Raw genomic sequence first — 58,707 nt, 5'->3', positions numbered from 1 at the left:
TTGAGATTATATAAACTGACATTTCGATGAATTTGTTCATGTCTTGTTAGGTTGCGTTTCGATTTTTAGCTTCCTTGCCATCGTTGACTCTTAACTGTACGATGAGGGGAGGTTTTGAGAGTATGGATTTCAATTCTTGATTGAAACCGGTATGTTTGCTTGAGATTCTATTTCTTGGTCAAGTTTTTAATAGTTGAGTTGTTGACTCAATTCATCAATTTCTTTTTTGTTAATTTAAACAGATTTTTATGTTTATTTTTCACTAAAAAATTCTTAATTTTAAGAGTATACATTTGTATTGTAAATTAATTGATATTTACTTTAACTGTTTCATTTTTTTAATATAAAAAATGGTGCGAAAAATAACAGATTTTTTGTTGTTGAAAGATGTGGTTCAATGCACGTGCGTTGCGTAATTATGATAATTACTGTTCTATATTGACGAATCTACCAATTAGTGGGTACATTAAGCAATTTACTGAATTGGAGGGACTAAAACAGTTACCCTTTCTTTAGTAGAGGGAGTTCAGTGAACATTTTGTAGCAGTCAGCATTTGACCTTTACAGGGTGCGGTAGGTAGGTACGTAGAAGGTTAATGATTGTTTTTAAAAATGTTTTTTTATTTATAAATATATTATAATAATAATTTTTTAAATTTTTAAAAAATTATTTTTATTATTAACCCATCATAACAATTAAAAATATATTAATATAAATTTGTTTAAAATTTATGGAAATTTAAGCCTTCAAACAACTCCAATAAAAAACAGTATTTTTTTTATATAATCATAGATATTTAGATAGTTTAGATAGTTTATACATATTTTGATTAATTTTATAAAATCATGAAATTAACGTAAAGTAATCCTTCAATAAAAAATTATTAGCAATTTCAAGCAACTTTTTGGTGTATTTATTTTCTTGTACAAACGAGGAGAAGAGATTTAGGCATTGGTCGGGGAGCCTCCAAGTCTTCCATTATAAAACTAATGGACAAATATATTTTTCACCATCCTCATCTATGGCTTTAATCCCCAACAGTCTAATTTCCCTTATCCTCTCTACTCTCTTGATCATCATCCCCACTCACCAACGTCAACACCCACTGGACTCCCTAACCCCAGCCGAATTCTCCAAAGTACGAGCCATAGTCCACAGCTCCTACCCCATACCGAGCCACACCACAGCCTTTCACTATGTAGGCCTAGAAGACCCAAACAAACTCACCGTTCTTTCATGGCTAAAAGACCCAACCACCATAACCCCACCTCGCCAAGCTTTTGTCATTGCACGTATTAACCAAACCACTCACGAAATCACTGTTGACTTGACAGTCAACAAGATTGTCTCGGATAAACTTTATGATGGTTATGGCTACCCTTTGCTCACTTTTGAAGAGCAAATAGCCGCCAATGCGTTGCCGCTCAAATACGCACCGTTTTTGGAGTCCATTAGAAAGAGAGGGCTCAAGATTGAAGAGGTTGTCTGCGGGGGTTTTACTGTTGGTTGGTATGGAGAGGAAAGAAGGAAGAAAAGGATTGTCAGAGTCATGTGTTACTATTTAGATGGTACTGTGAATGCGTACATGAGGCCGGTTGAAGGAGTTACTGTGACCGTGGATCTTGAAGAGACGAAGATTATAGGATTTAAAGACAGATTAACGGTCCCGATACCAAAGGGAGATGGGACTGACTATAGAGGATCAAAGCAAAACCCGCCTTTCTTGGCCCAATTAAAGGGAATCACCATGGTTCAACCTGACGGTCCAAGTTTTACTATCCACGGACACAGAATTAGGTAAGTTTAGGGCAGAGAGCCCATACTTTCTCTTAACTTTATATTAAAAATAAAAACCTATGAGAGAAGACCTTTTTTTACCTTTATAAGATTATTTATTGAAATAATATTTTTTTAATAGATTAACTGGAATTGATTTAATACAATTCAATATATTATTATTTTAATATTAAAAAAAATATTATTTTGATTTTTTTTAGTCAAACTATATTTTTATAAGTTGTCTAGGTTGTTTTTGAATCTGCAAAGTTAACTGAGACATATTGAGTTAACCTACACTTAATTTAAACTTATTTTTTACTAGAAAAAAAAACATTAACAACATTTAAATATATTTTTTTATATTCAATAAAAAATTACTCAATTCACAATGTAGCATGAATTAATAATCTAGCCAATACTATTTCTAGCTGTTTCGGCATACACCTACCTTGTTGTTGGAAAAGTATGTTTTAATCCATGCATCCTATGGTCAGAAATATACTTTATTCTTTATAGTATTTGTTTTTTTTTATAAATTTATTTGGTCCTTGTAGTTTTTTGTTGTGTACATTTTTACTATAAAACTTCATTTTGGTAATGTTTTAATCCCTAGATGTTATAGGAAATTTAATTCCATATATCCTTGATGTTTTTAAAGAATCTCAATTTGGCTCCTAAAGTTTTTGATCTTTTCATATCTGGTCCTTGTAGCTTTGAGTATTTATGTTTTAATCTTAAAACTTTATTTTCTAAACATTCTAACTCTTGACTCCTGTAAAATGTTCATTTTGGCCTTTTAAGTTTTCTTGGAAGTTTAATTGCTCTTTAATTTTTTTTGTTTTCATATTTTTTTTTGTCCTTCTGGCTTTAGATTTTTATCTTTTGGTCCTAAAACTATATTTTTTATGTTTTAAGAAATGAGAGACAAAAGTCATAAAAAAAGAAACGGAGGAGAGAGATTTTGGCTGACCATGTTATAACAAAAAAAAAACAATCTTAGTGTCAATGAATTTATTTTGAAAATAAGAGTCATTTACTTTTTAACCATGTTAAAAAAAATAGATCGAGGTCTGTAATTTTTTTATTTGATTTTTTTTTAATATTTTTATTGGTTAAAGAGTGTTTTAAAGTTGAAAACATTGTTATTCATACTCATAGGGTTTTTTTTTTTTGTGTTAAGGTGAAACAAGTTGAAATTTGTATTTTGAGATATAGAAATTCAAACTTTGGTTTTCTAGTCCCTATATGAAACTTCATATGTCTTGTCATGCTATATGTCATGCACTTTATTTTAAAAAGAGCTTTAATATATCACATATCATATGCTCGTTTTTCTTTTTTGGAAAATAAAACCAGGCGTACCTAGGTTTTTTTCTTTTCAGGTGAGGCAAATAAGCCTAGCCATTTATTTAAAATAACACATGTAGCCCTGACCTTGCATATGCAGACACCCTTGGACCATCCTTTGAAGCCTAGAAGCACATGGGCTTTATCCACCTGGTCCTTGAATTCTTTTTATATATGTTAAAATAAAACCCGTTTTATATTAATATTTATAATAATATTTTTTATTCATATGATTATATTATTATTTTTAAATAAAATATTTTTATGATAATATTTACAATTATTTTGTGGATACTTATATATGAATACAATATTTTTTTTTATATAAATACTGCACATGAATATTTAATAAGAATAAATTATATAATTTTTTTATCGTGGGTTTTTTATAGAATTAATTATTTTTTATTTATTTTTTCAAACAAGCACATAAAAATTATCAAGAGATGATTTTTTATTTTCTTATTAAAACTTTCTTTTCAAATCATGATAGGTTTTTACTTCTACAAACATGCTTCTAATATAAAACACATGCTTTTATAATAAAATAAAATAAAATAAATGAATAATAAAAATGATATTTTAACTAATAGAATACATTTTTTTATGAATTTAGATGATTAAAATTCCTATATACATTTATTTTAATTACCTTAGTTTTTTATTGAAAAAATTATATTGTTAATACAAAATACATGTTTCGTCAAAACAAGGAAAAAAGTGTAGACAAAAAACGAGGATTGTAATATTGTAATATATGTATATGGTGGGCCAATTGGGATATTAACAAAACATTTCTCTCGTCGTCACCGGTTCAATATCAAAATCTCCGTCACTTTTGACAGTATATTAATAATTTAATATATGTATTAGGTGGGCCAATTGGGATTTTCATCTGAGTTTCGACTCTCGAGCAGGCCCAATTATATCCTTGGCATCCATATTTGATCTCCAGAAGCAAAAGTTTCGTCAAGTTCTGTATAAAGGGTTTGTATCTGAGCTGTTCGTGCCCTACATGGACTTAACTGAAGAATGGTACTACAGAACATTTTTTGATGCTGGTGAATATGGGTATGGTCTATGTGCAGTGCCGCTCGAGCCATTTAGGGACTGCCCTGAAAATGCAGTCTTCATGGACGCTTACTTTGCTGGCCAAAATGGGATGCCTGTGAATATGCCTGATGTTTTTTGCATCTTTGAGAAGTACGCTGGAGACATAACGTGGAGGCATACGGAGACTCTTAAACCAGGCGAAAGGGTTAGCCATTTTTCCTGTTTCTTGGGTTGTTTAGTAGGGGCTTTTCAATTTTGCCATGATTTTGTTTGATCGTTTTGACTGAATGGTGGCGGCGCAGATAAGAGAAGTGAGGCCTGAGGTGACCCTGGTTGTAAGGATGGTTTCTACTGTTGGCAACTACGATTACATCAATGACTGGGAGTTTAAGCAAAGTGGTTCAATCAAAGTCACGGTAACTCATGAATTAAAAACAAAGTGTTTTATTTTTTGAGAGGAAATGACAAGCGAAGTTAAGGAGCAATGTAGTTAAATATATAATTCATGATTTTCCTTGCAGGTTGGGCTAACCGGCTTGCTAGAAGTGAGGGGGTCAGTGTATACCCACAATGATCAAATAAAGGAAGAAGTCTATGGTACACTATTAGCAGAGAATACAGTGGGCGCACACCATGATCATTTCCTTACTTACCACCTTGATCTAGATGTGGACGGTGATGCAAACTCCTTCGTCAAGTCCAATCTGCAAATGACCCGCGTGGCTGATCAAATGTCGCCTAGGAAGAGTTATTGGAGGGTTGTCAGTGAGACGGCTAAAACAGAGTCTGATGCAAGGATCAGGCTTGGAGTAGAGCAAGCTGACCTGTTAGTGGTTAATCCAAACAAGAGGACCGATTTGGGGAACTCCATTGGCTACCGTTTGATCCCGGGGTCTCTTACTCATCCCGTCTTATCAGACGATGATTACTCACAAATTCGCGGAGCCTTCACCAAGTATAATGTGTGGGTTACACCATATAACAAGTCTGAAAAATGGGCAGGAGGGCTCTACGCTGATCAAAGCAGAGGGGATGATACCCTAGCAAGATGGAGTCTCAGGTACTCCTATGGTATTAGTACGATGCCGATAATCTTGATTGTTTCTTCCTAACCTCAAAATTACAGTACTAAATGCTAAAATTTTGTTGGGTCAATATTTCTTGTTAATGCAGGAATAGGGGGATAGAAAATAAGGACATCGTGTTGTGGTACACATTGGGATTTCACCATGTGCCATACCAAGAGGATTTTCCAGTGATGCCGACAATAAGCAGTGGGTTTGAGCTCCGGCCAGCTAATTTTTTTGAGAGCAATCCGGTTCTCAAAGTTAAACTGCCTACACCTGTCAATTGGTCCAATTGCTCAAAAAAGTATGTATAATTGGTCTCAATCAATGGATTTTTTTTTGCTTAAAAAACAAACAAGAACAACATAAAATAAAATAAAAATCCTTCTTCCTAATTGTTTCGCCAAATCTATGATTGAATTTGTTTTTTTTTCTCGACTTTTAGTTGGGATTTAGGAATGATAATCTTCTTCTTCTTCTTGATGAGAGAGTTGTCAGTTACCGATCTAATTTGCATTCCGTGTCCTTTTCAGAACAGCAAAATAATTTGATAAATCACATACATAGTTGAGATTTCTTCGTACAAACATATGCCGTGTCACCAATCTAGGGCCTGAAATACAAAAATATTCTTGAACTATATTATGGCATTCGGTTCGTGGAATTTTCAATTCTGTTAACAATGTGACAATTATTAATTCCAGTTTTCAACGATTTCCATCCAAAGGCAATGCCTTTTGATTGATTTATTTACACCAAAGACACTACGGGATGTTCCCACAACCAAACCGCCCCCCTGCAATAATCGGATGATTTTGCCATCATACAAAAAAATAAAATAAAATTATAAACACTATCTGGGCACTATTTTCTGTAAAGTTTTTGAACCTTCCATCTACTGTTGTACCAAAGTGTGTCCTCATTATCATCCATGGCTTCAATCTCCAAGAGTCTCATATTTTTCCTCCTCCTCGCACTCTCCATTATACCGTTGAGTAAACCAATGTTCAATCCACAGTCCATAACTCATACCCCAAGTCAAGCCACAGCACAGGCTTTCAGGAGGCCATGAAGAACCCGCCATTCTTTTATGGCTGAAAGACACTCAACAAGCATTTATCACAGCACGTACAAACCAAACCCAAGTTCAATCATTGTTGACTTGTCAGTCCACGGGATTATTTCTGATAAAGTCTATGATGGTTATGGCTACCCTTTGCTCTCTTTTAAGGAGCATGCAGCTGCCAACGCATTGCCATTTAAATATGCACCATTTTTGGATTCAATTAGAAAGATATAGCTCAAGGTGGAAGAGGTTGGGTGTAAATATTTAGATGGGAAAGTGAATTTGTACATGAGACCAGTTTGGGGAATTACTGTGACCGTTGATCCTGAGGAAATGAAGATCATAGGTTTTAAAGATAGATCAACTATGCTGTGCCGAAGTCTGACGGGACTGACTACAGTGGATCAATGCAGGAACCGCCTTTTGGGCCATAGTTTGAACAGAATATCGATGGCGCAATCCGATGGACCAAGTTTCACAATTGAAGGACACAGGGTTAGGTAAGGTTACGGCCCACAGATCAAAATTCTTTTTTATTAAAAAGAGAGAGATATAAAGTTGCATGATTATACATTTAAATAAGCGTAATAATAATTATTTTTTATTTAAAAATTTATTAAAATAATTTTTTTTATTTTAAAAAAATTATTTTTGATATCAATACATTAAAATTATTTGAAAATATTAAAAAATATTAATTTAAAATAAAAAAATAAAAAAAATTAATTTTTTTTAAAATACTTTTAAAACTTAAAAATAAATTGAAAGATTTTGCTTATAGAAAATCTTATTGAATTTTTATGTGACCCAATTTTGAAAGCAGGCACATGAATACAGAAATCTATACATGCACGTTGTTACCTTTACTCTTGAAAATTTAAAATGTGCTAGGTTAAATCATTAAAAAAATATATTGTTATTATTTATTTATTTATAGGATCTAAATGATAATTCTCAAAAGAAAAAAAATCTGAATAATAAATATAGAAATGATTATTCAAAATAAAATAGTGGCAAAACAACAAATTAGTTTTAATACAAACACACATAATATATAAGAATGTTAAATTCATTTTTTTTCCATTTTTGTTAACAATATTCTTCAATGGCTATATATATATATATTGTGTTTCATAAGTTTGATATCGTAAATTGAAGTACACACAAACTACTATAAGGTATTTTATAGTTTTAAGAGATTAATAGAAATTGTACAATGAAGTATCCATGAGGTACAAGATAAGCCTATAAAAGTATTTTGAAAATATCCATCCTAAATAACCTTCTATTATCTGATAATTTTGGATATGTTTAAGAAGGATTTTGAAGAGTATCAAATCAAATATCGTGTTACATATGAATTGAATATGGATATTTGGACGGTTTAGCCATCCCATTTTGTCAATTATTTTGTTTTCCTAATAAAATTATAGAATTTCGTTTTGTTTTGAGAGTACCACACAGTTTATCAGGTCGGCGAAGTAGGATTTTCAATTGAGTTTCGATGCTCGAGCAGGCCTGGTTATATCCTCAGGCTTAGCATCAATATTTGATCTTGAAAAGCAATAGTCCCGTCAAGTTCTGTTCAAAGGGTTCCGATCTGAGGTCTTCGTGCAATATGGACCTAACTGAAGAATGGTAATATATAGTAGTTTTTTCGATGCTGTTGAATATGGGTATGGTCTCTGTGCAGTGCCTCTTGAACCACTCGGGGACTGTCCAGAAAACATAGTAAATATGCCTAATACCTTTTGCGTATCTGATAAGTATGCTGGAGACATAATGTGGCGGCATACGGAGACTGCGATACCAGGCAAAGTGGTTTATAATTTTTTTCTCCTTCTTTTGGTTGGTTTATTCACTGTGGCTTTTGCCATAATTTTGTTTGATCGTTCTACCGAATGGTGGTGGTGCAGATAAGAGAAGTCAGACCAGAGGTGACCCTGGTTGAAGGATGGTGTCTTCTGTTGGCAGCTACGATTACATCAATGATTGGGACTTGGGAGTTTAAGCAAAGAGGCTCTATCGAAGTCACGGTAATAAACTCCTAAATGATGAAGATTATTTATCTAATGTTTATTCGAGGCCATTGTATTACGGACTTCTCAAACTGTCATAAACCAGCATCACTAATTGCATTGCATTAAAGCTAGGTTTGATTCTAACAGCAAGCTACCCTTAACAGCAAAGTTGCCTATTCTTGTGATTTTTTTGGTGATCGTTGCAAATGAAAAGGTTGTATTTGATTCTGTTGGTAAATGTTGCTCTTGAAAATGGCATTTTCTCTAGATGGGCTAGACTTGGCAAACTCTCTCTCTAAACAGAGCTTATTTCCCTCCAGCTTGGCAATAGTGTCCTTCGATGACCTCATGATTCATGATTTTTCTAACAGGCTGGGCTGACTGGTTTGCTTGAAACGAGGGGATCAATGTACACCCATAAGGTTCAAATAAAATTAAGAGGAAGCTTATGGTACATTCTTACCATGGGCGCACACCATGATCACTTCTTTACTTCCCATCTTGATCTTGGAGTGGCTGGTGATGCAGCAAACTCCTTTGTCAGGTCTAAATTGCAAATGACCCCAGTGACTGATCACAGTCGCCTAGGAAGAGTTACTGGCGGGTTGTGAGCGAGACAGCTAAAACTGAGCCTGGTGCAAGGATTAAGCTTGGAGAAGAACAAGCCGATCTGTTAGTGGTTAATCCAAACAAGAGGACCGATATAGGGAACTTCGTTGGCTACCTTTCAATCCCAGGGTCATTTGCGGGCCCCCTCTTATCAGATGATGATTATTCACAAACTCGGGGAGCCGTCACCAAGGATTATCTGTGGATTACCTCATATAACAAGATTGAAAAATGGCCGGACGTTTTGTTGATCAAAGCCGAGGAGATGATACCCTGGCAAGATGGAGTCTAAGGTACTGGGCACGATACCAATAATATTGATTTGTTGACCTGAACGTAACAGCAGTTCGTTCTAATACTTTGCTGGGCCAACTATTCTTGTTAATGCTGGAATAGGGGGATAGAAAATAAATATATCGTGTTGTGTTACACATTGGGAGTTCACCACTTGCCGTACCAGAAGATTTTCCAGCATGACAATACTTAGCGGTGGATTTGAGCTCTGGCCCGCTAACTTTTTCGAAAGCAATCCGGTGCTCAAATTCAAACCACAATTGATTTTTGTTGAAGAACCATGAAAAACATCAATAAGGCCACTTCCCTTCTTTCTAAAAGTCCAATGTCCTTGAAAATCTCACCCAACAATTTAAGGAATTTGAAGTTCTGCAACTAAATGTCCGGCCGCAAAATTTAGAAAACAATTGGATAAAATTGCTGACGATGTGGGATCCTCCATTTCAGTTCGATGTTAATATGTTATTGAAAAAACAATGGTTAGCATAAAGCAGCTTACAAAATACATCATTACATCATTACACCATGTGAAATGTGTAGTTCTGGCTTGCTGACAAAGTAGTATTCTAGGATATTAAACAGCAAAATTCAGCAAATCTTCCAAATCCCAAGTGTTGTGAGATGCTTAGAAGTCTCAACTGCTGCTTTGAGACTCAATGTGGTGTTCACGTTATAATTTGGCACATGGGATTAGCTTGGTGGTTGATTTTAATCGAAACTTTGCTTCGTTAAGGCGGCTTGTAAAGTTGAAACTTCAAGCATTTGACTGGGTTACGAAGAGCAAATAAAGGGAAGTCTGCAAGTCATTATACTCTTCACGATTCAAAAGCAAAGCAAGTCAATTATTCTTGCTCTCAATGCAAGGAAAGGACTTGTGCAAAGGCACTCTGTTTCTGTGTTCCCCTATTACGAAGTAAGATTAAAAGAATGTAAAATGGGGGCAATCCTTTTTTTAATAATATAGAAATTTCCAAATGTAGCCTTTACACGGAAGGGGTGATAAAAAAAAATTAAGCCACGTCTCCTAAAGTATATATGGTGTTAAACAGTGAATTGTCTGGTGCTTCCTTTGTTAAAGCAGCATCCATGACTATGAACTTGCTACTTCTAGTTTTTATCCTACAATGCTGCTTGGTAGCTAGCCTTTATCATCCCTTAGACCCTCTCAATCCAAATGAAATTGATCGAATAAGGCTCATTATTCAAAATTCTAGCCTTGGCAATCTTCCGAATCTAACCTTTCATTTTGTTGATCTTGAAGAACCAGAAAAAGGAGATGTACTCAAGTGGCTATCTTCGTCTGAGCAAAATAAATCTATTCCTCCTCGTCATGCCAAGGTGGTTATTCGAGTTAGAAGGGAGACTCGTGAGCTCATTGTTGACTTGGCCACAGGCACTATCACATCGGACCGTCTCTACTCCGGTCATGGATACCCTCCTCTCGCTTTTATTGAACTTTTTCGAGCTAGCAAATTGCCACTGAGGTATCCCAAATTCATCGAGTCCATTATGAAAAGGGGCTTGAATTTGTCCCAGGTTTCTTGCGTACCATTCACCGTTGGTTGGTATGGACAAAATGTTACAAAACGAGCGCTTAGAATTGCCTGCTTTTACCGTGGGGGATCAGTTAATGTGTTTGCGAGGCCTATTGAGGGAGTAAGTATGCTAGTTGATGTTGATTCCATGCAAATTACTATGTACACTGATAGATTCAAGGCCCCTCTACCTAAAGCTGAAGGAACAGATTTCCGTTCAAAGAAGCAGCCTCAGTCTATCGCATCCAACGTATCAGATAGCGGGTTTACCGTTGATGGTCACAGGGTTAGATGGGCAAATTGGGATTTTCATGTAGCATTTGATGCTCGGGCAGGAATTACTATATCAACAGCCTCAATATTTGATGCAAAAGTAAAGAAATTTCGTCGAGTACTATACAAAGGTCATGTATCTGAGACGTTTGTTCCTTATATGGATCCTACTAGTGATTGGTATTTTAGGACTTTCATGGACATAGGTGAATTCGGATTCGGCCGATCTGCTGACACCCTCCAACCACTAGTCGACTGCCCAGCTAATGCCTTTTATTTAGATGGATACGTGACTGGTGCGGATGGGCAGGCGCAGAAAATGCCTAATGTCATCTGCATTTTCGAGAGATACAGTGGTGATATAGCATGGAGACATACAGAAATTAATGTTCCTGGGAAAGTGGTAAGTTCCTAGTCCAGCTTGTTTGGGTGGACTTCCCTGAATTGTGATTGTAAGTAAATTGTTTTTGCAGATAAGAAGTGGGGAGCCGGAAATCAGTTTAGTGGTAAGGATGGTGGCTACTGTGGGAAATTATGATTATGTTCTTGATTGGGAGTTCAAGAAAAGTGGCAGCATCAAAGTTGGGGTAAGCTTCTATATATATTTTGGTGTTCCATAATTAATTGACCTTTCAATATGTGCATCCTGACTTTATCTCTCTTATTTTTGTATAGGCACGGTAACAATTGTTGTTTTTTAAAGTATTTTTTATTTAAAAATATATTAAAATAATATTTTTTATTTTTTAAAAAACTTAATTTTAATATTAATATATCAAAACATTAAAAATTATATATAAAACATTAATTTAAAATTAAAAAATTCGGTAACAAACATACAATAATTATCCCAAAACTTTTACTTTTGTTTGAAACATCATCTTTTTATTTTTTCTTAGAAGCATTAAACTAATGCTACTTAATATATTTTGATTCAAAGTGTTGGTCTTTTTCTATAATTACATGATTAACAATTCGAATTAAAACGTCTCTTCTGCTTCTGCTTCTGCAGGTGGACCTGACAGGAATATTAGAGATGAAGGCCACCTCGTACACAAACAACCACCAAATAACGGAAGAGGTCTACGGCACCTTAGTGACGGAGAACACCATTGCCGTCAACCATGACCACTTCCTCACGTACTACCTCGATCTTGACGTTGACGGTGACGGCAACTCATTCGTCAAAGCAAAACAACAAACGGCAAGAGTACCAGCGTTTAACGCTCCCTCCCCAAGAAAAAGTTACTGGACGGTCGTCAGGGAAACTGCCAAAACTGAAGCTGAGGCACGGATTCAGCTCGGCTTGGAGCCAGCTGACCTCTTAATTGCGAATCCAAATAAGAAGACAAGACTTGGAAATCAAGTGGGCTACCGGCTAATTACTGGACAGCCAGTTAATTCTCTACTGTCGGATGATGATTATCCACAAATCAGGAATGCTTATACAAAATATCAAGTGTGGGTGACTGCCTATAACAAGTCAGAGAGGTGGGCTGGTGGGTTTTATGCTGATAGGAACAGAGGAGAAGAGGGATTAGCTGTTTGGACCCGCAGGTAATTTTTGGGACATGCATTTTTATATTTTCCTTGGTAAACGAATTAACAATGCTTTAGAAACTAATCATGTTTGGTTTTCATATTTGATATTTTAGGTTCTAATTACTATTAATTTATCATATTTTATGTTATTCTTCAATTTATTATTTTGATAAATATTTTCAGATAAATTAATGAAAATATTTGCATATAAAAAACTCATACTATATCATATTTGTTAAAAATAAAAACGAAAAATAAATTTCATGTTAGAATTAGTTTTTATGTTTATTTTTGCAATAAGTCATGTCTGGTTTGAGTTTTTCATGTGAGGTTATTTCAATTATTTTTTATGAGAATATATGATAGGATGATAAATATGCAAGTTAAAAATATTTAGACTTATGATATATAAGATTGAACTTAATTTAAAGAAAATATTTGCACGTGAAAAAATCATAATAGATCAGATTTATTAAAAAATAAACACGAGAAAAAAATGTCATATGGTGTTAAAAAAATTTTTTTGTTTATTTTTATGAATAAATCTTGTTTGAGTTTGTTATAGATGATGAAAATATATGATGGAATGATATATTTGAAAATTGTGCCTATATATATTTTAAAAAATAAAAAATATTTAGATTTATAATGATGATTGAACTTGATTTTTAATTAGGGCCAGTTAAGCTAATTTTCTTAATTAATGTTAAACTTAGATGGCGAATTAGTATTTGGCCTTATTATTATTTCTTAAGGGGATAGTTTAATTGGATAATGACAGAATTCAGAGATACTATGAGAATTGCTTTACAAAATATTTCACTTAATTATATGGCAATTGTTGATAGTGCATATAATTTAAGAAGTAATTTGTCGAGCATAAAAAATAACTAAGAAACAATATTATTAATATCTTTTACTAAGTTTTTAGGAAAGAGCGTCTCACGAATATCAAAGAATATATCAACTAACCGTAACATGTTCCAAAGGGGAGATTTTAGCAGACTAAACTGGTGATCGATTTCGACAAGGAGGTTTTCTATTATATTCATATAGATGAACCTATTTCGCCTCTGGTTGAATAAATTTTTTTTTTTTTAGTTTAATATGAGTGTTCGAATCAGCTTGCATGCACCTTGATTAATTCCACAAGTCCTGAAATTAATGACCATAAAAATATTTAGTTGTATCTTGATACTAGTGGCTGTGCTATCTCAGACTCGCAAATGATACAACATTTATTATTTTTTTTAAGAAAAATAATAACTGTAACCATCTTTAGTGTTCTTCTAAAAATTTTGTTTGAGCTTTTGAATTTAAGCTCTTTTGATGGAATTCCAGAAAATATGCACTGGAATTCAGTCCTTTATTGAGAGCTTCACTTTTGAGAAATCATGTTGAACGGATGACATGTTTCTTTTTTCTTTTTCCCTGTTTTATACTGTGGTTAATCAATTATTGTGCGACAGTGGAAAACGTTATTGAATGATGATTCAACGAGATGTTATTTGATGTGCAGGAATAGAGCGATTGAAAACAAAGACATTGTTCTATGGTACATCGTCGGATTCCACCACATTCCATACCAAGAAGATTTTCCAGTGATGCCCGCACTTCATGGTGGATTTGAGCTTCGACCTGCAAACTTTTTTGAAAGCAACCCATTGCTCAGACAGGAGTAACTTATGCTAAGCAATCCTTTAACATGCTAAAGAATTCTTGGCTTGCCCCCTTGTTAACAATACCAAATTTCAATGTCGTCCAAAAACCAAAAAGAAAGAAAGAAAATCAAACATGGTTGTAATCTTGAACTCAAAACATTACTCAAATGAACAACGTATTAATTCTTTATGAAGCATCATGTGCAGAAACTAATAGATGCCCTGCTTATAGTCACATCTTTTGCTTTGGATGTCTTCATGATCGGCAGTGTTTGTTAAAGAGAATTTTGGTGATAATCTGCAACATTTGCATATTAAGTTCATAATTTTCTGTGGAGATTTGACCATCAGTTTCCAACTTACAAATTAATTGCGCAATACAGTTCGTTTTTATTTCTATATTTAGTCGTCAGGCTTATTTTTAGAAACTGGAATGAGACATATCTACATTTAATTTTGTGGTCTTTCTTCTGACCCCACAGCACATAGTGATTGACTTCCCCGGCCCGTAAGGACTGCAAATTACTTGAGTAATTACACATTTACAGTGTTGCAAATGTCAATGGCCACTATTAATGGCTAAGGAATGCTCCACTGAAATCCAAAGTAGATGCTCACAGTTTTGGTAGAATTTACTGAAATTTTATGTTGCAGAAGGCATGTAGATTTGGGTTGAGGAAGAGGCAGAAGAGCAATCTTTCCTCTTGGACGTGTTCTAAGTTGAATGATTTCTGGGAAGCTAGCGACAGTGTTAGGACGCGATCCTGAAGTATTAGATGATTTCAAGAGATTCTAGAGCATGACCTAAGCAGGATTATGGTCCATTCATCCTGAACCAATGCCAAGATGTCGGCTTAAAATTAATGTATACTGAGTGTGAAAGGGCATGTTGTTCTCGTGCTGCTCTTATGAAAGGAAACACAAAAATGCTAATCTGTTTCGTGCTATGAGTTCAATCCTACAGTTTGAGGATCAAATTCCTACGATACTATACAGGACTTGTGCACACATATAGCAAATAGAAGCCTGGGTTGTGGAGCCTTGTTACCTTAGCCTGAGGGGAGAAAGTGGAATTAATAATAGCAAATGAAGCTATTAGTCATTTGGTTGGCAGGTTAAAATCTCTCTTTCAGCAGTTAAAATTTGAAATGTTAGAGGAATTACTTTGTTGGAAACCATATGATTTCTAACAAAACATTGAAACGTTCTAGTTCATCGAGCAGAGCTCTTGCAAGCTTTCTTGTTTTCGATACGGAACTGCCCATAGCAAAGCTACGCACCACAAATACAACAACATGCAAGCATTAAAGTAGAGACAAACTTATTTGGGATTTCGAGAAACATGAAAGAAAATAGACTATGGTTTGGCGGTGCAGTTTGGCCAGCGTACAGGCTTAGGAGGCAACACCTTGAGCACAGGATTGCTTTCAAAGAAATTAGCTGGTCGGAGCTCGAATCCAGCACTCAATGTTGGCATCACAGGAAAATCTTCTTGGCAAGGGGAATGGTGATACCCTAAGACATGCCATAATACTATGTCCTCGTTTTCAATCTTTCTATCCCTGCACATCCAAAAACCGAAAATTGGAGTAAATTTCGAGATTGAAATTAAGTTAATTAATGACATGATCTCTACTGTTTTAGATTAGCAATGGAGTACCTGAGGGTCCAAACAGCTAAAGTGTCTTGTCCTTGGCTTTGATCAACATACTTTCCTCCTGCCCATATTTCAGACCTGTTATATGGGGTGACCCACACATTATTCTTAGAGAAGGCTCCACGAATTTGTGGATAGTCATCCTCTAGCAGAAGGGGGTGTGTAGCCGCCCCTGGTATCAAACGATAGCCATGATGGTTTCCAGGTTTAGTTTTCTTATTTGGATTCACAATTACCAGGTCAGATGGAGTCGTCCCTAAGCGAATTTTCGCCTCCGATTCAGTCTTGGCTGTTTCACTAACAACAGTCCAATAACTCTTCCTTGGGGAGACATTATCATTCACATGTTTGGTTACCAAATTTTGCTTAACAAAAGAATTGGCAACACCATCAATGTCAAGATCAAGGCGGTAAGTCAAGAAATGATCATGGTTTAAGCCGATTGTGTTGTCTCCTAGCAATGTACCGTAAACTTCTTCATTTATCTGATCCACATTAGTGAATGTTGTTGACTTCACTTCAAGAATTCCACTTAAACCAACCTGTTGAGGCATAGAACGTGTTACAAACTTGAGGATATGATCATGATCAAGGTTAATTATATATAAAGCCACGCCATTGTCTACAGTTTACCTGAGCTTTGATAGAACCACTTGGCTTGAATTCCCAGTCTATTATATGATCATAGTTACCGATCGTGGCAACCATCCTCACTACTAGGCTCACCTCAGGCCTAGCCTCAGTGATCTGAAAATAACGTGCACATTTTCAATCCTATCTATATATATAGCTGAATGAAATCGAAATCAATGGCTCTAAAATATAACGTCACAAAAATGTTTACCACTCGGTTTGGAATCCCCAACTCGGTATGTCGCCACATGATATCTCCAGCGTGCCTTTCAAATATGCAAAAAGCATTTGCTACTTTCACCGGTGAACCGTCATGTGCTGCATAGTAGCCGTCCATGAATACTGCATTACTTGGACAATCGGCCAGGGGCACTAATGAAGCCGCATTTTGACCAAACCCGAATTCTCCGCAATCAAAAAATGTTTTGTAGTAATATTCCTCGGTTGGATCCATGTAGGGGACAAAGAGTTCAGATATGTGTCCTCGGTACAACACGCTGCGATAGGTGTGCTTTTCTGGATCGTAAATTGATGCCAGAGATATAATTGGTCCAACTCGGACATCAAATGCTAGATGAAACACCCAGTTGGCCCATCTGATTGGGATCAAATTTGTAGTTAGTTGTTTGTTAAGCTTTACAAAAATATATTAAAATAAAAGGAACGACAAATAATTAATTATCGAATCAGGAAATGCCATGGCCACCTTCATGTTTTGTTTTTACTTTATTACACAGAAGGGCAAGGTTCGATTAACCAAACCCGAAAAATTCCTAAAGCTCAGCTGGTGTGCCGCAGAGGCAGCCTCCGCCAATTAGGTCTACAGTTTGCGAAAAAAAATGAAGGCGATTGAATAATTGATAACAGTTCAATCCTGTAAGGACTATGGACACCACTTATCTCCACATTGGTATGATATTGTCCACTTTGGGCCTAAGCCCTCATGGATTTGCTCTTGGGCTATACCCAAAAGGCCTCATACCAATGGAGATATTTATCCATCCTTATATACCCATGATCCTCCCCATTTCTAACCAATGTGGGACTTTGGTCGTATACCCAACAATCCTCCCCTCGAACAAAGGACCACCGAGCCTCCCCTCAAACCGATCATTCATCCGTCCACTCTCAGCCAACCAGGATTCTTCATTCTCTACTTCACCGTGTTGGGGTCAGGACACGTCCATGAAGCATCCAGAGAGCACTACCTGACTTGAGAGTTTGCTCTTTCTAGGTCAACTCCTCTTCACCGTGTTAGGATCAGGACACGTCCATGAAGGGAGCACACCGCCTATCCAATAGAGCTGATCCATGGATTACATCGTGATTGGGGGCCCACCACCTTCTGTTCGGCATTCCGAGGATTCATCCATCATGGCTAACTCCGGGGCCTGGCTCTGATACCACTTGTAAGGACTATGGACACCACTTATCTCCACATTGGTATGATATTGTCCACTTTGGGCCTAAGCCCTCATGGATTTGCTCTTGGGCTATACCCAAAAGGCCTCATACCAATGGAGATATTTATCCATCCTTATATACCCATGATCCTCCCCATTTCTAACCAATGTGGGACTTTGGTCGTATACCCAACAAATCCCCCCCCCCCCCCAAATCGAAATACCAAAAATAAAGTCATGTTGTACCTTTTCACACAAGAAAAAGATGGAAAAGTGTTTCTAGCTGCGACATTTGGAGAAACTAACATTTCTGGAAAAAAAAAAAACAAAGGGATATTATCTTCATTGCATGATTTTTTATATTCTATTTTGAGAAGTGAATTGTTGATGTGATCATTAAATTCATTACTTTTGATTTCGTAAAATTAATCGACAAATTATACCTTAATATAGGATTTTTTTTAGTATAGTAGGGTATAATTTAATCATGGGGATTTAAATGTTAACCTCAGAATGGAAAGGGTAAAGAAATTTTGAAGACTGGAAGATTTTGGATCTAAAACACTGTTAATTTTAATTTGTTGACTCTCTAGATATACTAGAAGTGTTCATATAGTCAAAATGATGCCAATTTTTAATTTCTTAAAGCAAAAACAGCTTGAAAAAAATGAAATTCCGTTTTCAAAAAATAAAATATTTTTAAAAATTAATTCAAGCCGTTTTAAATATTTGTAGATGAAGGTATTTGGATTTTTTACAATTTAAATATTTTTAGTTAATATATTTATTTTAAAAAATAGACACTGTAAAAAATTACTGACTTGATATATGACACATGTCTGTATCAATTTAATTTGAATTACTTTTTAATTTTTAAAGCAAAAAATGCTGAAAATAAAATTCAGTTTTTTAAAATTTCAAAAATTCTATTATAATGTAAAAAAGCAATGTCTTTCCTAAAAAAAAACATTTTGTATCATAAATTTTTATTTTTCTATTTATTAATTAAGCCCGTACAAGCCACTAAAACAGCAAAATAAAACCATATAAATATCATTATTACAACTCAAATATTTTGGTTTAATTATGTAGTAGGTATTGTAATATGTAATTCATAATGATTTTTTAAAATATTTTTTATTTAAAAAAATTAATTTAATATATATATTTTTAAAAATAATCTAAACATAATTTCAAAAAAATGAAAGGCCTCAAACAGCCCAAATGAAATCACAGTTGAAACATGTGTATGATTTGCCACTTATCACGTCAGTTTGATTCCTTGAAGACTTCTAAACTTTTAAAGCATTGTTTCTCACGAGGACCACGAGAAGAGAATTGCGACTCTGCTATCCCTAGACGGCTAGAAGTTTGAGGAACAGCTAGCAACACATCACCATATACGATATTTCGTGCATACTTTGTCTTTCATACGAGAATTTCGTGGACATGTAGGAGCAAAGGGTTGATCAAAAACAAAAAAAAAGAAAAAAAAAAGAAAAAGAAGAAGGTTCAACGTCTGGAGAGATGCCATGTGATTATTGATTTCAAATCTATGGTTTTCCTTTTCACAATTAAGAGGACATTTGTTTTCCAAAAATATATTTTCATGCTTAGTAAGTTTTTTTCTCAAGTCAAAAGTTTGTTTTTTCATGTTTAAAAAATAACCTATGTTTTTTTTTTAAAAAAAAACATTTTACTACTACCATATGTTAACATTATCAACAAATAACTATTTTGTTTTTCAGAAAAAAACAATACCAGCTAATGTCACAGCTGAACATATTTAGTGGTCACAGCTCAAATCCACCATGAAGTGCTTCTCTGTCTTCCTCGTTGTCATTGTCTACCAAATTAATGGCGATGGAGAAAAAATATTTCCCATCTCTTATCAATGTTTTTCACTTTCCATATTTTTCACTTTCGGTGAATTCAAGTCTTGATCCCAAGTCTATACTTAACCATATTTTTCACTTTCGGTGAAAGTCTTGATCCTTTCGATGAAAGTCTTGATCCCAAGTATATATAATGTAATATTGATGAATTATTTCAATTTAAAAATTTAAATTATTAGATAAGACTATAAAATATGTATAAATTTTTTAATGAAATTTTTTTAAATAAAATTATTTTGAACTTGAAACTTAAATAAATTTATAATACTACCTTGAGTTTAATCTTTTTTATATAAAATAAGAGTGGTGAAATCATAATTTCTTTTTTAATGGTGAGATTAGTGAAACTCAAACTCTAGACCTAATTAACTTCTTCTTTCTTAAAAAGAGCATCACTTAATTAATGATTTAATTATGAATACATTTTTCATTTGCAGCTTTCAAGATGACATATCAATTTTTGTTCTTCTAGAATCTATTTACCAAATATTTTATTTTATGGAGCCGCAACATTTTTAATTTTTAAACGTTAGGCAGAAGCTGTTTAATTTTAAGCACAAGAGATCGATCAAATAATAATAATAAATTCATAAATACAACTATTTCAGTAAGATTAAAATTAAAGTGGGATGCTTTTAGTCTTTAAAATACCACGAATATAAAGTAGTTTCAAAGATTTGCGTATTACTGAACCAACTGAACATCAAACTTGCATTGTAACCCATAAAGGAAAGAAAATAAAAAACAGGTGCTTGTGTGGTGTGGGTGATTGTCTTGACAGAAGCAGTCAATAAATGTTTTACTTACATCGATAATTATTAGGGAAACAACGATATATGTAGTCAACATAGTTCAAACTCCTAGCATGTGTATACATATTTGATTTGATATTTCTCCCTACATATGGATTGCTTTTCGAATATATATATCCAAAATTAATAAATAATAAAATTAACATTATTTCGGATACTTGGGTATGCTCTAAAAATTCTTCTGTAGACATATTTGATACCTAACTCACCTCATTAATATAATTTCAATTATTGTTACTATTGAAGATATTTAATAGTTTCAATAGTTTCTACATTATAATATCGCCAAAAAATATAATCTACTTCGACAATAATTGATGAATACGTACTATAAAGAATAGAGAAAATATTGCTTTAACTTTCTTAATTATTGCTAGTACGTCTATTTTTTCACACGTTTAACAACTTATATTGTTTTCTAAAACCAATTCGATATAGAGGTTTTTCCATTAATCTAAAAATAACTGAAATAAAAATGCACACTACTAATCACGACTTATAAGTCCGAAGATGGGCTTTGGGTAATTAGCTTATTTGGATTAGGCTCCTGTCTAATAGACTAATACCTTGCAACTTGACCTACGCACGCTATTCCTTAAATCTAGTGTTTACTTTTAAAATAATAGTTATATTAGATTTCATTAATCTGAAATCATATATATATATATATATATATATATATATCAGTATTAGTTTGGTATTTGAGTATTTTCAAGCACAGAGTGTGTGAATAGTTATTAAATTCCTTCATTGATTGAGATCTGAATTTTAAAAAACTGCATTTTCAAATGTGTTTTGTAACCCTAATTTTTAAAACCTGAACGTAATTATCTTCATATTTTACGTCATATATATACCATGGCCTGATTAACTTAACTTGCCTTTACATTCGAATAGTCATTATAGAACAAAAAATGACAAATTCTTTCTCCCTTTTTTTTATTTGGCCAAATAATTAGAACAGAGGTATCAAGATGAGTGAAATAATGATGAGAAGAAGAAGAGAAACAAAATATGCACAAAAAGAAAAGAAGAAAAAAAACCTGATAGTATGGCCATCAATCTCGAAGCCTGGTCCATTCGTTTGCATGATGGCTGCACCGTTGATACGGGGACCAAAAGGCGGCTTCTGCTTGGAAAATCTGTAGTCGGTTCCCTCAGCTTTTGGTACCGCAATCTTGAACGTGTCACTGTATTCAACAATCTTCATTTTATCAAGATCGACAACTATTAGTATACCCTCTATTGGCCTGAGGTACAAATTAACGGTGCCCTTGTTATAAAAACATTGAACCTTTACCACCCTTTTAGTTCTCTCAACTCCTCCAAACCACCCCACTGTAAATGTAGAACAAACAACATATGAAACGTTAAGGTCTCTCTTTTTAGCTGATTCGATAAAGGGACCGTATGTTAATGGCAACTGAATCGCAGCTATTTGCTCGTCAGCTGTAAGTAAAGGATAGCCAAGTCCCTTGTAAACTTCATCATATACAATGATGCGTTTGGATAAGTCTACAATAATTTCATGGGTTCGTTCATTTACTCGAGTAAAGACTAGGGCCCGGCGAGGAAGGGTTTTGGTGCTGGGTTTCGATAGCCATGAAAGAACAGTTGTTTTTTCTGGCTCATCTAACCCTACATAATGGAATGATATGTTGTTGTTTGAGCTAGGGTTGTATGATTTCTTGACAATGGTTTGGACAAGGGTCAACTCTTTTGGGGATAGAGGGTCGAGTGGGTGCTGCGCACCCTTGTAGCAAGAGATAGGCGAGATAGTAAAGCTAGAGAAGAGTAACAAGAGCACCACTTTGAATGTTGAAGCCATGGCTATGAAGGAACTCTGGAGCTTCTTCATCCTTAAATAGTCATTTTGGACTTTTTTTTATGAGTGCACGTATTCAGAAAAAATATTAGTTGCAATCGTACTTGTCAAATTAGACTAATAATGGATGGCGTAATGACCCGCCTAACTACGTTGAGTTTATAATTATGGGGCTGGATAATGATTTAATCAATCTATCAAATTCAAAAGATTCAATTAAAATCCAAATAAGATCGATTGATCTATATATGCTACAGGTTAATTTTTTTTACATAAAAAATATTAAAAAAGCTAAGATCTAAAAATATTAGGTATTTTTACAAAGCTGCCTGACCTAAGAGTAATATTTATAATATTAATAATAACATTAAACTTGCATGAACCACAGAAAAAGAAAAAAAATCTAACGTTGGATTTCTGTCGTGAAAGTTTGATAACTAAATAGAAAAGAAAATTAACAGGTTACCCAGAATTAATTGGGTTAACCCGTCAAACCCAAGATCCGTGTCATGAAAGTTTGATAATTAAATAGAAAAAATTGAACATTAACAAACTAAATTAAATGAAAAAAATTAATTAAAAAAAAACATCAACCTTTTTACTGTGGACTACATTGTGCAATCCAAAGTCAAAGATATAAAAACGGCAAAAAAAAAAGAAAAACTAAAGGTATCAGTCGATACTAAATATAAAAAATTTTAATATTAATGAACTAAATTAAATAAAAAAATATTAATTAAAAATAAAAAATAATAATAAAAAAAACTTATAAGAAGAAGAAAACTAATGAAGAAAAAGAGATCTAAATTAACTAGTTTAACCTGTCAAACCTAAGATCCATATCATGAAAATCTGATAACTAAATAGAAAAAATTTTAATATCAACAAAATAAATAAATAAAATAATTAAAAAGAAAAAAAAAAGGCATCAGTCTTTTCATCATGGACTGCACTGTGCAGTCCACCATGAAAGACATAAAATGAAAAAAAAAAACTAAAGGCATTAGCCTTTTCACTATGAACTGCATACAATATTAAAAGATAAAATCGGAAGAAAAAAACTAATGAGAAAAAAAAAATCTGAATCAATTGGGTTAACCTGTCAAATCAGGTTAACACGTCAAACCTATGATTCGTGTCATAAAAATATGATAAATAAATAGAAAAAGATTTAATATTAATGAACTAAATAAAAAAAGATTAATTAAAAAGGAAAAAGCAAAGAGAAAAAAACCTACAGGAAGATAAAAAAAACTAATGAAGAAAAAGAAAAAAAATCTGAATCAACATGGTTAACCCGTCAAACCTGGGATCCGTGTCATGAAAATCTGATAATTAAACAGAAAAAATTTAATATTAAGAAACTATAGACAAAAAAATAAACTAAATGCATAAACTTTTTTACTGTGGACAAAGAAAAAAACCAATAGGAAGAAAAAAACTAATGAAAAAGAAGAAAAAAATCTGAATTAACCCGTCAAAACTTGGGATTCACGTCATGAAAATTTAATAATTAAATAGAAAAAAATTGACAGGTTAACCTAAAATTAACTGGGTTAACCCGTCAAATCAAGTTAACACGTTAAGCTTGGGATACGTGTCATGAAAGTTTGATAATTAAATAAAAAAAATTTAATATTAACAAACTAAACTAAACAAAAAAAAAATTCAGGTTAACTTGTCAAATCACATTAACCAGTTAAACTCGGGATCTGTATTATGGAAGTTTGATAATAAAATAAATAAAAATTAACATTAACAAACTAAATTAAAAAAAATTCATTAAAAGAAAAAAACACAAAGAAAAAAGCAAAAAAAAAACTATAAAGACATAAAAAAAACAAAAACAAAAATGGAAAAAAAATTAAAAACAAAAAAAAAGAAGACAACTCATGCTTTTTAGTATATGTTATAATAATTATTTTAATTTACCTTAATTATTCAGTGACATGTCTATAATTACATTGTTGTGTACCTAAAATAACAATTTACTCAAGTTTTGCTATAAAACAAATTAGCAATAGTTTACTTTTACTATTTTACTTTTATTCAATTGTTACTTTGAATTTAATTTTGGTTTTGGTGTTTGAAATATATATAATACTCAATAAATACTTCTAGTATTTTTTTTTATTGTTTTTCTTAATAGATATTTATAGTGCCATTCAATACTCAATAATTATGTAAACTTTTTTTCTAAAAAGATTAACAATTGAGAGTAAAACTAAAGTGATCAAAATGTGCATCTATTCATTTCATTTATTAGTTGTTAGTCATTAAACAACCCCAACTACCCAAATTCAACATATTGTTCATTGCTACATGACTATTCTAACAATTCAACTTACACTACATTTAAAGCCACCTTCTAACTATTTAAACTACTAGATTTCCAAGTTTTTTTAAAAAAAGCGGCAATCTTTCCCAACTTCAATATCACCTCCGTCATTCTTGTTGACTCTGGCACACTTGCTTTCTTTCACCCGTTTCCTCCTTTGTGAAAATTAATTTATAGCTCATTTCCATTTCAAGTACCAACATTTATCAAATACAACTGCTTATACATTGGTGTCATTCATGCCTTCCAGACTAAGCCTTCCTATTCTTGCCATCTCTTTTACAATTATGTATTTTACTTTCATTTTTTAAATATATATATATATATATATATATATATATATATATATATATATATATAAATGTTGAGCATAAAAAGGTTGTGCACAAAAATAAGTTAATTAAAGATGAATAAAGGGACTGGATGAAGAAATGAGGTAGAAAAAAGAAGAAAAAAAAATTGATATGTGAGTTTCACATGTGAGACCTGTATGAATAGTAAAATTATACTAGTTTGGGAAAAAAGTTGTGTTAGTCTCGATTTTTTTTTTCATTGTGTTACCATGAGAAGAAACTCTTAATTCCTTGGCTTCAATTGTATCATTGAGTACAAATCTCAATATAAACTCATTCAATTCAACATCCTTACTAATCATTATTTATTTATTTATTATTATTATTTTATACTATTTAAATTATCACTTTAACTAATAACTTGAGATTTAAATTTTTTTAATCTCCCACTTTCTTACGTAAAATAAATTATTTAACTTATAATGAATGCGAGAAATATATCTAGTTATTTCTAAAACCAGTTTGATAAATTATTGAAGCTTAATTGTTTTTTTTTCTTTGTTGACATGATAAGGGATTACTAAATGAAGGTTTCAGTTCACTTTTATAGATTTTTAACATATGGATTGGCTCAGGCAACAGGTGGATATCTTAACGTCGGAAAAAATCTCCGTCAGTTATTAAAAAATTATTTCAATCTAATAACTTAAGTTTGTTTTACCCTGTGTTTAATTTTTTATCTAATAAATAAAGATGGTAAGATTCAAACTCGTAATCACTTAATCATCAAGACTCTAATACTATATCAAAAAATTATTTCAATCCAATAATTTAAATTATTAAATAAAATTTTAAAATAAAATTTATATTATTCTGTAATACCGAATCCCAGCTGTTCTAATTGACAGAACCTAGTTTTCAGGACGCAAATGTCTCTTTTCTTAATTTTCTCTCGACCACTGGCACTGTCCTCTCAATTTCCTTATCTATCCTATCCTAATGCCCAGCCACAAGACGCTGAGCACAATCATCTCCTTCAGAATCCGCCTTAGATCGATCAATTCAAAATTAAAAAAGAAAACGGGGGACCGCCGCAGTTGGGTTCACATGGCCAGTACTGACGAGGACGTCAAGGTAGAAAGCAATTAAATTTTAGTCTCAAAAAACCATTAAAGTTTCATAGATTGTGAAAGGCATCCGTTTCATATCATTTTTTTTCTTCTGAAATAGAAATAGATAGGTGAGTTAAGCAATGTCATTCAAGATCACAAACTGATGGATTATCAGATCTCGATGATTGTGTTGCTGGTGTTGTTTTGCTGGGCGCTAGCCCCACTCTTCCAAGACTTTTAATTGACCTCTCTACATTTCTGTCTTCTTATCTTCTTGCCTCGTTCCTTTGTCAATATGCTCTCACTTGGAGCTTGGGCCTTGGGATTTGATAAGTATTCTTCTTCTTTTTTCACAGTCAAGTATCAATCTATAACTTCTTTTTCTAAACTAAATCGCAATAAAAAATTTAATCAAATCAAACGCTGCTGCTAGCATGTTAAAAAAAAATATAAATTGCTATACTCGAATACACTATCTTATGGTCAAATATAATTTAATTGTGATAAACTACGACGGCAAAATGTATTTGCACTGGATGAAAAAATAACCCTTCGTCACATGTTTCACAAAACTCAAAACGAGAGGAACCTTTACAATGACTTGTTGTCATTTGGGACATTTGTCCTCAAGTTAAAAATATATAATATTAAAAAAATTAAAAATTTTCAAAATTATTTTTTAAACACAAAAATAATAAATTATTAAGGGCACGCAGTCACCTCTTTTTATCCCCGTCTTTCCGGTTCATCTTTCTTCTTCTTTTTTCCCCATCCTTTTGGCGCTGAAGAAGAAAGAAAGAAGAAGAGAGCTAAGCAATGGACAAGGACAAAACCAGAGTCTCCTAAGGGAAGGAGACGCAAACCAGGAGAAGGGACCATCCAAAAAGACATGATGCGCACTAATCTTTTAGTTTTTTCTTTCAAGACAACCTCATCATCTTTGCCTCTCATTCAAGCTCTTTGAATTATCAACTTCATTGAGAGAAAAAAATAAAATTCATCTCATGTATTGTATTAAAGTCTAAATCCGAGGCGCCTCCATCTCTTCCTTGCTATATTTTCTTTTGTCAATGCTGAGTACTGACATTGTTTACATATAGCAATCAAAACAAGAGTTGTACTTCATAAAATTATCTAGTAGATATTCTAATATTAAAAATTTAAGATTAAAAAGTTTGTTGAATGATGACTACCGGAGATTTATATGGTCATTAATTTTAGAGTCTATAGAATTAGTCAAGATACACGCAAGCTGGCCCGAACACTCACATTAAAAAAAAAATTATACTCCGTACATATAAAGTAATACTCTTAATATCTAATAATTTCTCGTTTACATACGCTCAGATTTTCTAAATATTCATTGTATTTGACAATGATATCATGTATTTTGCTAGTGATTGAATTGGCGCAAATCCTGACACATGACACCTTGACTGCTCTCATTTCCTCTCCTTCCACTTCTCCTCTTTCTTTGATAAACTCGTTTACTTTTCTTTATTTTTTTATTTACTACAAAATCCCTTCCACTTAACTCATCTTTGCTACTACTTTATTTTACATTTAAAAAGTATTTTTAAAAAAAATTAAAATTTTTTTATTTTTTTTAATTAATATGTTTTTAATATTTTTAGATTATTTTAATGCATTGATATCAAAAATAATTTAAAAAAATAAAAAAATATTATTTTAATATATATTTTAAAAAAAAATAACTTGATAGCTCCAAAATGCAAAACAGGATTATTAGTTGAAACATGTTTTTGGGATAAAGAACTGTGTAACTGGTGGTGTTTCTACTAAAAACCCAAATCACAAATCGTTTTTCTATAGTTTCTTTCTTTTTACTAGGCTCTAGCCTGAAAAGCTTGAGATCCATCACGAACCACGTTTAGGCTTAAGATCCAGAACGATTGATTGGATGAGGTCGAACCCGGGCCAAGAAAACTACAACGAGCCTGACCTAGGCTCGAACCGAACCTAACGTCGCCTTTGAAGTCTCAACAGGCTTCTAGCATGAATTAGGTTTCGTGCAGCAGCCAGCAACCTCGACCACGATGCCTCATTGTTTATTTTTTAAAATTAGTAAAAAAAATTAAAATATATTTATAATTTTTTAAAATAAAATAGTGAAATAATATAATTTATATATATATATATATATATATATATATATATGTTATGTTTGAAAACATGGTCTTTATAAATTGTTGTTATTCATTATATTAATTTTTTAAAAAAAATTAAATTATCAAGAAAAAAAAGAAAAAAATCAGATAAATAGCAAAACTTGAATTATAATATCACTGAGATTATAAAAAAAATATTATTTAAATAAATTCAACATATCAAAAAAAATAACAAACAATAACTCAAATAAATCACATTTATTGTCGATCACAGATGATTCATTATCATATCCTCCTTATCCTTATCATTATTTAATTTAGAAATTTTAAAACATACAAGTAATCGCATAATACTATAAGAAAAAGTTGTGTATACACAAACCTCATGTCTAAAACATACAATGCAACAAGAAAAGAGATATTAAAATCTCTAATTTATAGGATTATTTGCAAGGAATCAATTATTATCTTGATTCTTTCGTTTCTGGCGCTATTTGGAGACTCAAATCTCAAAGAGTCAAAGATCAAGTTCTCTGCAAGAACGCAAATGAAGATTTTACGATATTTGTTTAGGGTGCGTTTCTTAATGTGGATTTAACGAACGACAAGTTTGCTATCGGTGATCTGATGAATACTTTAAAAATGTATTTGATCCATCCTCGTAGCAAACAAATGAGATTTAAGTTTGATAGCTGGTACAAAGAACATTGAATAGCATAAGAAACTCAATTTTCAAACAAATATTAAAAAATTCATTAAAAAAAATAAAATAAAAAAAGTTTTGAGTCAATTTAGGATAATCTATCAAACTTACAAACCATACATGAAAATTAAGATCTTGATAATTATATAAAAAAAAATATAAAAGAAATCACGAAACTCAATCCCTAATAAACATAATACAGAATGATGAAAAAAAAAACAATTCTAAAAAAAAGACCTGAAACATAAATCCAAGTCAACCCAAGTTAATTTTTCAAATTCAAAAAAATTATAAAGCCAAATTCTTAATCAATAAAATATTCAGAGCTAAAATTGCGCAAAAAGATAATAAAAATGATCCAGAACAAAATAAATCACAATCAAATGAACGATGATCAAATTTGATATAAAAATTAAAAGGATGAAATTAAAAAAAAAAATCAATACAAAAAAGGATTTATAACAAACTATTAGGAATAAAAAAAACATTAAGGATCAAATTTGATACAAAAACAAAATGACATGATAATATTCAATCTTGGAAGGCCTTGCTAAATTCTAGAAGAGAAAAAAAAGAGGGGAAGAAAAAACAATCATCGACACCACACGTCAGCCCAGATGGAAAAGCTCAGCACAATGCCTTCAACATCACTGCTAAAACCAATGCTTAGCCCCGGGAGATGCCTTATATGACCTAGTGGGTGAACATCAAAACCTCTCAATTTGATTCTTTTTTCAGCTCAAGTTTGAATTTAAATTACGTGGTAGTTATCATAATGTGACTTAATCGATTTGATTAATCCAAAGACAACATGACTGATCGGTAAAAAAGATATAAGGTTGAGATTGAGGAAAAACAATTAAATTGATCGGAAAAACCTCCAAACCAACTTCTTGTCTAAATCAAGTTTGAAATTAAACTGTATAAGAGTTGTCTTGGCGTGACCTAGTTAACTTAGCCGATTCAAATACAACTCAATCAACTGGTAAAAAAAGCTTGAGGACAAATCTCTGGAAAAAAAATTATGAAATAGATAAGAAAAAACTCTCTCAGCCCAACTTCTTGCCTATCACGGGTTTACGAGTGTGAATAATGAAAAAATTACAAGGATGGAATTGAAAAAAAAAAGTAAAATTGAAAAAAACAAAAAGAGGAGATTGAATGGGGAAAAAGAAGAAGGAAAAAGGATGAACACTCAAGCTCGATAAAGAATTACAGTTTTTTTTAGTACAAAGAGTAATTGTCTTCTAAAATCTTAGTGTTTATCACATGTTAGCACTGTACAAGGATAATCTAGGAATTAGTGTATTGTTCTGTGTAAACGATCCTTGAGATTTTTTTACTTGATTAAGTGACTTCAAGCTTGCAGTATAATAATTCTTTCAGGTCATGGGGTGGGCAAATCGAGTAAAAGATTAGACGAACAGTGACAAAGAAGCAAAAGGCTTATTGGTCTTTGGGACCCAAGGGGCATTGAGACTATCATCATAACTTTCCAAAACAAGATGTGGGTGAATCCATCATCACCCCCTCCAAATTCTATGGCTCTTTGAGTTCGTATGGTAATAGTTGGCCGGCGTGAACAAAGAACACCAATCCTCTTCAAGCGACCCTCCTCCTTGAGGGCACATCATGCTGATGCGAGTATTACCCGTGTTGGGCCCCACATAAAGGGGTTAAAAGATGAGATGAGAGGTCGACACCTGGCAAAACAGGCATGATAATAGAGAGGTAAGTGGTGAACTCAATAGTGTAAGAGGGGTTATTGTTCGTTTTTATCATGGCGGGGTCGAAGATTTTTTATGTTGCTGGAGTTGTGGATTGTTGTTCTTTGATCGTGACGGTGGTGATTATGAGTGCGCCTGGCATGGCACGCCCCCTCCTCCCATCTTTTGAAGCAAGAGAATATGATGATGGTTCCAGCTGCACGCCCTCGTCTCTCTCTCTCCAACCAAGATTTGCACACATTTTCGAAGAAAATAACATAGCCAGAATTTTCGGTAATTGTCACTCCTTACTAATCATCATCTTTTATCCTTTTCCTTGACTTTTTCTTGTTCATTTTCTCTTAAAATCTAAGATGCATGTAGGTGTAGCTGCAGTGACATTGTGATCGTATTTCAGGCAATTTGCCATCCTATTTCCAGCATAATTTTACGTGCCATATAATTAAGACATTTGCAAGAAATGCTTTCGACATCTTGTAGGTATTTCTCTTGGAATGCTCTTTTGTTTTTCTAGAAACAGATGTGATATCTTTCATAATAATTCAATTAGAAGCCAGGAATGATTCTAAATTATAATATTGATTTTTATAAGTGACAAATTAATACGATAATGGTCTGTTAGACACCGGTAGGGGTGATCATTTTCGGTTCGGTTCGGTTCGGTTTTTATCAAAAAAATAACCAAATTGAAATTAAAAAAAAACAGAAAACCGATTCAAACCGACCGGTTTCGGTTAGGTTTTTTAGAAAAAAAACCGGTTCAAACCAGTTTGGCTTGGTTTTTTTCCGGTTTGGCTTTTTTGGTTTTAGGCTTATAAAACCGAAACCAAACCGAACTGGTCGGTTTTTTTAAAATTTTAATCGGTTTTTTTTCACGGTTCGGTTTTTTTGGTTTTTTTTTATGTTTCTTGGTTTTTCTCAGTTTTTCGGTTTTTTTGCTTACCTCTAAACACTGGGATCGTCGGGGTGTGTGTGTGTGTGTGTGTATAATTTTTTAAAAACACTTCTTAAGAATATAACTGTATTAAAAGTTTTTTTTTCATTTTCTCCAATTAATATGAAAAAATAAATTTCTCAAAATAAACAAAAAAATATTTTATATAATTTAATAATTTATAGAAATTAAGAAATTTATGAATTTGAGTAAATTATTATTAAATAAACTAACCAAAGAGTTAATTTTATTAAAAGATATAATAAGAAATTTATTTATTGAATGGATGAATTTTTCAGGAATATAATTATAAAAACATAACATAATTAAAATATACATAGTGTAGAGAAATAAAAATTGATCATGTTCTAAAAACAATTGTGAAAAATAATGATCTTATTTTATTTTATTTTATTTTAAGCATTGCAATTTTAATTATAAGATATATCAAGTATAAACAAATGTTCCTGTATTTTCTTGTGTTGTTATTCATTAACTACAAAAAAAAGATTAATTTTATTTTATATACCACTACCAAACACAATTTCATTTTCATTATAAGTTCTTTCTTACTTTCTCTATTCTAGCCATCTTCATATCTTTTATTAATCAAACACTTATGAATAACAAGAAGAGTATTTGTAAGAAAAAAATTTACTTTCTACCAATTACTTTCTATAAAAAGTAATTCGAAACAAATTTTGATTTTTGATTTTTAATTAATCCAATATTAAAGAATGATTTTTTAAAAAAATCAATTAAAAAATACAAAAAATAACCCCAGTTAACTCAGGTTAACTAATCAAACCATAACCTAGGTTATTAAATAGGGATATACTCATAAACAGTAAATCAAAATAAATTATAAAATCTAATTCTCAATAAATTCAATGTTTAATGATTGAATTAAAAAAACAAGTTACAAAAAGACCTAAAAAATAACTCAAGTCAATCAGTTTAGCCCTTTAAACCTACAACTCCAGTCATGAGACTGTGCTAAACTCATAGGAAGCAAATCAAAAAAAATTATAAAATTCAATTCTCAATCAATCAAGCATTGAAGGATGAAGATGGAAAAAATTAATTAAAAAAACAAAAAAAACTCGAGTTAATCGGATTAACTAGTTAAATCCATGACCCAAATCATGATGGTAGGATAACATTATAAAAAATAAATCAAAATAAAATATAAAATTTAATTTTTAATAAATTTAATATAAAAAAATAAAAAAATATTATTAAAATAAATAATATTATGCGGGACAAAGAATTGTCCCCTCCATTACCATTAGTGTTTGTTATAATTATAATATACAGATGAATAAACATGCATATGGAAAAGATCATCACATATGAGCAAGAAGCCAAGATCGTGTGATATGTGAATTTATTGATACTTTACGGGGAGGTATAAACTAAGAACATTGATGCCCAAATTGCTAAATATATGGATTTTATTTTTAAAAAAATAGGATTGTTCGAAGATTTTATCATGATTTTTTTTAAAATAATATAAGTACATTATTATTTTTTTACAAAATAGCATAATTTGATAAATATCATAATTCAAAACATTGATATTTTAAAAAAGTCATGGTTTTGAAATAGTGATATTTCAAAGAAATAGTTTAAATGAATTGATATAAATTTTAATTAAAAAAAAAATTAGACATTAAAAACATATTGAAACTCCAATACTGACACCTAGTACCATAAAAAAAGATAGAAACTAATCTAACAGGGATGTCATCAATAATGATAAGAAGAGGTCATACATGCCATTCAAAAACAAATAAATTACTCACTGTCTTTGAAAAGTGTGGGTGAACTACTTTAAATTATTGATGATAATTTTTTTTATATCATTTAATTTATTTTGTTGAGATTTTTTAGTAGTGACATGAATATTGTTATCAAAACTTATGTATACTTCCAAATCTTTTTTTTTTTTAAGATTTATGCCAATTTATTTTAATTATTTTTTTAAAATATTGCAATTATTGATTGCGATTTTTTAAAATATCGTTATCTTCAACTATGATATTTATCATACCGTTTCACTGAGTTTTTTTTCAACGAGGCTCGTTTGGCAAATTGTTAGGTAGCAAATTTGCAACCACGCCAGCAAATCAACCTTAGAGATCACGCACTTTCCACCTTTTCTTTGCTTTTTGTGTGCACATATTTTCGAAAATCCATGAGGATATCTTGTCTATAGCTCTACTTTTCAGTCCTGAGAGACACACCCGCTTCGATAGATTTCACTAGCTCTCCATACCAAACCAAATCATACCCTTTTCGATTTTCCTGCCACCTTCCCATTTATATTGTGCAGCCCTGCTACCCTTCCCTCCATCCTTCACTTGATTACTAGCCTCTTTCCTCTATCGCCCTTACCTCTCACTCTTTCTTGGCTTACTTAGAGATACAGGAGAGAAAAAATGGGTGACATTTCTTGCTCTAATGGCATTAGCAATGGCAATGGTGTGAATGGCAAAAGCCATTCATCACTGAATGGTTATAGGAAGAGCTGTTGGTATGAAGAAGAGATTGAAGAGAACTTGAGATGGTGTTTTGCTCTCAATAGGTACATATAAATTGCACGCCAACTGCTCCATCATCATCATCATCATCATCATTCAAATTAACCAATTGGTTTGGTTTTATTGCCAACCAACTTCGATTTTCCTCTTATTTCTTGACTGGTTTTTTCGAAATTAGGCTTTAGTTTTTAAAATATCTTTATATTGTCTTTACTTCTCCCCCTTCCTTTTATCTTAACTCTTGTGTTCTTAACTTGAAAGGGAAACTTAATTTCCCATTCTATAAGACTAAGTATCACCGTATCGAAACACCTACCCTGCATTCTGGGCCACGATGATTCAATCTCTAGGGCCATGCCCTTCCCTTCTATAGAAAATAAATAAATAAAGAACCCACTGGTTTTTTATAATCTCCTCTTCTCTCTTATTTAGTGATGGGTTTTGCGGTGAAACATGTTTTATTTCAACAAATTTTATGATAGAATTCATAAGACAGTGTCGCAGGAGAAGCTTCATGAATCAAAAAAGAACCATTACCTTTTTATTGTGCGAGACAAAGCGAAATTATAGAATAGTCATCATATTTTTTGGTTCATCAAAAGGTCTTAAGTGTTTTTGGGTATCCAAAAGAAAAAAAAGAAACTGAAGTTACTCAAATCTGCTTCAATGCGGAAGCCATTAGGCTAAGGCTATTTGTAAGTACAATCCGTAATACTCTGGCATGTTCCCTCTGGTCTCGTTTCAAGGATTTGGTTCTCCTTCAAGATTATTTGTTTTTGTGTTGGTATAGTGGTTGTTAATTATAATAAAAAGAAGGAACCTTAAAAGTGAAATTGTTAATTAATAGGCCAAAGCGGTACATTGTATTTTTTAATTAAAAAATATTTTTTATTTATTTTTAAAGAAAAACATTAATTTCAGATATATATAAAAAAAAAACATTGTGAGACACAAAAACAAACACTCCAAAATTATCTCCCCTTTCATAGTTGATTCGAGCATTGACTATCGTTCGTTATTTTTGTCGCAGTATTCTGCACACAGGGGCCTCTCGGTATCAGGACATTGCACTATTGGACACAAAGCCGTTTGGCAAGGTCCATGTTTCAAAAAACTTCTACTCTTAAGAAGAAAGAGTACTGCTTTGTATATGTCCAGCTTAAATAATTTTCCAGTATTCTATCCTAAGATAAATTATTTTTGTTCTGCCTGACAGGCTTTAGTCATTGATGGAAAGCTGCAAAGTGCAGAAGTGGATGAATTCATCTACCATGAATCTCTTGTTCATCCAGCATTTCTTCATCATTCAAGGTAATTCTTTCTTCTGTTTTTATTATTAGTAGTATTTTGGAGGATTGTAGGGTCCCTATGTGGTACTCTAGCGTTGCTTAATTTGTAGCGATTGTTTTTCTACATTCGCTTGCAGTCCAAAGACAGTCTTTATCATGGGAGGAGGTGAAGGTTCCACTGCAAGAGAAATACTAAGACACAAGACAGTGGAGAAGGTTGTCATGTGTGACATTGATGAGGTAATTCAATTATCCCACTCTTTGTTTAATCCCCTACTTCCATTACAAGGAATTTATAATGTTAAATAGTTTATGAATTAATCTAGCTATCGCCCACTCCGCTTCGATGAATCAGAATTATCACTTTTACTTCTACTTTTTCTTTTTCTTTTTTCTTTTTTTTGATCGAGTAAGGTTATCTATAATCATTAATCCCTTTTTTTCTTGGTCCCCAAATAGAGGGGACAGCATAGTTATTGTTGGCTTGGTTTGTCCAAAAAACTTTCTCAAGAAAATGATTATCCATCATTATTATGTTTGTGTTACCCTGAAATGTTAGACAATTTCTTTTTTTGATCCTATTTTTCTTCCCTTGCTCTTGAGTGAAGTTTGTTTGGGACTTGTAGCTCCGCTACATCAAGGAAAAGGGCATGTCGTTTAGGTTCATGGCCAATAAATCAAGCACTCAGCGTTCCCCTAACCACCAATAATAATGTATTGATGAAAATATCAGTTCAACCAAAAAACAAAATAATTATAAGCCATGTGTGACCAAAGACCAGAGTGCTTTATTCACTGCCATGTAATGTAAGGAAATGGCCAGGAAAATTTTACAGCTCGTAACCCAAACTTGTGTCATGGAATCAGGAGGTGGTAAACTTCTGCAAGGCATACTTGGTTGTGAATAGAGAAGCTTTCTGTGATCCAAGACTTGAGGTCATCATCAACGATGCCAGGTTTGACTCTCGATTCTATGTTTTTTGTTATTATTGTTAAAAAAAGTTAAGCATTTCATTATTATTCTCGTTTCTTCTCGCTCATATATATTGTTGCTGTGAAATGTTGCAGAGCTGAGCTAGAAATTGGAAAGGAGTGCTATGACGTGATAATAGGAGACCTGGCAGACCCAATAGAGGGAGGCCCATGTTACAAACTCTACACTAAGTCCTTTTATGAGCACACCGTTAAGCCCAGACTCAATCAAGGTGGCATATTTATCACACAGGTATATAATCGTTTCTGGTTTTTGGAAAGGGAGAGACAGAGGGGAAGAGGGAGGATGGAACAAATAATCATTCATGTCCCGTGAATTTTGCAGGCAGGGCCAGCTGGAATTTTCAGCCATACAGAAGTGTTTTCATGCATCTACAACACTTTAAGGCAGGTGTTCAAATGTAAGTAACACGTAAATATTTACTTACATTTTGTTTCTTTTTTATAAACCAACAAAACTGAAACCAGATTAATGGCCTGGCCAATTTTATTTTTCTTTATTTCCCAACGTGCAGATGTGGTGCCTTACTCAGCTCATATCCCTTCCTATGCTGATACCTGGGGATGGGTCATGGTATTATACCTAACACATTCTCTTTCTGTTTTAAAAACAATTAATCCTCCACTTTCCAGGCTTCTGAAACGTTATTCCAGCCCTTATGATGATCACTTTAATTAAATAGTTTCAGCACTTATCAGTTCCCTGCAATTTTACGTAGACACAAATTTTTAGGCCTTTGTTACTGTCAATCAAGACTATACATACAACTTGTCTTTACCGTGATAGTTCAGGCACTTGTAAAAGTTGCAATTAATTGACAGGCTTCAGATTCTCCATTTATGCTGAGTGCTGATGAGTTAGACACCAGAATTAAACAGAGGATTAAAGGGGAAAACAGGTATCTTGATGGTAAAACATTTTCATCAGCCTCGACATTGAGCAAAGCTGTTCGAAAATCGTAAGGCCCATGCATGCATATCATTCTTCTCCTACCTTTCTCTTCTATAATAATTAAGCTGTACCTAACTTGGAACATTACTTAATGGCAGGCTTGACAACGAAACTCATGTCTACACAGAAGGAGCAGCCCGGTTCATTTATGGGCATGGCAGCGTCCACAAACAGAATCAAGCTAAATTAATAAGAAATGGATTAATGGAAGAAGCGCCTACCAAAAGCACAAAGTGAATTAAGAATGGAAGCAGCACATGTTTTTGAAAATTTACTCTTGTTCTGTTAATTATATGTTTTTCTTTTTCATCTACTAAGTCGTGTATGTTTTTTTTTTTTTTTTTAACTCTTGCTTTTGTAGTTACCTAATGAAATGATTATATAATCGTAACGGGTGGATCTTTGCTTTTATTTTGTCTCAATTTGTTTTTCTAATATGTTGGTAGAATGAAATCCTATTACTGAAATTGTACGATTCGTAGAGGCATGGCGTAGACAGAGGGGCTTGGTAGGGCCCGGCCTTTGTAAAAGAATTTTTTTAACTTCTACAAAATATTTTTTACCTAGATATTATAACCGTGTATTTTCCTGCGGTCAGATATTTTTTAAAATAAAAAAATTATATAGATAAGTTTTTTTAATATATTTTTATATTTAAAAAATTTTTAAGTAAAAATTAAAAAAAACTTATGTATAGTATAATCAAATAAATTGAGAACTGTATGTTAATAAATAAAAAAAACATAAACGGTAACTAAAAATAAAAATTAAAAAACAGATGTAAATTAAAATATTTAATCTCGATGGGACATTCATTTGGTTATGTTTGCTAAATTTATCTATTAAATAATATTTTTATTCAAGTAAATGATAATAGAAATAGAAACACAAATTAAATTGATTGAATAAAAAAAATTATGTAATGATGCACATATTAGAAATATTATCTAAAAATAATTTTTTTTCAAAAATAAAATTCATATATACAACAGATGAAAAAAAAACTATAAATGAATCATAAAAACTCTTCAACATTGTTATTTAAAAGATGGTATCTAAACAAAATGAAAGAGAAAAAGGGTGGGGTATTAATCTAAATACAAATAAATCAAATTTAGATGAAAAATCATATAAAAAGCATTAATTTAACAAATAGAAAAAATAGTTTAGAAAAAAAACAAAGATCAAACGTTATTGGGTCTCACTCATCTTGTTAGGGCCCACAAGCAAGCCTTCCCTGATAGGCAGGCATGATTGGGCTCTTTTTTTGGTTGCAAGTGGGGCATGCAACGTGTCCATTATAAATTTATTCATGACCTCAAAAAAATTAGGGCTTGAGTTTGTTTTTACTCAAAAACCTGTTTTTTTAACTCTTTTTTTTTTACCAAAAACATCCTTAGAATCGTTATAAACCTATCAATGGCCTCAAAGATACCAAAAAATCATTTCGAAATTAAAAATCAAATTGAGTTCATATATGTATTTTCATGAATTTAAAGGTAAAAAAAGACTTAATATAAACTCAACTCATCAAATGAAACTATTTGATACAAACATCGACTATTTTAGTGGCACAAATTGGTGTTAATGATATTTTTATCTCTTTAGCATTGAAATTTGACGACCTCTCTCTCTCTCCTCTCTTAATTAGAAACTGAAAAATAATAAAAATAAACTTTCATATCAAAATTGAATTTGAGAAAAAAAATTGAGACATTGAAATCATATAATTTGTATTATTATGAAAATTAGAGGATCAAAGTATATATTTCCCTAAACTTATGAAACAACATGAACTTTTCATTTCGGTTTTTATTCTTTCAATCCTATAATTGACTAAGAAATAAAAAATAATTAACTTTAAATTAGGATTAAATTATTTAAAATAAAATTTCAAGAATCAAAATGAATTTTCAAAAAATAAACATGATGATCCACAATAATTTTTGTGTGTGAACGGTGTTAGCGTCAATAGTGAATATTTAATATTTAGTATAATTTGGCCTCCTGACTAAAGTTTCCCGCTCCGCCAATTGGTGAATAAGAATTAAATTATCAAAAAAACCAAGACACGCGTTAGCGTTAATATGTTGTAGTCACTGCCAATACTTAAACTGTGCTTTTTAAAAAAATTCTTTAATTTTTTTTTGAATTATTTTAATATAAAAATTTTAAAAATAAAAAATATAATAAAATTATTTTAATATATTTATAAATAAAAAATATTTTAAAAATTAATCACTATCTTAATATCTAACACTATCTAAAAATGGTAAGAAGACGGTGTGGAATTGTTACCAGCGCCTTGGCAATATGAAATCTAGCATGTACAAAGTTGCGCCGGCATTTTTTTTTTTTTTAAAAAAAAGAGTTTTCAGGTTTGATTTTATTTTTGGTTATTGAAAGAAAAAACTAAAATCAACTTTGAAGCTGGATATGGATTTGTTAACTGTAAGGATGGTTTTATATAATATGTTTTTTATTTTAAAAAATGGAGTTCGTGAATTTAGGGATTGGTTTTATATAATATGCTTTTCATTTAATAAATAAACATAAAGTGAGTTCATCACACAGAAAAACATAAACTTTTTTTAATTAATAAAAACATAATGGATATTTACTACTCCTTGAAAGTTTTTAATAATGATTTTCTTAATGGTATTTAACTAGAAAATATGTGTTTCTAATTCGGGTATATTTTATAATAAAATAATTTTCTTGTAATAGTAAATTTAAAAAGAATAAAAAAAAAAGTGAACATGGTTTTTGTTTATTTGAGAGTGAGAGAAAAATACATAGAACGAAATAAAATCAGCTAAAATTTATTAAGTAATAGTTCAAGATTTATATTTAATAAAAATTCTCAAAAATAAATAAAAATACTTATTAATTAATTTTTATAAAATAAAATTTATCTTCACTTGATAAAAACTCTAAGTGTGGAATAAAGTTATTTTACTATGTTTATTTTTTTAAAAAAAATTAAGTTAAAAGTATAACCCGTTTTCAACGAAGAAGGATTGAAAATATTTAAGGCTGAGAAGAGCGCGTAAAGTATTTTCCGAATCACTCTTAGCGTAAAACAAAAAACATATATATAGCTCTGTCTGCACCCTTCCTCTTCGCTGCCTCTCCTCTCTTACGCCTTGGGGTCAAATTCTAATCAGTGAAGAGAGATCAACAAGTTTTCAATCTCCAGGTAAATCTTCCCCCTCTCTTCCTCATGCTCTTTCTTTTGATTTTTTGTTGTTTGAGATTTTTTTTTCTTTTTTGATTCATGCTAGATCCGCGCTCTAAAACCTTCCTTTTCTTTTCAAAAAACACGGATCTGAAGCTTAAGCCATTGCTCACAAACCCTCCACAGCTCCATTTTTGCACGCCTCTCTCTCTCTTCAGCTTTACTAAATATGATAACTGTGGTTTGTATTTTGAGAGTTACTAATTTTTGCTTGCTTTCTAGTTTAAATGGCTGCATTCTTTGTGTGTTCTGTTTGGTGGCGTAGATCATTTATAGAAAGAGAAAATGCAAGAAAAGCAAAGTGGGTAATTAATTATTAATTAACAAATATAATTCGCCGGCTAGAATTTGTTTCCTGTTTTTCAGTTTGGAACAGAGCATCCCAAAATAACAACTGATGATTCGTTGAACTCTGATATAGAGCGTCGTCTAACACATAGAAAGAAGGAAGTATGCTTGAATTCCATGATAATAGCTATTTGAAAAGGCTTGAAATTATTCTATACAACTCTGACAGTTTGCAGAATTCCAGTTTCGGCATGATTTGCAAATACATGAACGCGATTCATGTACAATCGAATATCATAGTTGAAAATCTTATTTGGCATTTCTTTGAAGAAAATAATAGTCATAGTAGCCTAGTCATTCACTGAAAAAGTATGGCTATGCATCTGTTCAGCGCAAGTAATAAAACAATGGATGTAGATATGGAGTTGATTCTTATAACAGTCATGCTGATATGTTGAGATTTTATAAAAGCATAAAACTGATATCACTATTTGGTAATTCCTGATGGCACCAGATCAATCTCAAAAACCAATCCACCTTTCAATATATTTACAAGCAAAAAAATACTTTGAAAAGCTATAGCTACCACTGCCACTACCAAACCACTGTTCTAAACACCCCTATAAACCAAAACTACCTGATTGGTTAATTGAACGTACCCAATATTAAAACTAACCACTGCATTTTCTTGTTTGATTTTTGCTATAAAATACAGTTGCGGCCATGAGTGCGTGCAGCTGCAGTTGTTATAGCCGTAGGGGACTATTGCTATTGAGTTACAAAATTCAGGGAATTGCATACCAAGAGAGCCAAATATATTTGCAGATTACCAAAGAGAATACTATATCAGTAGCAATAATCCCTGCGGCCATTACAACTGCAGAGAATTGCATACCAGGTGAGATACATGTATTAGAAGGTTCAACCATGAAGAAGCATGGAATGATAGCTAAAGAATTTATGGCAAAGAGTCCAAACATGTAGAAAAAATGGATTCAAAATTTTATCAGTGAACATAGAGGATCAACCATTTGAGCTTTATATCCCTATTGGCTATTGTTAGCAAGTTTGTTTAAGATTGATTAAGATGGAATTATGACTTTATTATGTAGCTTTTTCAGATTAATTTCCTCGTTTATACAAATCCGCTCGCTCCATGATAGCGTCGTTACTCAACTGCAAGGAAGCGCAGTATTAACATCAAAGTCTTTCGGGCCTTGGGCTGCTAAACGCCGATTTGGAAACCATCGTTGTGATCATCCTCCAATTGCAAGGAAGCCCAAACTTACAAAAGTTTAAAAATTGAAAGGATAATTATAAAATCTATCCCGGAGATGGACTTTGTCTAAGGCCAGAGTCAGTGTTTTTGTTGATTGATCCGAGTCCATATAAACTTTAATTTAAAAAAAAAACAGCTTAAAACAGCGTTGTCTTTATAAAAAAACACTTGGTTTTAAGTTGGCGAATTACTGGATTGATCTGGCCGGTGATTGAGTAATTAGTTCCCGTCTGCAAGTGATGAAGAAAATATAAATACTCTGCACTCTTTAGGTTGGCCCAGGCATGCATTTGTCCTCCATCATAACACCTTCCAATCACAGGTTTTGTTCCATCAGGAAATTTGCAATTTTTATTTGTAAGGTTATTGTCACGTAGTGTAATATGCAAATTATTAGGGACAGTGTGGCATCGTCATGGACGGTGGGTACGTACGACGGACCGTCACCATCTAACAATGATCATAGGTGCTGCTTTTTTAAATGAACCAAAAAAATCCTCAAAAAAAAAAAACCTCTAAAAAAACACCTGAAAAACATACTCTCAAGCATGGTAACCTGAGTTCAACTCTTAAGGAGCACAAACATGGATAGAAAGTCTGAGCTCATGCATTAGGAACATGGGCTCGGGCATGTAGCCCGAGCCCATGCTCCCTACAAGAGTGCATGATTGCCCAGTGCGCACCCTAATATCCTTGTGGGCTCGGGCTGTCACTTAAAGGCCTAACATGTTTGGGTCAAGGCAGCCCGCCTAGATTCATTTTCGCTTTTAATGGGTCCGCGCCCAACACTCTCTAAAGAATTTTTCCCGGATCCCATACGGGTCTCTTAATATTTTATACCGATCCAATACGTAGTATTTTGAATAAAATAAAACTCAAAATATAACAAGAGTTAAACTATATTTCAGTCTCTCTTTTCAACAAAAAAAGATAAGATTAATAGGTTATAAATGTAAAGACTATGGACACCACCTATCTCCACATTGGTATGATATTGTCCACTTTGGGTCTAAGCCCTCATGAATTTGCTCTTGAGCTATACCCAAAAGGCCTCACACCAATGGAGATATTTGTCCATCCTTATATACCTATAACCCTCTCCACTTTTAGCCAATGTGAGATTTTGGTCGTATACTCAACAATCCTCTCCTCGAACAAATGACCACCGAGCCTCCCCTCAAACCGATCATTCATCCATCCACTCTCTACCAACCAGGATTCTTCATTCTCTACTTCACCGTGTTGGGGTTATCAAAGAACTATCTCAACCCAATAGCTTAAGCTGTTAGGTAAGGTTCCAGGATATGATTTATATTATTCTCTAACACACCCCCTCAAGTAAAAGCCCTTTGGGCTTGAAACTTGCACAAACTCATATTACCTTGTGCTTAATTTTATCAAATAAATGGGGATGGTGAGATTCGAACTCGTGACCGCTTGGTCATTAAGGCTCTGATACCATGTCAAAGAACCATCTCTACTCAATAGCTTAAGCTGTTAGGTAAGGTTCCAGGATATGATTTATATTATTCTCTAACAGGGGTCAAGACACGTCCATGAAGTATCCGGAGAGCACTACCTGACTTAAGAGTTTGCTCTTTCTAGGTCAACTCCTCTTCACCGTGTTGGGATCAGGACACGTCCATGAAGCATCTGGAGCACACCACCTATCCATGGATTACATCGTGATTGGGGGCCCACCACCTTCGTTCGGCATTCCGAGGATTCATCCATCATGGCTAACTCTAGGGCATGGCTCTAATACCACTTGTAAAGACTATGGACACAACCTCTCTCCACATTGGGGAGATATTGTCCACTTTGGGCCTAAGCCCTCATGGATTTGCTCTTGGGCTATACCGAAAAGGCCTCACACCAATGGAGATATTTGTCCATCCTTATATACCCATGATCCTCCCTACTTCTAGCCAATGTGGGACTTTGGTCATGTACCCAACAATCTTTTCATTTTATACTGTACATATATTTTTAGAGCATCTATCTCTGGAATATTATTGCACTTTCTCTCTCTATAAAATTATTAACTTTACAATTGAAGAATCCTCACGTCCATAAAAAATGATATTTTACAGGTATCGGTTACTAATCACCTGACTAACTAGACATTACCTGCTACTATCATAGCTACCGGTCACCTGACTTACAAGATATCACATGTTACTAGTTATCGACTCTGTGAATTTTCCATATCAAGTCACTAGATGTATTGACTATAAAGAATTAATCAGTTCACATAAATTAAAATAGTAGTCAATTATCCAACACATCAATCTTATTTCTAATCACCTTGAATTTTGGACCCACCAACTCGGATATATCAATTTCACATTCAAAATCTTTTGTATCAATTCTTAAATAAAAGTTTATATTAAAATCACCAACAAAACAGAAAATGTCAAAATCTCTGTAAAATGATATTTTAACCAAAAGAAATTGTATAATTTGGATATAGATATCAACGAAAAAATGTTTAAAATAGATAAAAGTTCATGATTTAAAAATAATGATATAAAAAATAGTTTGATGATGATATTAAAATAACCTGTATATTTTCTAGGTTTGGTCTGAAAAGAGATAAAAAAAAGAAAGAAGAATGGAGTCGGGGTAGCGAACACCAAATTTGACGCGTTAAAAATATATAAAAAAATACATCGAAAGATCTCAATGTAGATTGGAGTCGACCGGAGACGGACAAAACTGAATTGACTCCACGATGCTGTCACCAATGCTTCCACTTAACTAAGTATAAATCTTCGTTTGCTGGATAATGCTATACAAAACAAATCAAAATTAACAAATTCTATACATGTCGACATAATAAAATTCCTTAAAAGTCATATATATATATATATATATATATATATATATATAATTCCTTAAAAGTCATTTTCATGTTCATCTTTATTATTGTTTGCATACGAACACTTCACATCACAATTCACATGCTGCGTCGTCTACAAGACAGCAGCTGCTTTTACAGGGCATCTTTTTATAGGTTATTTGTGAGGGAGTTTAAAATTTTTTTATTAATTTTTTTTTGGTTTTTTAATCATTTTAACATGTTTAATGTCAAAATTAAAATTTAAAATATAAAAAATATTATTTTGATAATTTTCCGAGTAAAAAACACTTTAAAAAATAATTATCACAACATTACCAAACACGCTGTAACACTAAGATAAAACACAAAAAAAAACCCACTAATTTTGCTTATCATTCTTTGTTTTGGATGCCGATAAGCTAAAATAATAGATAAAATTCATTTCATCTCATAAATATGTTATTCTTATATATTCTTGAAAAAAATAATAAATTAAAAGGAGAAGATCTAGTTATTGGCTTACTTCAACAGAAAAGATTAAAGATTTGAACTTAAACATGGTAACATTTTTAATTTGAGTGCATATAAAAAAATATATACTTATATATATTTTTTTGACTCTCTTATACAAGTTTTGTAATTACATGAGATGTTTATAGCTTGCCATCCCACAATATTTTACTATTTTATATTGTTTTTTGTTTGGAAGTATGAGAAATATTATTTTTTAAAGTAATTTTTTAAATATATTAAAATATATATTTTTTAAATTCATCCTTTATATTGATATATTAAAACAACTTAAAATAAAAAATAATAATTTTTAACTAAAAAGTTTTCAAAACTTCCGTACCTGTACCGGAGTGTCGAACATCACAATTCTAAACCCAAGAAAACATTTCGAACGAAGGACATTTACCTGCAACTAGTACAGGCGTGTGGGCCCTTATATACTCGGCTTCAAAGTTCGCAAATCGTGTAACTGTTTCTTTTTTACTTTTTAAAAACATTTTTAAAAAATTTAATTTTTTGTTATTTTTTCTCAATTTAAAATTAATATTCCCAAATAACCATTAGAGATTTGAACCCTGAGTCAGCATCATCTGTTTCTCCCTATCCCTTATAAATACCCCCCCTTCCTCCTCTGAAGTCGCTGTGGTTTCATCTCTCTTCGACCCCCCAGCCTAATTCAGTTCTATCTCTCTCCCTCGTCACTTAGCCATGGATTATTGCAGCAAATCTTCTTGCAATCCAAGCTCTCCTTTTGATTGCCTCCTTTTTGGTACTTTTTTCTCCCTATCTTGCTATAGTTCTTCATTCTATTCTGTCCAAGACTCCAAGCTCTCTGATCACATTGTTTTGAATTGTAATTTTTTTAAAACAGATTTGGATGACACTTTGTATTCCTCTAAGCTTGGAATAGCTGAAGCCCTGAGAAAAAATATTGATGGTACATGCCATTTTCCAATTAATCACATTATCAAAATTAAAATAAAAAATTGATTGATTTTTTTTAAGCACCGATTGGTATGATCTTTCCTTCTCTGTATGTAGAATTTCTTGTTGAGAAATGTGGATTTCCAGAGAACAAAGCTCCCAGTCACCGAGTTGAGCTCTTCAAGTCCTACGGCAGCTCTCTCGCTGGCTTGCGAGTAATTACTTTAACAAAGACATAATATAATTCAATTTTTTTTCTGCCTTGTTTAATTATTAATGGCTTAAATTTATATTTCAGGCGCTAGGCTATGACATTGATGCTGATGATTATCACAGGTTAGCAAAACCCTAACTCAAATTGTTTAATATCAGATAGACTCTGTTCCCATTTCAGGACAAGAAAAACCTGGAATCAGTTTCTTAACTATATATATTTACTTATCAACAGTTTCGTGCACGGAAGATTGCCTTATGATTTGATCAAGCCAGATTCTCAATTACGTAACCTCTTGCGTAGCATCACTCAGAGGAAAATTGTAAGCCTCGATAAGAAAACACAAAACAGAGCCACCAATTTAACTACTATTCGTGAATAATAATAAAAAAAAACCCTTGTATTCTTGTTCATGCATCCATGCCAATTAATTAATTGTTTAATGTTTTTTACGGCAGATCTTCACCAATTCAGATAGAAATCACGCGATCATGGCCCTAAAACGGTTAGGAATAGAAGACTGTTTCGATCAGATCATATGTTTTGAGACGATGAATCCAAACCTGTCTAAATCGACTAGTCCTGATGAGTTCCCTGTTCTTCTTAAGCCTTCAGTAGATGCCATGAAAGTTGCTCTTCGTGTTGCAGATGTTGATCCTCGCCGTACGGTAAGCAACCCTCTCTCAAGGGTTTTTTTGCTTGATCAGTTTTCTCCCTCCATAAGTTTTTGTTTGGTGCTTAAGAAAATCCTGAAACGCGTTTCTGCTGTGTTGTGTTGCAGCTGTTTTTGGATGACAACGTGCGCAATGTGGCAGCAGGGAAAGCTTTGGGGCTCCGCACTGCTCTGGTAAATTTACTATTCAATCCCCTTGTAACTGAATCAACGAAAAATTCCACCTACTCCTGTTAAATCCAACTTGTCTTTGGCTACTGAAATTTAAAATAAAAAATCCGCCTACCCCTTCAAAATTTTTATCATGCAAAAAAAAAAAATGTAAATCTTGAACCATTATAAAACCTGATTTGGGGTTGATTTGAGGTAAAATTTGAGTTATTGATCTAGAATTAAAAAAGATAAATCAAAACTGTTGTTTTAACAAAAAGAAATTCAAATGTTAGGGAGTTTCAACCTGAATTTTTTAATTGAATTAAACTGTTTGAGCCGGAGTTAACCGGTGTCAAATCCTGCCAAGCGAATCCGAGTTTTATAAAACGAGGAAAATGTTCCTCGGCCCGGAAGCTCAAGACCCTTGACTCTGTGGGGTCAACACGTCTCCAAAAAATCCAGTGATTAACCGTGTTTCGCGGCTTGCTATTTCTTTCATTCGCGGAAGGGCAAAGGCAGTAACGCTGATGCTTAATATTTGGCCTGACACATTTAAAAATCTAAAAAAAGCTGCAATTGAAAAACGAGGAAAGCAATATTAGAGCTGTGACGGGGAAGTAATTGGCTGTCCTTTTGTGATTGCTGAATGTACATTTAAAAATGTTTGGAGTCTAACACCAGTGCTGTGGTACTGTCCTGATGTAATTATTAAGGTTGGAAAAACGGTGAGGAGCAAAGAGGCGGATTATGTATTGGAGCATATCCACAACCTAGCTCAGGTGATTCCAGAAATCTGGGTAGGAGGAACGGAAAGCGGTGATCAAAGGATCAGCCAGCCCGGGAGTGAAATGGACGCCATGCTCGCAGCCACAACCGTCGGAGCCTAAATAAGACAACCAATCAAGACCTCTTTTTCAAGGACTGGGTTGGCGATCCTTACATGTCAAATCTATCTTTCATGTGCTGTGCATATGTGTTGTTAATTAATGTATCATATGCGTGTAAAGGGTTCTTCTGTGTAATTTTCATCCATCCCACTGGTTATCTCATTGTCATCTTTCTAAGCTAAATTAATTGTTTGTGAATTATGGTGTCAATTAAGCTGGCTTAGCTGATAGAATAATTTAAAGTCACTTCAAAACAATCCCGACAATGCATTCCACTCATTGTACGCAGGACAAACAAAAACAAATAACAGAGAATTACCGTCCAATCCAACCCATTGAATTAAAAAAGAAAAAATAATTGCCCAGTTCCTCGAGAAGCTTCTAGCAACGATTGAGCCCTTAGATGGCATTGTGTTTGTTCTGTGACGTCGTTCCATCAATCATGTTTTTGGTATACATGTCACCCGAGAGGGTATCAGACAGCGATATCTACCATCTTATTAGCTTGATAATCATGAGGGGGTCATCAGTGTGGTTAGAGACGTCAGGATTTAAAATAAAATGTGATCCACGTGGAAGCTCGTACCCATCCTCCAAATCATGGTGGTGGCTGTCTCTTTCGTTCTTTTAGATAATCTCAATCACGCATGAATTTTTAAAGATCCTGTAGTGCTATCGTTGTTGTTTAGTGGTGTTGGCGATAAGGACTGAGACTGAATGGCATGGCATTATTGGGAGCTCACACTTGGTACGAACTCTGCTTATTTATTATTTAATTTGCTTCCAGAGATGTCGATGCAATCTGTAATGGATGCCTGGAACTCAAGCTGTTATTTTTCAAGTTTCGAACACTTAAATCTCTATCATGCTGTAATGAATCTTTACACCGTGTACTTACGGAAATGTTGGATACTGTTAGGGATAATAGTTTAATCCAAGTTCAATGACTATGATTTAAACCGATTCAAATGGATAAGTTCTTTATATATATATATATATAAGAGAAAAGGGGGATTTGCATTTTAAGGGCTTTTATTTCTCAAGGATATAGATCCAAGTTGTTTACTGGACCCGCAGTTTGCTCCCCAGAAGCAGGCCTTCTGTGTGAGATCCATAACGGGAATCACAAACTCTAAATCAAACCGGAGAATCATTCAGGCCATCCACTTTTGCCCAAGATTAGGCCTTCTGCCATAATTAACGACTTCGCTACATGTTATGGACGCGCACAGATTCGCAGTAGCAACAGCAAACAGATGCCTTCGATATTGTGTGTGTCGTGTGGAAAATATAGGATTTAATATATATATATATATATATATATATATATATATATATATATATATATATATATATTGGATATATTCCTGATAAGGTGACGGTACATGGGTGATGATGAAACCAGAATTAAGATGACAGTGGCTAGCTGCAGTGGTGTATTTAATTAAAGTAGTCGCTATTAATTAAAGATAATGTATTGGCAACTCTCTATAAAATATTTTGTTTCTCAAATACATAAAAACGATCTCATTTTCTTATTGATTGTAACTTTTTTATTTAATATATTTTTTTATTTAATATAGTATGATCAAACCAACGTTTCCCATCAAAATTAATAATTTTTAGAAATTAATAAAGGCAACATATATATCGGTTAGTAAAAGGCTATCATAGCAAATAGGTGGGGGTACGTATATATAGTAAGGGATGACAAATTGATCACAACTACATTAGAGCAAAACGTTGTAAACAGTACTGGCGAAGTCAGGAAATTTTGTTCGGGGTGATCAAATTATGTTTAAATGGTTATAATTCTAAAAGATAATATTTATGTGCATTCGTAATCTTATATATATAGACCATACTTGTTCGTATTAATTAAAATTAAAATTAAAATGATATCAATTTATTCAAATAAAAAGAAAAGAAAATAGTACGTGTAATTAAAAAATAAATTTGTGTGGTCATATTTGACTATGTAATAAAATAAAAAAGCAACAAAAAACAAAATACATATAGGATCTTGATGAAATTGACATGGATTCGTGCGTGTGTTTGCTTGGTAATTGAGACCAAAGATTCAATTGAGAAATTGATAGGGATGTAAGATTTAACAAAAAAAAATTAACTTCGTTGGTAATGAATTTATAATTAAATTTAGTAAATTTTTTTAAAAAATTATTTTTAACCTTTTAAAATCAGAAAGGGGGATTTGTCTGGTTTGTTAAAAGGAGAAAGAAATCCGATTTTTTTTTTTACGTGGACAAGTCTCTTTTTTTTTTTCCTTTTAATTTGAATAAATTGTTATTATTGTTTTTTTTTTTAATTTATATGACTTGTCAGATATAGCCTACATAAGAAAGCAAAATGGATAGTTGTTGGGTTTTAAAATTAAAATCACTCGATTGATAAATTTTAGAAAGTACAAACATTTCAACGCAATCTTTTGCCATATCTTCAATTACACTACCATCAAATGCTGTCCTAAGATTTTCACACTAGTTCTAGACAAAGACTAACCAATTGAAAGGCTGCTTAGACCTAATAAGAAATATCCATGTCAACAAGATGGTTAAAAAAAATTCAATCATTTTGTTTTTTTTTTTTTTTTGGGAAAAGAGAGGTTAGAACTCTGGGTTTCCAATTTAATAAAGTTGAATTGTAAGCCAGGGACTAACATAGAATCTTTCGTGTTCGTAATATATATATATATAAACAACTTCAGTATAACCCAGCAAATTTAGATCCTTCACATTCGGGGTCTGATTGATGCAATCAACTCAACTCAACTCAACTATGAATCTTAATCCTCCCAGAATGAGATTCTTGGATGACAAAATATATATGGAATTTTTCTACTGGGTCCTGCGTATTCTTAAGTTGTTTGCCGGAATATGCGACCATGCACTGATATAGTACATGTTTTTAAATGTTTTTTTTTTCAATTACGGTAAATCATCTGGCAGGGTATACTCTGACGACGCTATCATCATATGGGAGAAGTCTGGCACAAAAAACACTAGAGCATGTAATCCTATGTTCATATGAAATGATGTAGCCAGATATATAACCATCTGAAAAGGAGAAGAGAGATGTGCACCCACAAGACAGGTTTTGCTTCTCTTAAGAGTTTCCTGAAGAAGAGATACAATTACAGCAAACAACCGTAGAGTATTCACGTAATCACAAATACATGATGTTACCAGATCACAAATCATACACTTGCTTGCCTGTGAACTTGACCTCAATTGGGCTAACGTTCTTTCCGATTGACCTGAAATTTTGGCCCACGCCTTGGCGCCCTGGGTTCACCTTCTCAGGGTAGACACCATCCTTAGGATGCAAGTACTGCACCTCTCCATTGGGGAACACCCTGTAAAACTGGTACTTGATCTTGTACTTGGACCTTAGCCTAGTCCCGAGAGCCAAGCACTGCTCCTTCCTGGCCAGCTTGAGCAAGTTAGGGCCTTCCCTCATGATGGCAGCACCCCCAGTAGGCATTTCAAATATCTGTTCCTTGGGGGAGTCCCATGTAATCACATAAAACTCCTCCACCTGGGCTTTCCTCAACAGCCCACCAGTGCTTCCACCAAAAATTGGTGATGGGGTACTCGGGTCCAACTCTGGTGGAGTAAAGCCCACCGGAGCCTCTTTGACAGCTGTTTCCTCTGCAGCAGCAACCTTCATGGTTCTTTGTGGCTTAACATTAGATATTGGTAAAAAAGATGCCTGTTTCCATGGAACAATAGCCTGGTTGCTTGATTTTAGGGTGGAGAGGGTTGGAGGAGTAAAGAGAGAGGCTTGAGCTGCCATGACCACGAGGAATTGGAGATTCGAGGGTGTTGGGTGATATGGGTCTGTAGGAGGGTGCTGGTTCAATAAGACGGAGGGGAAAAGATTATTGATGGAGGTGTTTGTGGGATTTGATATGGGTGGTGTGTGTGAGTTTGGATAAGGCGATATGGTGAGACCAATTAATTTCTTGACCTTTGATACGTGGTCTCACCAGCTTCTTGCGCTCGCGCACGGATTTGGATAAGACGGATACGGCACAGACCAATTAAAATCCCTGGATCTGATACGTGGGGGTCACCAACATCCCTCTTCTCCGTTCCCTTCTATTAGCGTATCTGTTTCCTGGTGATAATTGTTTATGCTGCGAAGACATACCACGCCGATGTGTGTGTGTGTACTGTGTAGTATTTATTTTCTTCTTTCGGGGTAAGATTATATATGCATTACGATCCACAACAACTGTCAAATGTTGGCAGATTCGTGTAAAATATGTATTTTAAGATTACATCTTCGTATGCTGCCAAAAAAAAAATGTTTATATGATTAAAAGAAAAGGAAAAAAAAAGGTCATAGACGACCCAAAACAAAAATTGCAAAGGAAAAAAGAATAGACCGGAGAGAGTGATGAATAGAAAATCCAAAGGCTCGAAAAAAAAACATGGGCCTTAAAATCAAAATGCACAATAAAAGAAATGGACCCAAAGGCCCGTTAACATTAGATTAGGGAGGCAAAACTCCCCGCTTTGTCTTGGTGTGCACATTCTGCTTCGTGGAGAAATCTTCAATGCTCAATACTCGACACCTGTCACATGCGTCCAGTGGGAGAGGAGACACCTTGAATCTGGTGTCGTGAGAGAGAGCGAGCATCGTTCGTTTCCTATTAATTCTGCCAAAGCATGCAATGTGGTCCAGTTCAATTCAAGAATGCCGAACTGGCTCTCTTTTATATATATAACCAGCGGAAGAATTATATATGAAGATTTTTTTAATGCATAAAATTTAATCCATATATGTAATAAAACAAATCGACAACTATGTATATAAATAAATAAATAAAAAGTTATTAAATATTTATAAAAATAAAATTTTAATAATTAAAAAACAAATATATATCGAAATATTTAATCTTGAAAGATAAAACACTCATATTTGCTAAATTTATTTATTAAAATAATTTTTTATTTAAATAAGTAATAATAAAAATAAAAATACAAATTAAATTGATCGAATAAAAAAATATATAAAAATATATATTTTAAAAATATTATCTAAAAATAATTTTATTTTATTTTCAGAAGAAAAAAATAATAATAATTTATAGATGGATGCATTACTAGAAAGGCACACCACACATTTCCTGCTATTTGTAGATATGCTTGCAGATACACTTTACCTTCGACCCAAATAATCAACGAAAGAAAAACCTGAACGCAAAAAATATTATCTGACCGCCTTTTTACTTGGCCATCACACCATTTTTAAAACCTACTATCTACTGGCTGCCTAAAAAAATACTAGTTTGATCCAATGAATTAGATTGACACACTGTTAGGAATGCCCTTGCCGGTGAGTCCACCCTCTCTGGAGTAATCTGTGGTGTTAGGAAAGAGTAAAGTGTAAGGAACTTGTACAGGCCCAACTCTGTTTTTCCATCTCTTGTCATTGTTCATATCCATGATTTTGTTTTCAATTTCTACCAGCTTCCTTCCAAATCTCTCAAATGCTGCCAGCAGTTCACTATCTGAAGTCCACTCGGGAGTATCTCTCTGTCCAAGGTAAACCTCATCAGTCGAATGTCTTGATAAAATCTCAATCAGTGATACACCGAGTAGGGTTTGTAGCTGGGCTGTGATTGTTTTCAGGAAGGCTACATCTGGATTTTTCGCAAGCTCATCGTACTCAGGGGTCCCTGGCTCAGGCATGAATCGACGGCTTATGGTGGGGCGGTTAGGGAGGTAGCCAGCATATGGATATTGCCCAAAATTGACAGCTGCATGGAGGGCCGAGGCTATCCATATGATAACGGTGCATGTTTGTGTGACATCAGGTAGTGTCTGCATCTCAGGCCACCATGGTTCATCCTTCTTGTCACCATGGCCGACATTACGGATCTCTGTCCACCATGATTGGAGTTCACTATCACCTTGAATCAAATCATCTGTGGGGTAGTAGAAAGCACAATATTCCTTGACCCATGTTTCAATTGCTGACCAGATTTGTAGCCCATCAACAGCATAGGGATAATCTTCTATCAGAAGTCTGAGGCCATGTGGCTGGCTTGAATCTTGAACTGCCACTCCTCTTGATGATAGCGAAGTTGGATAGATTTTAGTTTGGCTTCCGATAGAAAGTAAAGATAAGAGGGTATTTTTATGGTTTAAGGTTCGGTGCTTTACCTTTTGATGAGATCTGCAGGGAGTGCCTGCTCAGTGAAAACCCAGTTCTTGTAAACAAAAGAAGACATTTCCATTGCATATTTAGCTGGGAAAACAGTTTTCTCCAGTACTCCATCAGCATTGATGAGGATCTGCCTAGCCAAGGCATTTATATTCATCGTGTCACGAAAATGAGGATGCAAAAGCTTGTTGATGGGGTGAATAACACTCAATTGTCTGTTTGTGGCAATCACAAATGGCTCTATTACAGCATGAGTGTTCAGCCTGCAAACATGAGCAGAATCAGTCCGGTGAATTCTTAATTAGAACAAGCTTCAAGTTATGCCATTATGAAAGCCCTTTTGATTTGGAATCATACCAGTGGCTAACAAGCTGGTGGTATCCAGAATCATTTACAGCAGCATAAGCTTTGGCCAGTTGCCATACTGAGCCTTCAACACCATGTTCTGCTGGGGTGAAAACCTTGCTGACAGCACCATGATGGTCCCCTTGTGGATGTGGTAGACTCAACTCAATTGCCAATGGCTTCAATGTCCCGTCATCTTGAAGCAACAGGATTGTTCTAGAGGCATAAGTCTTTGTGCTGGTTGAGTTTATTCGCCTCAGGTATGGTATCAATGCATCATGATGATCCAATATATACAGCCTGTTGCTTTTGAGTGCCTAAATCAAAAAAATTGAAACATCCATTTTTCAGGTAGACAGACAACCTTGAGTGTTCCTTGATTCTAATGTTGAATACATGGTATAGACAAGGACGTGAAAGAAATGAATCATGATTAGTACTTGATCTACGGTTAGGCCATTCATGTTCTCTTCTATTAACTCTTTTCTTATTGAGCTGTTCTGATTTCCATATGCTTTAGGGTCTAGCTTGCTGGCTGGAGGAAACTCCTGCAGGTATATTTTACTAATTTATCAAGCTTTAAAGATCATAAAAAAATAATCATCAGGTAGTCTAATGCAAGTTGTGTTTTACTTGGAGGCGACTAATGATAACTGGGTTGACTCCAGCAAGCATTTCCCGTGCAAACTCTTCATCTGTCCTCCAAGCAGACTTGTCCGCTGAAACCATACCATGAAAACCTCAAATTTCCAAGTACTTTATATACAAAGTGAAATTCTAATTACTGCAAGGTAACTGGGAGAAAAAAGTTTTCATTAGTGCACCTTTGATAACATCAGGCTTTGGGAATTTGAGGAACCGCTCTCCATCATTACGAACAAGTTCCCTGAGCATCTCCCAGGGGATGTGATCCCTTATTTTATGGAGAGTGGGTTTATTTGGTAGCTTAATTCCCCCTTCATAAAGGTTTAGTACATCTTCAAAGGTGTCAAATTCGTTGATAGTTTTGTCACATAAAGATTTGATCTCCGGGAGCAATATCTGAACCAGGGATTTCAGAGCATAGGCAAGAAAATCTGAAAACTTCAAATGCCCAAACCGTTCATCTCTTGGAACATAGATGTCCAGACTTAAAAGCGGCAATCTTTTTTCAGTATGGGGGTCTGTTAAAATGGTAAAACTAAATTGCTGATTGTGAATTGACAAAAATGTATGCATCCACCATTCTTACAAAAGTTACTCAGCGAACAGATACTCTCTATGTGCTATACTTGCATGCTCTATCCTACTAGAGATTCTGAGACCCCAGGTAGAGTCGCTAGATATAAATGTATGTCAAAAGTGATTTAAGTTTAGGTTTCTAACCAGTTTTTGTTTTTCTCCGACCCGTTCTTCCTCTTCGGGGATATGGATGCTCTTCCGTTCCTCCAAGAATAGGGCGTGCATATTCTTCACCCTTGTCTGGATTCCCCAAATCGTTGTAGTAATCATAGTCATAGACTCTATCCCACTCCTTCAGCTCACCTTTTCCATGTCCGCGGAGATTTAAAAGCTCTTCTTCTCTATATAACCGCAATGGCTCAGGTGTTTGACATGGAAGATATGCCTGATGCAAAATCCGTCAACATGTTCATGAATCCACCTTTTTATCCAAAACCTGCCTTAATACATTCGCAAAAATTTCGGCACTAGGAGTAGGCCTGATACACAGATCATGAAGGAAGAAAAGGTACAAAAAGGAAGTGGTAGTGAAAGCAACAACAAAGAAAACAATTTAACACCATTATGAAGATAGTCATGATCGAAAGAAAAACTCAGAGTCAGGGAAAGTGCAGTTCTAGCTGGAAAATAAACAATGGTTTGTGATTTTGCCTGCAAAAAGAGGGAATAAAATATCGAGGTTCTAAACAATTGAGGTTAAAAAGGCAACAATCATGATAAAAGGCACTAACTATACGGCCCAGATTGACATAAAGCATACATCCTGGCTCTAGACTATTCACAAAAGTAGCACAATAAAACATAATTTTCGGCACACAATCTCCTATTTATTGGATTATTCCAAAATCTAATTACCTTATTAGAGAAAAACACACGATTATACTTGTAACGATGCGACGGATAAACCCAAGAATTGCAGATGAAAAGCACCCGACCATGGCCAGGAACATCTTCTAGAGTGACTGTCTTGAGATAAAGCTGGCTGTGGTGATGGTTTTTAATGATGATAGCCCCAGGAAGGCCCATGTTTTCATCCCATTCAAAAGTAATTGTGAATATAGTCTCTCCAGCTGTTAATGGTGTTCTTGTGGTAACCCATTTCTCTACGTCTGCTACTTTTCCAAGCTTCCCTCGCAAGCTATCTGCTAAACACCACAAAATTCCCAGTTTTGGCCTAATCAAACTTGATTTTGATTCTGTTATTGCAAACTTTCTTGGCAAGATTAAACAAGAAAGAATATTCAAAGCTAAGTTCAACAATTATAATTTCTTAATCTCGCATGTAACTAGTAAATCCTTAGCGATCACTTTCTCAGAATAAACAAACAAATAAATCCTCAGCTACAAAAAAAAACACAAATCAATTGTTCCCCGAAGACCTGAATTTGGAGTGAAACTACTAGAAAATTCTCCATCGTGTGTTTTTTCCTCTCGGTTGTCTGGCAACAGAGAGAAGTGAACAGTGGCTGGAGGATGACGGTGAAATTATTTGCTGTTTGGTTAAAAAAAAAGTCATTTTATCTTTATTCAAGAAGCTTCACTACATTATTCTCTTTCCCTCAAATCTTTTGGGCAATAGTGCCATTCAAGAAACTTAAGCGAGGCAGAGGGAGGGAGCAGGCTAACCTGGGTCTTGATGAACAGCACTAACAAGCTGCATAGACACGCCTTTGCCCAACAGCTCATGAACCCGATCAAGAAACGAAGCTTTTATATCATGGAAGTCCAAAACGTTCTTTTTCATCAACACCACTGTGCCTTTGATCTTCCTTCTCCCTTCCACCTCATTGCCTTTGGCCTTGGTCTTAGGCAGCGTATAGAACATTTCCATTACTTTGTGAAACATCTCTGAGACAGGGCAGAACCCCATTTGGAAAGCTCAACAAGAAGAGTAACCAAGAAGAGTAAGGTGATGTAAAGAGGGGTGGCACCTAGAGGCCAAGTTTATGGGATATATAGCCAGATTGGCTTCTGTACGGTGTGTTTGTTGCGATATACAGTGGTTTTTTTCTTGGATTTCTTGAAGTCTTGGTCTTCCCCGAAAGAGGAAGGGTCTTAAAATACAATCGATGTTGACAACTAATAGGGGGGTCCCGAAGGAATTTAAGTATTTATCTCTTTATTAATCCAAAATTAAGGAACCAGATTATAACATTAGAACCCTTTTTTTTAATGCCCACACATTCACGTGTACGCATTACTTTAATATTTATGAATGTGGATAACCATCTCAATCCATACATGATGCATATTTAAAGATTGTTAGCTTATGAGAGTTGATGCTTTCATGCCAGCCTTGTTGGATTAAGTTAAAACTAAGTTTCTGGCAGAGTAGTTGTTGCCTAGATTTAAATGACTCTCCTGACCACTCTTGCTGGACAATTACTGTGGAGAAAGTATATGATTATAATTCACCAATGTTAGGTCAGTATATAAGTTAATTAAGGTTAGC

At 33.5% G+C, this 58,707-nt stretch overlaps 7 protein-coding genes, 2 long non-coding RNA genes and 1 pseudogene across 12 annotated transcripts; 7 read left to right on the top strand and 3 right to left on the bottom strand.

Annotated features, from left to right (window-relative positions):
* The first annotated feature begins 986 nt into the window (after positions 1-986).
* On the top strand, positions 987-5,642 carry LOC133698060 (amine oxidase [copper-containing] alpha 3, peroxisomal-like). Its single transcript, XM_062120937.1, has 5 exons — positions 987-1,798; positions 4,001-4,385; positions 4,483-4,596; positions 4,702-5,240; positions 5,354-5,642. Exons 1-5 carry the CDS (start codon positions 1,023-1,025, stop codon positions 5,559-5,561), a joined length of 2,022 nt encoding a protein of 673 aa, XP_061976921.1. The 5' UTR covers positions 987-1,022; the 3' UTR covers positions 5,562-5,642.
* Positions 5,643-6,178: 536 nt separating this feature from the next.
* On the top strand, positions 6,179-9,521 carry LOC133696764 (amine oxidase [copper-containing] alpha 2, peroxisomal-like; annotated as a pseudogene).
* Positions 9,522-10,280: 759 nt separating this feature from the next.
* LOC133696696 (primary amine oxidase 1-like) lies at positions 10,281-14,442 on the top strand. The gene is made up of 4 exons (XM_062118964.1): positions 10,281-11,448; positions 11,519-11,632; positions 12,058-12,602; positions 14,107-14,442. Exons 1-4 carry the CDS (start codon positions 10,324-10,326, stop codon positions 14,267-14,269), a joined length of 1,947 nt encoding a protein of 648 aa, XP_061974948.1. The 5' UTR covers positions 10,281-10,323; the 3' UTR covers positions 14,270-14,442.
* Positions 14,443-15,384: 942 nt separating this feature from the next.
* On the bottom strand, positions 15,385-22,514 carry LOC133696151 (primary amine oxidase-like). Its single transcript, XM_062118216.1, has 5 exons — positions 21,692-22,514; positions 16,750-17,134; positions 16,539-16,652; positions 15,909-16,447; positions 15,385-15,810 (listed from the first exon to the last, which is right to left on the bottom strand). Exons 1-5 carry the CDS (start codon positions 22,504-22,506, stop codon positions 15,606-15,608), a joined length of 2,058 nt encoding a protein of 685 aa, XP_061974200.1. The 5' UTR covers positions 22,507-22,514; the 3' UTR covers positions 15,385-15,605.
* An 11,386-nt stretch (positions 22,515-33,900) lies between these two features.
* On the top strand, positions 33,901-37,895 carry LOC133696421 (thermospermine synthase ACAULIS5-like). The gene is made up of 10 exons (XM_062118610.1): positions 33,901-34,296; positions 35,283-35,349; positions 35,469-35,563; positions 35,679-35,781; positions 36,409-36,497; positions 36,610-36,766; positions 36,860-36,935; positions 37,050-37,108; positions 37,357-37,493; positions 37,585-37,895. Exons 1-10 carry the CDS (start codon positions 34,151-34,153, stop codon positions 37,721-37,723), a joined length of 1,068 nt encoding a protein of 355 aa, XP_061974594.1. The 5' UTR covers positions 33,901-34,150; the 3' UTR covers positions 37,724-37,895.
* A 2,667-nt stretch (positions 37,896-40,562) lies between these two features.
* LOC133695753 (uncharacterized) lies at positions 40,563-42,059 on the top strand. Of its 2 annotated transcripts, none has more exons than XR_009842524.1 (2): positions 40,563-40,685; positions 41,728-42,059. It is a non-coding gene; the product is annotated as an uncharacterized LOC133695753 (long non-coding RNA). The 2 variants fall into 2 exon arrangements; XR_009842525.1 differs by having other exon boundaries at positions 40,771-42,059.
* A 4,214-nt stretch (positions 42,060-46,273) lies between these two features.
* On the top strand, positions 46,274-48,695 carry LOC133696152 (uncharacterized protein C24B11.05-like). 2 transcript variants are annotated; one of them, XM_062118217.1, is made up of 8 exons: positions 46,274-46,415; positions 46,518-46,583; positions 46,688-46,785; positions 46,869-46,906; positions 47,019-47,106; positions 47,243-47,452; positions 47,566-47,631; positions 48,324-48,695. In XM_062118217.1, the coding sequence occupies exons 1-8, from the start codon at positions 46,355-46,357 to the stop codon at positions 48,495-48,497; spliced, it is 801 nt and encodes a 266-aa protein (XP_061974201.1). In that variant the 5' UTR covers positions 46,274-46,354; the 3' UTR covers positions 48,498-48,695. The 2 variants fall into 2 exon arrangements, with proteins under 2 accessions (XP_061974201.1, XP_061974202.1); XM_062118218.1 differs by lacking the exon at positions 46,518-46,583.
* Positions 48,696-51,536: 2,841 nt separating this feature from the next.
* Positions 51,537-52,458, bottom strand: LOC133697972 (photosystem I reaction center subunit II, chloroplastic-like). Its single transcript, XM_062120817.1, has one exon. The coding sequence runs from the start codon at positions 52,308-52,310 to the stop codon at positions 51,705-51,707; it is 606 nt and encodes a 201-aa protein (XP_061976801.1). The 5' UTR covers positions 52,311-52,458; the 3' UTR covers positions 51,537-51,704.
* Positions 52,459-53,597: 1,139 nt separating this feature from the next.
* On the bottom strand, positions 53,598-58,298 carry LOC133697971 (probable linoleate 9S-lipoxygenase 5). Of its 2 annotated transcripts, none has more exons than XM_062120815.1 (9): positions 57,882-58,298; positions 57,111-57,400; positions 56,400-56,640; positions 55,859-56,197; positions 55,668-55,753; positions 55,475-55,582; positions 55,047-55,351; positions 54,689-54,952; positions 53,598-54,593 (listed from the first exon to the last, which is right to left on the bottom strand). In XM_062120815.1, the coding sequence occupies exons 1-9, from the start codon at positions 58,123-58,125 to the stop codon at positions 53,825-53,827; spliced, it is 2,646 nt and encodes an 881-aa protein (XP_061976799.1). In that variant the 5' UTR covers positions 58,126-58,298; the 3' UTR covers positions 53,598-53,824. The 2 variants fall into 2 exon arrangements, with proteins under 2 accessions (XP_061976799.1, XP_061976800.1); XM_062120816.1 differs by having other exon boundaries at positions 57,111-57,397.
* On the top strand, positions 53,768-55,721 carry LOC133697973 (uncharacterized). Its single transcript, XR_009842968.1, has 3 exons — positions 53,768-53,908; positions 53,993-55,294; positions 55,386-55,721. It is a non-coding gene; the product is annotated as an uncharacterized LOC133697973 (long non-coding RNA).
* Positions 58,299-58,707: the final 409 nt, after the last annotated feature.

The sequence above is a fragment of the Populus nigra genome, chromosome 6, assembly GCF_951802175.1.
Source record: "Populus nigra chromosome 6, ddPopNigr1.1, whole genome shotgun sequence".
NCBI classification, from domain to species: Eukaryota; Viridiplantae; Streptophyta; class Magnoliopsida; order Malpighiales; family Salicaceae; genus Populus; species Populus nigra.
This window is presented reverse-complemented; position numbering and strand designations above follow the sequence as displayed.

Bases quoted from the DNA above. Each gene is read 5' to 3' on its own strand.
- LOC133698060 (XM_062120937.1), top strand. From the start codon at position 1,023: ATGGCTTTAATCCCCAACAGTCTAATTTCCCTTATCCTCTCTACTCTC. The intron at 4,597-4,701 runs GTAACTCATGAA...TTTTCCTTGCAG, and splicing joins GTGGTTCAATCAAAGTCACG to GTTGGGCTAACCGGCTTGCT. The intron at 5,241-5,353 runs GTACTCCTATGG...TTGTTAATGCAG, and splicing joins CTAGCAAGATGGAGTCTCAG to GAATAGGGGGATAGAAAATA.
- LOC133696696 (XM_062118964.1), top strand. From the start codon at position 10,324: ATGACTATGAACTTGCTACTTCTAGTTTTTATCCTACAATGCTGCTTG. The intron at 11,449-11,518 runs GTAAGTTCCTAG...TTGTTTTTGCAG, and splicing joins TTAATGTTCCTGGGAAAGTG to ATAAGAAGTGGGGAGCCGGA. The intron at 12,603-14,106 runs GTAATTTTTGGG...TTTGATGTGCAG, and splicing joins TTAGCTGTTTGGACCCGCAG to GAATAGAGCGATTGAAAACA.
- LOC133696151 (XM_062118216.1), bottom strand. From the start codon at position 22,506: ATGAAGAAGCTCCAGAGTTCCTTCATAGCCATGGCTTCAACATTCAAA. The intron at 17,135-21,691 runs GTTTTTTTTCTT...GATCCCAATCAG, and splicing joins ATTGATGGCCATACTATCAG to ATGGGCCAACTGGGTGTTTC. The intron at 15,811-15,908 runs GTACTCCATTGC...TTGGATGTGCAG, and splicing joins TTAGCTGTTTGGACCCTCAG to GGATAGAAAGATTGAAAACG.
- LOC133696421 (XM_062118610.1), top strand. From the start codon at position 34,151: ATGGGTGACATTTCTTGCTCTAATGGCATTAGCAATGGCAATGGTGTG. The intron at 36,936-37,049 runs GTAAGTAACACG...CCCAACGTGCAG, and splicing joins TTTAAGGCAGGTGTTCAAAT to ATGTGGTGCCTTACTCAGCT. The intron at 37,494-37,584 runs GTAAGGCCCATG...ACTTAATGGCAG, and splicing joins AGCAAAGCTGTTCGAAAATC to GCTTGACAACGAAACTCATG.
- LOC133696152 (XM_062118217.1), top strand. From the start codon at position 46,355: ATGGATTATTGCAGCAAATCTTCTTGCAATCCAAGCTCTCCTTTTGAT. The intron at 46,786-46,868 runs GTAATTACTTTA...TTTATATTTCAG, and splicing joins GCTCTCTCGCTGGCTTGCGA to GCGCTAGGCTATGACATTGA. The intron at 47,107-47,242 runs GTAAGCCTCGAT...TTTTTACGGCAG, and splicing joins GCATCACTCAGAGGAAAATT to ATCTTCACCAATTCAGATAG.
- LOC133697972 (XM_062120817.1), bottom strand. From the start codon at position 52,310: ATGGCAGCTCAAGCCTCTCTCTTTACTCCTCCAACCCTCTCCACCCTA.
- LOC133697971 (XM_062120815.1), bottom strand. From the start codon at position 58,125: ATGGGGTTCTGCCCTGTCTCAGAGATGTTTCACAAAGTAATGGAAATG. The intron at 56,198-56,399 runs GTTAGAAACCTA...CCATTTTAACAG, and splicing joins TCGGAGAAAAACAAAAACTG to ACCCCCATACTGAAAAAAGA. The intron at 54,953-55,046 runs GTATGATTCCAA...TCATGTTTGCAG, and splicing joins CACCAGCTTGTTAGCCACTG to GCTGAACACTCATGCTGTAA.